The sequence below is a fragment of the Amblyomma maculatum genome, chromosome 2 (genome assembly GCF_055883805.1).
Source record: "Amblyomma maculatum isolate TAMU_Amacu chromosome 2, ASM5588380v1, whole genome shotgun sequence".
NCBI classification, from domain to species: domain Eukaryota; kingdom Metazoa; phylum Arthropoda; class Arachnida; order Ixodida; family Ixodidae; genus Amblyomma; species Amblyomma maculatum.
The window spans coordinates 73490078-73562166 of record NC_139345.1 but is presented as its reverse complement, the minus strand read 5'-3'; the positions used below and the strand labels follow the sequence as shown (position 1 = coordinate 73562166).

The 72089-nt window shown below is 46.1% G+C and overlaps 1 protein-coding gene across 1 annotated transcript; it reads right to left on the bottom strand.

Moving 5' to 3' along the window:
- Positions 1-24881: 24881 nt before the first annotated feature.
- On the bottom strand, positions 24882-62588 carry GlyRS (glycine--tRNA ligase). Its single transcript, XM_084594466.1, has 17 exons — positions 62284-62588; positions 62073-62174; positions 61599-61701; positions 55366-55507; positions 51880-51968; positions 50022-50098; positions 43827-43972; positions 42407-42556; positions 40066-40228; positions 37725-37889; positions 36673-36798; positions 35335-35477; positions 31948-32033; positions 30264-30373; positions 29719-29812; positions 27721-27908; positions 24882-26398 (listed from the first exon to the last, which is right to left on the bottom strand). Exons 1-17 carry the CDS (start codon positions 62509-62511, stop codon positions 26285-26287), a joined length of 2226 nt encoding a protein of 741 aa, XP_084450592.1. The 5' UTR covers positions 62512-62588; the 3' UTR covers positions 24882-26284.
- Between the last annotated feature and the right edge of the window lie 9501 nt (positions 62589-72089).

The following is a 72089-nucleotide window of genomic DNA, read 5'->3' as shown; positions in this document are numbered from 1 at the left end:
ATGAATTTCATTACTTCCCGCCCTGTTTTACTCCCATGACTGATCTTCTGTGGAAACTCAGTGACTGTACATGGAGCTTGGCTGCCGAACAACTATATAGTCCAAGGTTTAACAATCGACCTCGGGTTTTGAAACCCGGCCGCTGTCGCTTGATTTCGATGAAAGTCAAAAGAATGCAAGAGGTTCCGGCCCATAACGTTTCATTATGCATGTTAGCACAACATAGCGGCCTGAGTCGTCAAAGCCCACGCATAAAAGTTTTGGGAAATCAGAAATTTGTGCCTGCCGGACTATCTTTCGTGGGAAAGTTGTTAAGCTTTCTTCGGAAACAAAAATTTTGACCAGGTTCTCCTGCATCATTAATGGTTTCGTAAACCTGATCCACCTGGCAAAGTTGGTGTAATGACGCGTGCGATAATACTGACATATAAACCAAAGCCACATCACGAATCGGCATCCGCACACATCAGGCAGGCGTTAGGCGCCACTGCTCTTGACGTCTGGTCTCTTTGACAGCTTCCCTGAAAGCCACTTAGCGTATATTCTATAGGCCGCTGCAAGTTGGCTTGCATCGGCTTCGCATTATGGAAACAAGCAAATCTTTACAGGCCAAAAGAAAGAGAGGTAAGCATAAATTGTAGAGGGCTTCAATATAGCTTAGAACATCCATAAAGATCATATTAAGAGTTTTTGTTTTCTGTCATCGATATCTTCTCGATTACATTATTTACCTATCAACATTCAATTCAAATTTTTGAAATCATCTATTATCACTTCATTTACGTCTTTTAAGGGATCACGACGTCACCTCCCGATTCTCGGCCAATATTCAACAATGAGTATTAGCCAGTCGTCCTCCGACGCTTATAACAATAGTATCCACTATTCCACCTACACTGGATCATGAATAACAAAGCATATCAGAAACCACGGCGAAGCAACCGGCGAGCGTGTTCAAGGCTACTAAGCCACGCAGTCAGGTATAAGCAGGTACACGAAAGTGACACGAACACGACGCGGCGGATAGCAGACGGCGGCAGTCACCCTTGACGCTCGTTTGGCGCGGAGAAGCAAGGTCGCCAGCATTCTCGCGTGTACTGTGCCGGCTCGCTCTTTTTTTTTTTTTTTTTCTCCAGACGCGTCGCGAAGATTGTGACACGGCCTCGCGTTGTCCTCCACTCTGCAAGGATGACTAGAAGCGTCGAACTGGCGAAGATTCGACGCCCTATGAAAATTTTCTATGGGTAGAGGTAAAAAATAGTCTATTGCATGTTTGCTGTTTGGAATGCCGCATGTCACTATTAAACTCGGTTCAGCACATCAATGTTCGCTGCGCCCTATCCAGTCGTGTAATTTCGGTTCCGGCTTCAGCAGCCCCACGATAATTGGCTGACTCCTCCACGGCCAGCAGCTCCGGGTGCTTTACACGGGACCCCACGACGTCGCGGGGACCACCTGCACTCCGACGCAGTCCGAGCGGAGATCGAAAAACGGTAAGCTTCACGGTCAGCAGTTCCCAGGTAAATAGGGAGGCAGACGAGAGAACTAAAAAACTAGAAAAAGAGAATCGAGAGCTCAAGAGCATGCTCAGCACGCTCACTACAGAGATTCAAAATTTAAGAATGGAAAAGAGTACCCCCCTCCTCCATCGAGGAACCAACTGGCACCTCAAAAACAGGTGCAGAAACAGATGCCCTCTCCCCCGCCTACAAAGGTCGTAGTCGCGCGCTCTGAGCCGAGGAATAATGAAGAGGAGAAAATGATTACTGAAACAATTAGGCCACCCCCGCAAAAACGTAAAGGGGCGAGACGGATCCGCTGGTGGCATTAGAAAGGAGACTGGACGCTAAATACGAAGCAAGATTTGAAAGAATCGAGACCCTCCTCACCCAATTAATGGGTGCGGTAAATCAAATGCAGACGCAATTCACCGCGATGCAGAATGCCTTCACCGAGAGGCTAACTACATTAGAAAAGACCGTGACCCAAATTCAACAAAATGGACAGGCGCAGTAAAAATGAAGACTCTCTGGTGTGGCAGTGGAACTGCCGCGGCTTCCAACGAAAGCGAGCGCTCTTGCAACAGCACTTTGAGCAGAGCGAAGAAAAACCTTTAGCTATAGCCCTTCAGGAAATAGGAAAAGGTCTACCAAAATTATCGGGATATCAGGCGTTCCACGGTGACAGGGGAGAAAAATCCCGCGTCTCCACGCTAGGTAAAAGACACATAGCGGTAGCCGAGCATGAGGTCAACTCGCGAGACATCGAAGCTGTATTAATAGAACTTATCACTGGTCGCAAGGAAGAGGCTAGTCTCTTCATCTTAAACGTGTACAGCACCCCCCAGCACAGAAAGGTACGTTTCCGCGCCCTCTTCCGCAAAGCGATCAAAACAGCAGGAAACAATACTATTATAATTCTAGGAGACTTCAATGCCGCCCACCAAGAATGGGGCTACAATAGACACGACCCCAAGGGAATAGGCAACTGTGGGAGGACATACATGAGCTCGGCCTCACCCTCCTGACGGACCCTAGCTGTCCGTCCAGGATGGGAAACAGCGTCTGTGCAGACACCACCCCGGACCTTAACCTAGGAAAAAACACCGGAGACACAGTCTGGAAAAACACAGCTCAAAATTTAGGCAGCGACCACTTTGTTCTGGCTCTCACCCTCAGCAAGGGCGTCAAAACGCGTCGCCTCAAAAAACCCAAAATCACCGATTGGGACAGGTTTAGGCAAATCAGAGAAAACTGCGAATCGGGAGATGAAATCCAAAACATAGAGCAATGGGCAGAGACGCTTAAGAAACAAGTAGAGAAAGCAACCACGACCCTACGGGAGAACAATGCGCCGGTGACGGTTGACAGCAAACTCCCTCATATGTGGGAAGCAAAATGCGGCATGGAGAGGCGTCTCCGGTAGCAAAGATGTAACAGGAACCTTAGGCGAAGGATAGCAAGATATAACAAAGAGATTGAAGATTACGCAGTAAAACTTTGCGAACAAAACTGGTGTAGTAGGTGTGACGAGATGGAAGGGAACATGAGCCTTGCTAATACGTGGAGCCTACTCAGACACCTATTTGATCCTGACAATTCGAAAACTCAATCGGGCATAAGACTGACGAAAGCCAGACACGCGTTCGAGGGCACGGACGGGGAACTCATGGCGAAACTAATTAACATGTAAGATAGGCGACACACAAACCTTACCCCTGCTGGATTACGAAGGGCCCTTAAACGAGGCCCTAGACGCGCCGATCACGGAGGCGGAGGTTCGCGCCGAAATATTAGGCCTAAAAACAAAATCGGCTCCCGGCCCAAACGGAATCACAAACAAGGTTCTCCGAAATTTGGACGATAATTCCATCCGCACGCTCACCAAATACATGAGAATCCTATGGGAAAGAGGCCGCCTCCCACAACAGTGGAAGACGGCAAACGTAATTTTGATACCGAAGCCAGGCAAACCCCCTAAACAAGAGAACTTACGACCATGCTCTCTAACATCCTGTATAGGGAAATTGATGGAGCGGGTAGTCCACCAAACGCGACTAACGCGTTTCATGGAGCTTAACGACCTGTGGCTTCACGAAATGGTTGGGTTCCGGCCCGGCCTGTGCACACAGGACGTAATGCTCCGCTTGAGATACGACATCATAGAAAGCGAAACCAGGGACGCGAGGGTACTACTAGGTCTAGGCCTGACAAAGGCTTTCGATAACGTAAAACACGCGGCAATTCTTTCTGGCCTCCAAGAATTGGGGGTCGGAAAGAAAACGTACGACTACGTAAAAGACTTCCTGTCGGGTAGAACGATAAAGATTCAGGACATTGAATCCTCCACCGTCAAACTAGGAAGCAGGGGTACGCCACAGGGTTCGGTGCTGTCCCCGTTCCTCTTTAATGTTGTCATGCGAAACCTCCCGGCAGAACTGAGGAAAGTGGAAAACTTGAAATTCAGCATGTACGCGGACGACGTCAACCTGTGGGTCACCCAGGGGAGTGACGCGAGCATCGAGGAGCGCTTGCAAGCGGCGGCGGACACCGTGGTATCCTACGCGGCCGAAAGGGGCCTCTCGTGCTCTCCAGAAAAATCGGAACTGTTTATCTACAACCCCGCGCACGAGTCCGTCCCCGGCAACGAGGCGGCGCACGAGCTAGCCCGAGCTCTCTACTTCCGGGCAGCCGTAGAGCCGCCTTATTGCGATGGGATGGACGAGAGGCTGCAAACTTATAAGGAAATTTTAAAACACTACAGACTTAGCAGAAGGTCAGGCCTGCCACCACCGGGCCGAACGCTAACTAACAAGGAGGCCGTCGCTTGGCGGCGCCTGTAAGCTGGGAATTTCCCAAGTCCCGTCTGGCTTTTCCACACGCAAGTGGAGGAAAAGGCGGACGATAAATGCGAAACCTGCGGAGAAAGGGGTACTCTGGATCACATAATCTGGCAATGCCTTGATTCCTCTGGCGCCAAGGAAAACATAAATAGTAGAGAAGCCTGGGAACTGCTACTGCGGAGCGAGTCCCCCGCCAACCAGCAGCAAGCTATCCGCCTGGCGGCTGAAGCCGCGAAGAAACACTGTCGCTTCGCCTGTCTTTAGTCGCGGAGGCCCCGGCCTCCGTCCCATTGGCCTGCATGCCGGGGCCGGGGAGTAGGGGGCCTCCTACATCGGTGGAAAAATAGAGTTCATAACAACAACAACAACGAGACGGGGGTGCAGCTCGCGCCGTCGGCTGCGGTTGCACGCCGTGCGGACCACGTGGTATGGTGACGTCACACCATGTGATACGCTGACGTCATAACAGAGGATAGACGGGGGACCGGCTCGCGCCGTCGGCTGCGGTTTCACGCCGTGCGGACCACGCGGTATGGTGACGTCACACCACGTGATACGCTGACGCCACGACAGAAGAGAGACGGGGGTAGACGCTCGCTTGTGTCGGTACCAAGGCTAAATTAATACTATGCGATAGCAAAAATGCGGTCAGAAATTTTGGGAAGGAAAGAATACCAGAAGAAGCTAAACGAGTCCTCGAATCGAGGCCGCTTGAGCGCAACGTGGAAATTATATGGATACCAGCGCATGAATCCCTCGCAGGGAATGAGGCTGCTCACGAGTTTGCCCGAGCTATCACCGGGCGGCTGCCGAGCAGCCCTCTTGCATGGATATAAAAGATAGCCTAATCTCGTATAAAGAGGTTACAGAGCACTATAAACTAAGCAGAAGGGTCTATCCGCCGCCAGACCGTTCCCTCGGATACGGGGAGGCAATTGCATGGAGGAGACTACAAGGGGGCAATCATATTAGTCCTTTTTGGGTATATGCAACAATTTCAAAAGTTGAAAAGGATCTACATTGCATAACATGTTGGAGATGGGGCACTCTAGATCATATTATTTGGGAATGTAACAACAGCCCAGGAGCTAAAGAAAATATAGATAGAGACGCCTGGGAGACCCTGCTGCGAAGCGAGGACCCCGCTCAGCAGCAGCAAGCCATCTGCCTGGCGGCTGAGGCCGTGAAGCAACAATGCATATTCACCAGACCTTAGTTCGCGAGGCTCCTGAATAAGGCTCCATCAGGCCTGCGTGCCGGGGAGTCCGAAACGGCGCTTCTTCTCGGTGGAAATAAAGGTTTTCAACAACAACAACGGGAGTCCAGCTCGCGCCGTCGGCTGCGGTTGCACGCCGTGCACGTCGGTGTTCTAAGAGCTTTTGCTTTGCGTACATATTCGCGTAGTGGTAATCGAGTATCGTAGGCCTGGGGGACGACATGTTCGTTGTGCGTGTCGGTAACACAGTTAGATTAGAGATGAACGAGTCATGCTATTACCTAGTTTTATGCGATGGGAAAACATTGTACATTCCAAGTTTAAACCGTGTAAAAGCACGTGTAACCAAGGAAAGAAAAGTTTAGCTCTAGGAGTACATAATACCCTCGAAGAGATGTGGGAAGCACAATGGCTCTCACAACTCAATAGGCTCGCACTTACAACACCCGGCAGAGAACTGCTCGAGAAGATCCATGTTAAGCACCCCTATACAATTGACCAAAGGGAAGAGGTCCCACGCGATGTGAGAAGACGCATCAACGTGTACCCCATTCCGCGGAATATGCATCCCGCATATAACATCGAGAGGAGGATAGCGAGAGGGGAAGCCCTGCAGAAGAAATGGGACAAGCAGACTAACACCCTTTACGTGGACGCAGCAGGACCACAGAATGGAGTCATGGCTATTGTAGTCTCAACGCCTGCGGGGTCGATGGTGAACTGCGCCTCGGTGAAAACATCTAACCCCACTCACGCAGAGGAGGCAGCTATTGCATTAGCTGTAGCATCCAACCCCAACGCCGTTGTGCTCACTGATTCCCAGAACGCCTGTCGCAACTTCAATTACGGATTAATTCATAAGTCAGGGTTGTCATTGCTAACTAAGCACCCACCCAACCAAGCATCAATCATCTGGTTTCCCGGTCACCCGGAACTACCAGGAGGAAACGAAGCCGCTCACAGGCATGCCCGAGCTCTTCTATACCGGGCGTCTCCCCCTGATGACCATGAAGGGTGCCGTGACCTGATAGGTTTAGCAGTGCATGCTGACAATCTCGCGCCATACAGAACAGCCAGAAAGGAGTACCCGACACCACACAAATCCCTCAATAAGTTAGAAGAGAACATCCTTAGGAGACTACAAACCAACACATACCCAACACCAGTTAAATTACACCTGTGGTACCCTACACTATACTCTCCGCAGTGCCCATACTGTGGAGAGGTAGCTAACCTCTACCATATGGTGTGGGCATGCCAATTTAATCCCTTAGTTGACCTCATTCCCAACCCCTCGGAGGAGCAGTGGGAGGCTATTCTGCTCAGCGATGATCCTGACCTTCAGCACTGGCTGGTGGAGAGGGCCAGCGCAGCAGCAGCAGCCAATGGACTACCAGACTAAGCGGCCCACCCTCATGTTCTGAGAATACTGAATAAATAAAGATGTTTTCAATCAATCAATCAATTAGCAATCAATATGCTTCGCATCTGACCAGGCTTAACCAAGCTAAGCCTCAGCCATTTTTTTGTGTGCTTTTAGTTTCGAACCACCCAACATTATGGCGCATCCACAGTACAGGGTTGCCGCCTCCTAAACCTGATAGCGAATAGGATCTATACGAAACGGTTGGTTGGTTGCACAACTTTTATTTCCATCGGAAATGGGCGTCCTCTTCCCCGCCCCCGGCACGCGTGCCGGGCAGGACGGGGAGTCAGTCGTGCGCCCGCAGATTAGAGGCTGGCAGGTAGCCCATGGCTTGTTGCAGCCTCTTCCGCCAGATGGCTTCATCGCAGGGTCCGCGCTTCGCAGCAGGGTATCCCAGGCTACTCTACTTGTAATATTTTGTCCTATCCCTGGAGATTGTGGGTACTCCCAAATTATGTGGTCGAGGGTCCCTCTCGCCCCACAGTGTTTGCACGGATCATTGTCCCTAAGGTCTGGTAGCGCGTGAAACGCCCAGACCGGGTTCATGAACGTATTAGTTTGTAGCCGCCTCCACGCGACAGCGTCTCTATTATTTAGGCTAACATCTGGCGGGGGTACCAGTCTACGTCCCAATTTATAATGGTCGATGATTTCCCCGTAATTTTGCAGACGCTTGTCGTATGCAAAGTGTTCGAGGGCTCAACGGCTACCCGGAAGTAGAGAGCTCGGGCTAGCTCGTGAGCCGCCTCGTTACCAAGGGCGGCAGCGTGAGCGGGTGTCCAAAATTGACTGAATTTTTCTATTCAGCGTTCTTTGAGTGAGGATTTTGGCCGCCTCCGGCGATGTCCTCCCCTTTCTAAAATTTTGAATGGCAGTTTTGCTGTCGCTAATTATGAACTTGGCTTCCGTTCCTACGCAAGCTAGGGCTATCGCAACTTCCTCCGCAGTCTCTATGTTGCGGCCTCTGATGGCTGCCGCGAATACCGGCGCCCCTTGGCCCTGCCGGGGTGGTGCAGTGGTAAGACGCCCGACCACTGTGCCGGAGTACACGGGTTCGAACCCGACCTCGGCGGCTGCGTTTCGATGGAGGCGAAACGAAGAGACGTCCGTGTGCTGTGCGATGTCAGCGCACGCTGAAGATCCCCAGGTGGTCGAAATTACTCCGTAGCCCTCCACTACGGCTCCTCTTTCTCTCTTTCCACTTTCACTCCAACCTTCCTCCCTTTCCTTACGGCGCGGTTGCGGTGTCCACAGAAAACAAGTGAGACAGTTACTGCGCCTTTCCCTTCCTATAAATCAATCAATCACCGGCGCCCCTCGACCATCGACAACCGAAGCTACCGCCGCACATGTTCTGCCACTTGCCGCATCGACATAGACTACTTCCTTCGCTCCCATGTTCTTGAACCGTCGCTCTAGAGCTTCGACTCGTTCCGCCCTTCTTTCGACATGAAATTGTGGATGCATGTTTCTAGGGAAGGGGGGGGGACTACCAAGGCGTTCCTGCTTTCCCTACTAATTGTGACTTTTTTGTAACTCCTCTGTCTGGGTTGAGGGCTGCTTTTGCAAGGATTACCCTGTCCGTATCGGACCTCACCGGGCTGCGTATTAGCAAACCATATCCCTACGGACCACTCCAGTAGACGACACTGCGATTCCTCTGAGCAGCGCCACCTGGCGACAAATAGTGCATATATTGTCTAAACGAATAAGGACTCATTTAAAGGCCACCGTTCCGTCGTTTTGGTGGCGCAATGGATTAACATCACCAATCTCTGCACTGATGCCACTTAAGCATCTGTTCGACTCCTGTGTTTATTTTTTTCTGATATTTTTGCACTTTCCTTCACCGTAATTATAGCCTGCCTTCAGTGAGTGTATGTTACCTTTCGGTTGCATTCACAGACACCTTTAAGTAACAATCAATATGACAACAGTTACACTAAGCAATTACCTTCCCCATAATCATTTCCTGCATCAGTGAGTACGTGTATGTTACCTTTAGGTTGCACCCCGCCGGGGTGGCGCAGTGGTCACAGACTCAGCGCTCGACTATTGTTCCCAAGGGCACGGAATCGAATCCCGGCCCCGGCGGCAGCTTTTCGATGGAGGTGAAAAGCAAGGCGCCCGTGTGCTGTGCGGTGTCAGTGCACGTTAAAGAACCCCAGGTGGTCGAAATTTCCGGTCCTCCACTACGGCGTCTCTCATGCCTGAGTTGCCTGAGTTGCTTGGACGTTAAACCACACAAACCAAAACAAACTTTAGGTTGCGTTCAGACATCTTTCAGCCTCAATCGCCGTTTACAGGCCGCCGGGCTTCCTATCCATGCGTACGGGCGGCGCGTTTCATTTGGCCCTTCCTCGAACGCAGCACCACACAGCAAACAGAAGCAGACCCAGGTGTCTAGGAGGCGTGAGTACCGCAGGCGTCAGCGGCGTTTGAAATTGATTTACAGGATAGAAAAGGCGCAGTATCTGCCACAATTCTCCGATTGGTTTATAGGAAGGGAAAGGCGCGGTAACTGTCTCACTTGTTTTCTGTGGACACCTCAACCGTGTCGTAAGGGAAGGGAGGAAGGTAGGAGTGAAAGTGGAAAGAGAGAAAGAGGAGCCGTAGTGGAGTGCTACGGAGTAATTTCGACCACCTGGGGATCTTTAACGTGCGCTGACATCAAACAGCACACGGACGCCTCTTCGCTTCGCCTCCATCAAAACGCAGCCGCCGAGGTCGGGTTCGAACCCGAGTACTCCGGCACAGTAGTCGGGCGTCTCACCACTGCACCACCCTGGCGAGGCGCACAGGAGTCGAACAGATGCTTAAGTGGCATCAGTGCAGAGATGGGTGATGCTAATCCATTGCGCCACCAAAATGACGGGCTCTCCGCGGACACATGTCACGCCGTAAAGGAAGGGATGAAAGTGGGAGCGAAAGAAGAGAGGGAGATGGAGGTGCCGCAGTGAAGGGCTACGGTCCACCGCGCATTCTACCAAGCAACCACTTCGGGATTTGAAGAGAAGCTTTTCGGGTCTCATACGCCGTGCAGTAGCCGTTTTAATATTCTCCGTGGCTGACTGCTTACTGGCTGCGGCGCGCCGCTAGTCATACAAACCACGCAGATGGAGATGCGTAGTCGCTAATGCGCATCAGAGAGGAGAGAGGGGAGACTCGGCGAGGCGATGGAGAGCGCGCGGCGGCGGCAGTAGCCCCGGCGCGCTTGCTGTGCGCCGTGTGACGTCACCCGCTCCTCGCGCATGCGTAGCTTGGCCTTTCCAGAGCTCTGCGAAATGACTCGGCGACTAGCGTTGTTGCTTTCGCAACAAAAGTTTCAACGTGTTGAAACATTATCGCTCTGGCCGCTCGAGCCATTCGACACAGAACAGGTTTTTGCGTCGGCGCGGCACAAACGTTGTGATATAGATTGGGGCACAGTACGCACAAGTCAGTATGAAGTTTCAAACTGTAGCGTTCCTCTAGGGGGGACCCCACTGTAATAATTATAATAATAATTGGTTCACAGGAAAGGAAAGGCGCAGTATCTGTATATCTAGTAACGGTGGCCGTAGTGAAGGGCTTCGTAGCATACTTTCGACCACGTGGGGATCTTGAACGTGAACTAACATCGCACAGCACACGGACGCATCTTCGTTTTGCCCCCATCGAAACGCCGCCGCCGACGATTGGGATCAACCCTACCGTAAAAGGTGAGCTTCTGAACCGCTTCCTCGACTTCAATGAAACCTGCAGACCTAGTGTACATATCTATGGCACCATGATTTCCGCCAAATTTCAGTATTCTAGAATAAATATGAAGAAACGTTATACAAACCTGTATGACAAGAATGACTATGCTGTTCAAGAAAACTATCATTCGGAAGGCAACATAGCTTTTTTTTTTTTTAATTATTGGACACAACCGTAATTATTAACGAGATAGCGTTGAGGGCTCCGTTTCGCAGAAAAGATGGTGTCGGCCTTGTGTTTGTAACGCTGAATTCAGAAGAAAGTAGAACGAATCAAAGTTTCTGCGTAAACCCGCGGGGTCGAACATGGTTTCTTCGCACTGCAAGGCGAGCCCGCGACCACTTCGCCACAGTGCCGCATTGTTTCTGTCCGAATAAAGGTGAACCTAATGTATGCATTGCCTTATAACTGTCAACTGATGTTTAGGTGCGTCATTAGAAATAAACTAATTACGGAAGTAGTTAAGCGAGTAGCAAAGAACATTTCCGATTTGCTTACCTGCGATGCGGCACTCACTGGAAAGTTTCTTCGATCGTACGGCGCTGCCGCAACAGATAGTAAGCCGTCGCCCTGTTACACAAAATACAGTACTTGACGCGGTTATGTGGCATGAGCCGCCGTCATCCACCAACCCGTCGTATGTAAGCAAGCGAAGCAGACGGCCACGCTTCTGGAACATACTGGAATTTGTGTGCGATAGATGCAGTGCCGGTGGTGCTCTCTGCAAGTGCAGGGCGCTCGTATGAGTCGTCTTCTGCGAGTGCCGATGGTGCATCACCGTCTGCTCTTGCTCGGCGAAGAGCATTAAAAGGCGATGCGAACGATGCCCGATAACGCTACCTCGTTGAACTCTTAAAGGCGAAGCTTAAGCGTCCTCCAACTTTTTTGGGGGCTTATTTTGCTATTTTTTTTACAAAAAGCCACGTTTAAGGATGAGATTTCATTTCTACTATTTTAGCTCACTTTTTTTTAGAATGGAAGAAAAAAAGAGAAACTGATAAATAGCACGTGGTTATGTTCCTCACAGAATGTCGCTTCAGAGAGGCCGCAACAATGCCATTAATACTATCAAGTAATATTGGAACGATAGTTTCTTAAGCTGCCGGTCGCAATAAAGCTACAAGTTCATTATGTGGTGACCACAGAGGAAAATGGTGACATTATTGTTAAAATAGCAAAGCTAAGAAAAATGCTCCCATAATTTTGTGTTATGGTTATTTCTAAGACGATGTAACAAAAACATTTGAATATTATTAGAGCGTATACGCTCTACTACCTCACAGGTACTAACTCGGAAATCGACTGCGTAATCCTGCTTTCACCTTGAAACCCGATAAGAGTAAAATCGCACAGCATCTGTAGCAGTTGGCTAAGCCAAGTGTGTTTTATGTATGTATATATCACGGTATAGTGTTGAGTGCAAGTATTGCTAGTTAGTGACAATGTAATTAAGTAACATAAGCATGTAAAATATAATCAGTGAACCATGTGATATATCTTTGAATTGTTACTGATGACAGCAAGGATAACGTGATAGTTTAGTTAATTATTTAGCAATTTTATTAGTGCAATTAATTCCAGTTCAAATATGGCACATTGTACAGTATATCTTTGGATAACAATTGGCAAGCAAAATACAACTATACTATTGCGTAGTCATTGTCAAATCATAAAAAACAGAGCTTAGGCTCAATAAACAAGGTTTGACCGTGTTAAACTCCTATTTTTTCTAAACGATGGTATTCACAAGCATATAGCCATCTTTGACATATAGGTTCCCTCATAGCGTTCTTCATACTCATTCTAGAATAATGAAATTTGTAGCAGGCGGTCCAAGTCGTAATATCAACTAGCCCCGCAAGTTTCAATGAAATTGAGCAAGTGGTTTAAATGTTCTTTTTGGGTAGTTTTCCCCTGAATATGGTTTGGCTGGGTTCAGACGATTTGAAGTCGCAAAGCGACTCTGGCTATGAGGGACGCTGTCCAGAAAGGCTCCGGAAATGTCGACCACCTGGGATTCGTTAACATGCACTAACATCGTACAGTGCACGGGCACCTTGCATCGAAAAGCGGCCACCACGACAAAGATTTGATCCCGCGTCCTTGGTTTCAGCAATTGAGCGCCGTAGCCAAGGCGGGAGGGAGGGAGGGAGGGAGGGAGGGAGGGAGGGAGGGAGGGAGGGAAGAAAGAAAGAAAGAAGAAAGGAAGGAAGGAAGGAAGGAAGGAAGGAAGGAAGGAAGGAAGGAAGGAAGGAAGGAAGGAAGGAAGGAAGGAAGGAAGGAAGGAAGGAAGGAAGGAAGGAAGGAAGGAAGGAAGGAAGGAAGGAAGGAAGGAAGGAAGGAAGGAAGGAAGAAGGAAGGAAGGAAGGAAGGAAGGAAGGAAGGAAGGAAGGAAGGAAGGAAGGAAGGAAGGAAGGAAGGAAGGAAGGAAGGAAGGAAGGAAGGAAGGAAGGAAGGAAGGAAGGAAGGAAGGAAGGAAGGAAGGAAGGAAGGAAGGAAGGAAGGAAGGAAGGAAGGAAGGAAGGAAGGAAGGAAGGAAGGAAGGAAGGAAGGAAGGAAGGAAGGAAGGAAGGAAGGAAGGAAGGAAGGAAGGAAGGAAGGAAGGAAGGAAGGAAGGAAGGAAGGAAGGAAGGAAGGAAGGAAGGAAGGAAGGAAGGAAGGAAGGAAGGAAGGAAGGAAGGAAGGAAGGAAGGAAGGAAGGAAGGAAGGAAGGAAGGAAGGAAGGAAGGAAGGAAGGAAGGAAGGAAGGAAGGAAGGAAGGAAGGAAGGAAGGAAGGAAGGAAGGAAGGAAGGAAGGAAGGAAGGAAGGAAGGAAGGAAGGAAGGAAGGAAGGAAGGAAGGAAGGAAGGAAGGAAGGAAGGAAGGAAGGAAGGAAGGAAGGAAGGAAGGAAGGAAGGAAGGAAGGAAGGAAGGAAGGAAGGAAGGAAGGAAGGAAGGAAGGAAGGAAGGAAGGAAGGAAGGAAGGAAGGAAGGAAGGAAGGAAGGAAGGAAGGAAGGAAGGAAGGAAGGAAGGAAGGAAGGAAGGAAGGAAGGAAGGAAGGAAGGAAGGAAGGAAGGAAGGAAGGAAGGAAGGAAGGAAGGAAGGAAGGAAGGAAGGAAGGAAGGAAGGAAACCTTTAGGTCTTCATTATTTTTCGGCGGTCCGTCTTCAGAGGTATCTCCTTGTTGCATCCCCAGGAGTCTTCTCCGTCGGCCTCGTCCACCTCCAACCAATGGTCGGTTACCCTCAGTCCAGGGCTCCGCTGTAGACTGCCGCCCGTTGAGCTCACTGTACAAGACCTTGCTGGTCTTCGCTGCGGTCGCTGGACAGCAGTCTGCCATTGCTCCGCACTCTGGTTTCGTATTTTAGGAACCACGTCTATGTTTTGACAGGCCCATGTGATGTGATATAGAGTGGGTTTTTCGTCACACCATAGACATTTGTCCGCGTATATCGTAGGGTGCATTTTGTTTGAATGTGCAGGTTTGGGTACGAACCCGTCTGTTGTTGTCTCCAAATGACAGCATTCATCTCTGTTGAGAGATCTGTGCGGCGGGGATATCGCATTCTACTGCCTCTACATATAGTTTTCTAGTATGACCGAGCATTCCTTGAGTGCTAGCGAAAGTTCTGTTGTCTCATCGGATGCTCCGAAAGTAGTGTATGCTCGAGCTATCTAGTCGGTCTCTTGGTTCCCTGCCGCCTCCATGTGCCCCGCTACCCATAATTTTGTGGGTGGTCTTGTTTTCTTCTTCGAGGTTTTTAATTTTGTCGCTCGCTTCGAGTATACGGAGCGCGTGACGACCTATCCTACCATTCATGTAATTTCGGCAGGCTGTTTCGCTGGTAGCTTCGCGTAGAGATGAATCGACCACCATGGCACTGCAATTTTGGTGTCTCCTCTCGGGAATGCGTCTGCATACACGGTCGTGTCTTGAGGAGCGTGTTTTCTCAATGAATTCGGCCCTTGCTTCTCCTCTGTCTCAGTAGAGGTTGGGGCCCATGCTCCTTGGGATTGGAGCTACCTTGAGGGATTTGCGAAGCTCGTCGGGGATCGTTTCCTACCTCGCCATTTCTCGCATCTGCTCGCGGTATCCGAGTCTGTAAGAGCGCTCTTCCAGTCCTTGTCTGCAGCAGCCCGAGTTTTTGCGACTCAATCATTATTTTCAGCCCCATTTTCCTCTTTTCCCTTGCGGCGCGGTTCATGTTTCCACCGAGAAGTGGCAGGCGCCGTGCATTTCCTATAAGCCAATTTACACGTCGCTCCGACTAAGTTTTTGAGGTGCGCACCAAAACGTGCTAGTTTTGCGCCTTCCTTAGTTCTGCGAAAGTTAAAAATGATAAGAATAATTGGTTCACAGGAAGGGAAAGGCGTATCCGGCATACTTGTTTATGTTTATGTGGACACTTCAACCACTCCGTAAGGGAAGGGAGGGAGGTGGGAGTGAAAGTATGAAGAGAAGCCGTAGTGGAGGGCTGCGGATTAATTTCGACCAACTGGGGATCTTTAACGTGTGCTGACATCATACAGCACACGGACGCCTCTCTCTCTGGGGGCAGTTTCTAGCCCTACGGGGCTGGGGGATGGTAGGTCAACGCCGCTTGCGGCGGGGACTAGCCAGCCACCGTATTTTATCTGTTGTAGGCCGTCATTGCACCCGCCAATGCTTCGGTGATGGACGACGGCTGTTGTTGCGGCGCGCGTCTTTCTCTCCCTCTTCTTTTTCTTTATTTTCTCTTCTGTCCGCCCGAGGCAGCGGAGGTGACTCAGCTACAGACCCAGTAGCAGGCCCGTGCATTTTCTTTTCCTTCTTCCTACAGCCACAACAACACGGACGCCTCTTCGTTGACACAAGGCCCAAGGTTTTGAAGCGAAAGCTTCACTACGCTGGCATAGCCGCGCTTCGCGTCTGATAAACCTTCAAGACCTTGACAGATACTGCTGCTTTCCTTTTTTATAAACCAATTTACAATTGAAGCCAAAGCTTCACTACGCTAGGCAAAGCCGGTCTTCGCGTGATGATGTCCACCAAAAAGTATACTGCGCCTTCCTTTCCCCAAAACCTAACTTAAAGGCGGTGCAGCATTGCCCCGCCGGGGTGGTGCAGTGGTAAGACGCCCGACTACTGTGCCGGAGTACCCGGGTTCGAATCCGACCGCGGCGGCTGCGTTTCGATGGAGGGGAAACAAAGAGGCGTCCGTGTGCTGTGCGATGTCAGCGCACGTTAAATATCCCCAGGTGGTCGAAATTACTCCGTAGCCCTCCACTACGGCTCCCCTTTCCACCTTCCCTCCCACTTTCCTCCTTTCCCTTACGGCGCGGTTCAGGTGTCCACAGCCACAACCCTAGCGAAAAAAACGCTACGAGTCACAATAACCTCATACGAATTTCTCATACTAAACTCATAAATCTCATAAAAATATCATTCAACGTATGATAAATATATGAGATTGTAGGAGATTTGTATGAGAAATTCTTATGAGGTTATTGTGACTCATACGGTTTTTTCGCTAGGGAAGTGTGACAGATACTGCGCCTTTCCCGTCCTGTGAACTAATAATATTATTAACGGTGGTGCAGTGTTTAAGATATCCGACTAATGTGGCGGAGTAGCCGGGTTCGATCCCGACCGTCAGCGGCTGCGTTTCGGTGGAGGTGAGACGAAGTCTGTGTGCTGTGCGAAGATCCTCAGGTGGTCGAAATTAGCCCGCAGCCCACCACGGCTCCTCCTTTCACTTTCACTCCCACCTTTCTCCTTTCCCTTACGGCGCGGTTGAGGTGTCCACAGAAAACAAGTGAGACAGTTACCGTGCCTTTCCCTTCCTATAAATCAATCAATCGATCTGTCCGCACGAGGCCGCGGAGGTGGCTCGGCTGCAGAGCCAGTAGCAGGCTCGTGCTTTTAGAGCGCAGCTCTCCGGTGCCCGTTCCTGGGTTTCGCGTCGGCGTCGGCCTCGTAGACAGCTCCACCCACCTTTGAGCCCCCTCTTCCTGCGTGGCGCCGACCGCGCGTGTCATCTGATTGTTGCGCGCGCTCCCCTGTTTACCGCTGCTTTTACCCCCTCTCCTTCTTCCTGCATGGCGCCGAGGGTGCTATCCGGTTGTCGAAAAGCCACCTCGTTATCACTGGATCACGGTGAGTGCATCCAAAGCCGAAAAGCAGTCACGTTCTCCTCTTCACTCGCTTGCGGTGAGGGGTTTTAGCTTGCGGCACCAGTCAGTCGCTGCTATCTGTTCGTCGCGTAACATTGATACAGGCACACGCGCTGCCTCCCGATAACTTAATTGCTCTCCTCATTTCTCCGACCACAAAACTTCTTTCATGACAGTCAAGAACTGCTAGAGGAGAGTTTCTTGAAGGAATATGTGTGAAAAATAATAGTTCGCTGTAATAATTGTGCATACTTATCTTGCTCGAAATGTTTGCCTCACTCTATCGAAAAAGATGGAACTACTGACGAGCTGCGCTCAAATTTCGCATTAGGAAGTAATGTAATCGCCAACAATTTTTTTCATTTCTTCCTACAGCCGCAACACAGAAAAAGTGACAGGCCTTTCCCTTCCTGTAAACCAATTATTATTAAGAACAAAATATGTGCCATGCCGCGATGGTGCAATGGCTTCTAAGGACGTTGTGCAGTGGTTAAGATATACCCGACTACTGTGCCGGAGTACACGGGTTCGATCCCGACCGCCGGCAGCTGCGTCTCGATGGTGGCGGAACGAAGAGGCGCCCGCCATGCTGTGCGATGTTGTTGTGGCAGTAGGAAGAAAAAAAAATGCACGGGTCTGCTACTGGCTCTGTAGCTGAGCCACCTGCGCTGCCTCGTGCGAAAAGAAGAAAAAATAAAGAAAAAATTGGCAGTGGCTTAGCTTGGTTAAGTCTGGTAACTGCGAAAGCAATAGCTATGGCTACGCCTAGGTTCAACTGGTGGTGTAGCTGGTTGTGGTGCTTGTGGTTCAACTATTGTTTATTGCGGGGTGCTACCTGGTTATTCTATGTATAACTAGTAGCGAGGCAAGGAGTGCCGTGGCTGCAACGATATACTTGGTTGTGGGTGAGGTTAAGGCAGAATGTACAACTGCTGCTCCGGCACCGGCTGCAACGGCATTCTTTATGCCAGCAGAAATGAAAGCATCCCTGGAGACTGCGTTGGTTCCACCTACCGCTAGGCCACCTCCTATAGTATCCAACGTTGCACCCCCGGCGGTAGCTGCGGCTGCAGCCCCATAAATTCTTCTTAGCTTTAGGAGCATGTGGCATAACTGCAGCTCCGCGGTTGGTAGCTACCGCCTCGCGAGCCGACGGCGCGAGTTGGGGCCCGTTTTTGTTGTTGTTGTTGTTGAAAACTTTTATTGTCCAACAGAGAAGGACCACACCGCCTGGGCCGCTCTGTCTCACCCCCCTGTAAGGGGGGGGGGGGGGGGGGACTTAGCGGCCCAGCCGCACGGGATGGTCGCATTAGATGCTGGCCGGTTTGGTTTCGCCGGCGGCCTCTGCTGCCAGTTGGACGGCGGTGAGTTGGAGCTCAGGGTCCGAGCTTCGCAATAAGGTTTCCCAGGCTTCCCTACTGCTAATGTTTTGCGCCCTGCCTGGGGAGTAAGCGCACTCCCAAATTATATGGTCGAGGGTTCCTCTCGCCCCACACTTTTTACATTTATCGTCCTCGCAGTCCGATCGGATATGTTTATTTAGTACTGAGTTTGGGTATACTCCAGTCTGCAGGCGTCTCCACGCCATTGCCTGACCTCCATTTAACGCCGTGTTTGGTGGGGGGAAACGCCTCCGGCATTGCCTGTAGTGTTCTGTAATGTCTTGATACGAAATTAATCGCCCTTCTCTATTATGTTCTGCCTGAGCCGAGCCATCCTGTACAGCTCGGAGGTAGAGATCTCGAGCTGCACTGTGGGCCGCCTCGTTACCGCTGACAGATTCGTGCGCCGGAGTCCAGATGATGTTGATCGTCCTATCAATCACTCCTTGTGTTAAAATTTTGGTGGTGAGGGGGTTTACCCTCCCCCTACTGAAATTTTGGATTGCAGTTTTACTGTCGCTAATAATATATCTAGCTTTGGTGCCAACGCAAGCGATCGCTATCGCAGCTTCCTCCGCTATCTCGGTTTCTTTCCCTAGTACGGTAGCCACCGTGATGAGGGTGCCTCCAACATCTACCGCCGCTATGGTCATGTATCGACTGTGTCTGTTTCCTGCCGCATCTACGTAGGCAACTTCATTTGGGGGTTTGCTCCGATATATTGTTTCTATCGCTTCCGCCCTTTTCTGTCGTCTTTCCCTATTAAACTCAGGGTGCATGTTTTTGGGTAGGGGAGGGATTCTTAGGTGCGCCCTGATTTTCCTGTCAATGTCAACCCTTTCCTTTTGCCCCCTGTCTGTGGCTATTCCAAGGTTACTTAGCGTAGCTCTTCCCACTCGCGTCGTGCTGAGTCTTTCAAGTTGCGAGGTTTTAACCGCTTCCGTGATTTCTGAAATCGTATTGTGCAGTCCTAGGGCCAGTAGCTGCTCCGTCGATGTACATGTTGGGAGGCCTAGGGCCTTTTTAACGCATTTTCTGATGAGCGCGTCTATCTTTCTCCTCTCACCCGTTTTTGCCGCAGATGGGATGACGTCACTCCGGCTGTAGCGCCCCTCGTGGAAGGAGCGGGAGTTAGGCCGCGGTCAGTAGCTACCGCCTCGCACGCCGACGGCACGAGTTCGGGCCCCCGTTTTTGCGGCAGATGGGATGACGTCACTCCGGCTGTAGCGCTCCCTCACGGAGGGAGCGGGAGTTAGGCCGCGGCTGGTAGCTACCGTCAACATGATACGTCTCCGGATCTGACCTAGCACTCCAACAACATTATCCAAGATTGGCAATGTGGCCCTGAAACAATGGGCAGTGATCATTACCCTATATGGATACAGCTCCAGTCCAATCTACGCCGCCGCAAACGAAATACTCGTACCATCAGTTGGAAAAACTTCCGACAGGCTTTAGACGATCATCTCGCCGAACTGCCAGTCGAAACACTCCTTCAACGCGCCCGTGATTCAGCCACTGCAATCACACAAGTAACAGAAGACGTTCCTGTGCCCGACCCTCACCTGCTTAATCTATGGGAAAGCAGAAAACAAGCCGAACTCGATTATCTCCAATCTGGAAGAGAATACAAAAAGCTTCTAAAACTTCGTCGCCTCACTGCTGAGGCACGCCGCTATAGCAAACGCCTTAGCAGAAGTCGATGGCTTGACTTTTGTAGCACTTTATCCTATAGGACCAACACCAGCAAGCTATGGAGAGTATTCCGGGCCATGAACGGCAAGAGCAAATCCGCAAATACCGGAAAAACCCTTCTCCTCCGCACTAGTCAGACTGCTACCGAGCTTGAACAAGAGGCAGCCCGCACTTTCTTTCCGCAACCCGCCTCACCACCCCCACCTGACACCTATGCACCTGTTCCATCCAGACTCTACTGGCATTAACGCCCCCTTTAACACATTTGAATTCGAATATGCTCTTTCACAAGTTAAAAAGAACAGCGCTCCCGGCAAAGATGGCATCACTTGGAGCATGCTCCGGAACTCCAGCACACCTACTAAGGAAAAATTGCTTGACCTCATCAACCAGCACTGGGATACGGGCTGCGTACCACCACATTGGAAACACTCGGTAGTCGTCCCCATTCCCAAGCCTAGAAAACACCCCACGCAACTTGCCAACTTGCGACCGATCTCTCTAACATCAACCGTCTGTAAGCTAATGGAACGCATGGTCACCAATCGACTTACACATTACCTTGAGACCTCAAATTACTTTCACCCGTTCCAGACTGGCTTCCGCCCTCAGCTAGGAACACAGGACAGCCTTTATCTTCTACACACCAACCTGAACAGAGCACGCCGATGGTGCAAAGGCCGTCCTGACATACTCGTAGCTGTCGATTTACACAAGGCGTTCGATACCATCAGCCATCAAGCCATTGTCGACGCGCTAATCCACACTGGAGTTGGAGCCCGCGTCATCAACTTTGTGAAATCCTTCCTGAGTAATAGAACCTATGAAATTCAAATCGATACCAATCACACGGCACAACATTTTACAAACCGCACGAGTGTGCCTCAGGGCTCAGTCATTTCCCCCACCTTATTTAACATCGTCATGGCGAAAATCGCATGGCAACTAGACAAAATCGATGGCCTATGGTTCACAATATATGCGGACGACATCACGCTCTGGACCACGTACCGTAATACGGCTCGAGAACAAATGGAGACGCTGCAACTAGCACTAGATACAATCGAGATTGAACTTCATTCTACAGGCATGCGTCCATCCCCAGAAAAAACTAAATTTCTGGTCATACATCCACCGCCTGGCGGCGTGGACGTCAACCTTCACTTCGGCGGTCAAAACATCGCACAACCCCCCGAAGGTTATCTCCGGATACTTGGCGTTCCCATTAATCAGCATGGTACTGCTAAGGATTGGATCCTTCAGCTAAAATCTCAATGGAGGCCAACGCTCCACTTAAACGGCTCAGCAGCAAGAGTGGGGGCGCAGGGACGGAGGTAGCGCGTCGCCTCACCGTCGCTATTCTGCTCGCTAAGCTCCGCTACGGTGCCCCTTACTTTGACTTGACCGCAGCCAATTACAAGACACTTGGCTTACTTTATAACTCTGCCTTGAGGGTTATAACTGGTCTACCCGTACACACGCGCATCACGGAGCTCCACAGATTCGCTCAGCTCCCACCAGTGGATGCACTTATTGCTACGCACCGAGCCAATCATGAAACTCGCCTGCGTCACACACCCAACGGGCATCGCCTCCTCACTCGAATCTTTGACGAAGCTAACCTACACTTGCCCATATTGGACCACCTTACAGCACCATGGACAGAAACATTGGTAACAGATCCAAAACCCATTCCAACCAACACCAAAGGAACAGGAAGAGATCACCGACAACGCCACATAATTGATACACAAGACCAGCACATCGGTCTCCGCATTTATACCGACGCCGCCCTATATCATGACGATGACACCGGCATCACGTTTGCAACCACTGCTTACTACCAAGAGGGTTCACAGCTGCACGCCACTAGCCACAGTGGTCGCAGGTACTGGTCCGCAACTGAACTCGAATTAACAGCCATCGACGAGGCCCTTCAACACTGCACCAAAGGAACAGATCGTTTCATCCACATCTACACCGACAGTCAAGAGGCTATAAAAACCCTGAAAGCCCGTTCTTACAAGACCTCGGTACAACACAGCATCAAAGAGCGCTGCCGATACCTGCGAGAGACCTCACAAGTCTCGGTACGAATACATTGGACACCTGGACATCACGCACAAGGAACTGGGAACAGAATGGCCCACGAGGCCGCTGGCGCGCAGCTAGAGGAAGACCGCCGGCATAGCCTCGATATGGGCCCGTCCTACTCGGACCACCCTTACTGTTCTCCCGTCTCCTTCATCATACCGGACTCTGTCATCACGCGGCTTAAACATGAGCGGAGGGGTTTGTTGCGGGACCTTGTCCCCGGCATTAATCCTCCGATCCCTTCCGGCCTCTCTCGTCCAGCCCAAGTTCTAACTCACAAGGCGCGAGCCGGTGCAGCGTACACACCGGACATCCTGAGTCAATGGCGCCGAACCAAGATCAGCTGCACCAACTGCCCTGCTGACTCCGTTGACCTGCAGCACTTGGTCTGGACCTGTCCTGGCACGGCTGGCCTCCGCGCACGCTACACATCTGCTCACCACATTCAGAGCTACGAAGACTGGACAGCCCCCAATACCAACGCCAAGCGCAAGCTTAGTGCCCTGCTAGACTTCATGTCGGAGTCTGGCGCCCTCAACCTCACCTAACCCACCCCCTTCCCCTCTAGGCCTCAGGTCATCCTCATGAATAAAGGTTTATGAATGAATGAATGACTACCGCCTCGCGAGTTGAAGGCACGAGTTGGGGCCTTTGCGCAGCTGTGCTTGGCGGCGCGCCAAAGGTCACGCTAAAGGTCAATGGTAGCTACCGCCTCGCTACGCGAAGGGCTGAAAAGTGAAAGTAGTATTGCTTGCGCAATAAAAGAGTGAGAGAAAGACGCGCGCCGCAGCAGCCGTCGTCCACCACCGAAGCGGTAGCGGGTGCATGACGACCTACAACAGATAAAGATTCGGTGGTAGGCTAGCCCCCGCCGCAAGCGGCAGGGACCTACCTGTCCCACCCCATCAGGGCCAGGAGCAGGCACCCTCCCCGCTGTGCGATTTCAGTGCACGTTCAAGATCCCCATGGGGTCGGAATTACTCTGCAGCCCTCCGCTACAGCACCTCATTATCTCCGCCTTCACTCCTACCTTCCACCCTTCCCTTACGGCGCGGGTCAGGTGTCCACAGAAAAAGTGACAAATACGGCTTTTCCTTTTCTGTAAACCAAGAAGAGGATAAACTGCATTTCCGTTTGACAGGTAATGAAATAGTGTGGGGGTATAGCCCCAGCAAGTGGCCATGAGCTCGTAGCACTCAGCGACTGTCTTGTCACGACCCAGATCTGTGTCCGAGCTGTAGCCGAGCAACGCGGCTTCCTACTGGTCTTGATTCGAAAGATGCAAACCTGTGGGAGGGCAGTATGTGTGAGATAGCGCCGTTTTAGCCACATAGTATTCAGGGAGAGAAGCAAACACCAAGATATGTGCGATCATATATTGCAGGGTTTGGGAAAGTTTGAAGTTGCCTCCACGCACTCTTGGGGTTTTCTAATGTATTTGCAGGGTGATAGAGAAGTTACCCAGGCTGTAGTGCACGGGGTTATGAAACGTAACCGTACGATCTCTCGCTGTCCGCAGTGCAGGTGACGCCACAGTCCAGTCGATGAGTTCTCGGGCGTAATTGTGGGCCACCTCGTTGCCTGAATGGGATGAGTGTGCAGGGAGCCAGATCAATTGGATCTGGCATAGTTGAGGATTGGAGGAGGGATAAAACGGTGGGGGAGACCCGGCATTTGGCAGTTACGAATTGCAGATTGAATGTCGCTGAAGATGGTTTCTGGAGAGGTGGGGGCCATCGCCAAAGCTATGGCCCCCACTATGGGTTGATAAATGAATGGCACACACGGGCAAAAAAATACAGAAAAACGTTCTTACGCGCTCACAGTATCACGGACTTTTACCAAAATGGCCGCCTCCGGTTGTCGCGTCCGTCCATCGCCAGCGGTGTCACCTCATAGAAGCTCCATAGCGGGAAAGATGCAAAATGCAGAACGAAGCAGTTTTGTGAAAACTCGGCAGTGAAATTCACCATCAGAATTTGTCATTTTACCTGTTGTACTCTGATGAGAAAACGACTATTCATTGAATTAAGTAAAGGTATGTATTTTTGCTGGAACTCACGAAGCATTTAGGAACTATTTGCCACGACGGACTCACTAGGAGAAACCACGTTCTAAGCACTACTCGTAGGCGCAAGGTGGTCAGCTGCGACGTCGTGGTATAGCTCGGCAGCTATTGGGTCCCGATAGCTGGATGCTGTTTTTTTTCTTCACCTGTATCAGGCTATAGCACTACCCACCCGGCCATAGTTTCTATTTATTACCCATATGTTGTTTTATGAATAATATCACTACTCTACTTTCCAAAATATGTTAAGTTTGCTCAGCTCAATCTGCACATTTTCTATATTCCAAAGTGGACACTACAACACTTACTTGAGATGGAAAAATACGTGTTACATTTGTAAAAGTGCGAACAACAGTACAATTGTGAAACATTACATACACTGCCTGTATATGTCTTACTTTCATGTAATATTGTATCAGTCATGCTGCAAAGCGCCCCTTTCGTGGTTGTTTAAGAATGTATCAGGCTCCAGAATGATGAGTTGCTTGCGCCAAGTGCTATTGAAACTGTCACTGCTGATTGACACACACACCATTGTCTCATATCACTGGGTGTAAAGAGCAAAGAGCCACTAATGCAACCCAACACATTTTCTACAATAAATACATAGACAACATGCAGTTCCTCTTAAGTTAAAGTGGATGCCATGAACAGATTTCCATAATAGAGAAGCAGGCCAGTTCTGTAGCAGTCTCAAAGTTAAATGCATTTCTAGGAAGTGGTCAAGCATATAGCAGACGACAGCAACGCCTAATAAAATAGAGGAGACGCTGACAGCAATAAATACAACTGAAAGAGTTCTTACAATTTATTCATAAATTATAAATGTGCAAAGCTCCACGTCCCAGCACCATCGCTTACTAATCTGTTTATTGTTTTAATGACGGGGTTTGTGCGAATCAAAGCGCCAACTACCAAGCAAATGTGTATCAGTGCATCACATTCTCAAGTAGAAAACCAGACATACTGCTCCAAGTATCCCCTCCCCCAAATTCTAATTCCCTGAAGGCCGGTGGGAAAATTGGCTAGAATGCAATCATCAAGATTTTCATTGTATTTGTCCATGCGGATGCTCATTGACCATCTGTACAGCTTCTGGCCATTCAACATAGAAATACCATTGGACAGCTTCAATGGGGTTCTCTAACACTGCAATTCTATGTTCCGTGCTGTTGCCTTTTTGTCTCTCCTGAGGTCAACATCTTAAATCCAACTATGACCGTAGCCAACCCTGTACTATCACGCCTGCCCCGTTTGTCTATCGTAGATCACTTGGCTCATTGATTGGCATGGGAAATGGGGCCAACCACAGCAGTCACGTTCCAAATCAAAGTGTGGCTTGACCACCTGGAAGAGACCCTTCATTTCACATCTGTGGAGCACCTCAATGGCCTTTGTCAAAGAAGGTTTGTCCTTAAGTTGAACAATCCTAAAGCAGGCAAATGGAAAGTTGGCCCAGAAGAGAGATACAGGAGCTGAACATCCAAACTAGATGCCACAATGCTGTTATAGTAGGATGCTATATTCCAGACAAACTCCTTTGCATAAAGATTGAGAAAAGATTGATGTCTCATTCAGTCATACATGCTTTACTGAATATAAAATATAGCGCTCATCCCATCCATAACATTGTGAGCACTGTTAGCAAATATAATAGCCAGCACAAGCAAGAATTAATTCACGGGGCCCATAAAAGAAGCATACAATTTAGTACAACCACAAATGCAGCAATGCTGTACGTTCTTTGCTCTATAAATTTATTTTTCCTACACAAATGCGGTAAAATTCAAATTTTAACTTAAAAAAATATTTGTTTCTCCAGCACGTCGATGAAAAAGCTCTTTTTTTCATACACTTAAACATGTGCACCTTAAACCAAGACAAAACCCGAGAGAAACGAGCTCTCACAGAAAAAAGAACATCTTATTCAATGGTCTTTTAAACATGCCAATATGCCTTGTACTGGCTGACATGCAGGGTGTGTGGCTGAACATGGCGAAGCATGACAAAGCCCAAAAATGAACTGAGTTATGTCACTTTTCTGAAACCGAGTGTGCAACAGGAAGACACCAGTGAAGACCTCATGAGATGAGTCCTAAATGCACCCTGTGCGAGGTGCAATGCATGAAAACAGATTTAATAAGAGCCTCAAAAGCAGGCCAGTCCGTGGTCAATCTATACGCATTATCATTGTGCTTTGGTGACTTCCTGCTGCTCAAATTTTGGGTAGACTGAACAAACATGGTCCCAGGTAGCCTTTCCACGCACAAGATCTTGCACCAAGGGAGCCAGGTCCTCCAACTGCATAAGGAACCAAGAACAAATGAGAATAAACTCATTGTGCCACTAAATTTACACCATATTTGTTCATATGAAATACTCACATATTTGTAATTATTAGCTCTAATTGATATTCAAGCCAATTTGAGTTGCTGTTTTGTTCGCTGTTCAAATCTGAAGAATGTACTTGCATAACAATGTCTGTTGAAGTTATATCCATGTTGATGTCAGCGAAGAAAAAGCAATATTGATGCCTAATCTGACATTGCACATGCTACTCACAGCACCCAGCAAGCAGCTTTCACTAAATGGCAATGCTTGAGAACAAATATGGCAAGTACTATCACAGCTCACATAAAACATGGCACAAAGTTTCATGGCTTAAGATGAGAGAAACAATTAAAGTAAAAGCCTTACACAGCTCCAGAATGCAGCAAATTTTAAGATGAATTCTCAGAAAAGATAAGCAATGTGAGATCAGTGGTTGATTTCCCATCAAAAGATGAACTGATTCACGCAAGTCCTTATGTTACATAATGATCAGGAACCGCAACGACCCAACGTAAGGGGACTCACGGGCATCCAGCTTTGTCAAGGAAAAAAAAATATACAAAATATGCTTCTGTGCAAGAAAGTGCATCCCTGCCCTCACAAGATGGTTTCCATGCACCAACATGAAGAGCTGCATGAAAGCTGTCTTGAGGGAGCACACTTCCTTCCCATGCAGGGAAGGAAGGGCCGTACTATCAGGTATGCACTGGCATAGATCTGACATGGCCAGACCTTGGCACTGTGGTGCGTCACATGCCACATGGTGTGCCCCACCGACTACAAGGTGCGTATGTGCAAAGAGTGCATGCTCGTTGGCTTGAGAAACTCTGTGAACGAATAATGAGACAGTAAAAAAAAAAAAAAAAAAAATCTACACCAATGCCATTTTAAAGCAGGGTAATGTAAGTTGGTTTCATGCCTTCTGTCTTCAGCTTACTTCATGCGTAGTGCAAGAGCCACTGGAAGGCAATTTGACTGATTCTTTCCTTTTCATGTGGGATATACACCTGGGCACAACTAGCATGCTCACACAGTTCTTTTAGGGGTACTTCTGTTACGAAATTCTCGATATCCTGATAAAACAAACAAATTTTCTGGTCATTTCAAATTTGTGTTAAGAGAAGTCAACTGCAGTAACAAAATACCCAGCTGTTCAACATGTACTGATACGAAATATTCAGATCATGCCCCAGGGTACAAAATAATGTGCTATGTATTTAAAAATACAAAGCATAAGAAGATAGGCCTCAACAAACCGAAAACAACATGTAGCAACGCTTTACATAACTTACCGGACACCGCACTTGTAGCATGGAGTCACGTTCACGCAGGGTGGCTGTGTGTGGCTCTCGCAAGGTGTCGAAGTCGACAGTGATGCCATAGGGCACTGCAATCTCATCAGTGCGCGCATAGCGTCGACCTATGGATCCACTGCTATCATCAATCTTGTGTGCCACGTCATGCTGAGTCAGTGCAGATGCTGAGGAGAAACAAGATTCACCGAACAAGATGTAATGCACTGCAAGCCAACTAGCTGATTTAATTTATGTCCCACATCAACTTTAACGCTTGCTAGCAGGCTAAAACACACAGCATGTACAGTTGAGCAAACGCCTAACACTTGCTCAATAGTAGCATGGTTCATAAGATCCAACATCCCAGGAGCGACCGAGGCTGAGAGGGACGCCATTGCAGAGGGCTTTGGAAATTTCAACCATGCATTCTTTAATGTGCTGTGACATCACACAGTACATGGGTGCTTTGCTTTTCGCCTCCATGGAAAAGCGGTCGCCATGGCTGGGATTGAACCTGCGTCCTTGGGACCAGCAGCCCAGTGTTCTAACCACTGAGCTACCTCAAGTGCACAAACATAGTATCCAATCTCCGTTTCTTCAGCTTACAAGCCAGATGGCTCTATTCTCTGTTTTCTTCAAATTTGTCACTGTACGTTAAGTGCAGCAACTGCAGAATTTCATTAGGTAGGAGAAGATAATGCACTGCCCAAACAGCTGGAACCACAGCATCAAAAAAAGCGAGGGTTGTCCTGTTGCTCACTTCCAGCTCGACAGCTTCATTACAAATATTTATGTGAAACAATTCTTAACTGCACACCGCAGCACCCTCAAATGACTATCTTTTCAGGCTCACATGTATGCACTTAATAACTGTATTAGTGCTTATGGTCACCATGTCCTCAACTTTTATTACACTTACGTTCTACATATCCTAAGAGCAAACCAGACAGGTACATTATAATGGAGAAACCTGCACTCAAACTCTGAAAATACAATTCCAGTTTTCTTCCTTGTTTTACTGATCCAAAATAGACAAAAGCAATGAAAACAGGGATGACACAGGCTCTATGTCATCCTTACTTTTTCTGTCTGTATTTTTGAGCTAAAATACTAATTTATTCTAACCCATGCCTTTCTCGATTCTCCTCCTGCAACTTATTCCTATTCTCTCCGTAAAAGGCAGAAGAATTGGATAAGATGTCATATATGAATAGTACTCAAATGATGCCATGTTATTACTAAATCTAAGCAATGTGCCAGTGCCGGCAACTCGTCAGAAGCTTTGTTGTAGGACTGAATGTTTGTGGGCTAGGGTCTGCACTATTTTAGCACGTGCAGGAGTAAAAACAAGCAGTTTCTTGATATCAGTCATGCTGTTCACATACCGGCAAGCAGTTGGCTATCAGCAAGTGGGTGACATTGGCAAACTGTTGAAGGAAAGTTAGTGATAACCATACCCCAAGAGAGCACTTTTAGAACTTTGCATCATGCTACTTTCTTGTGCACAACTTGAAAGTAGCATAAAATGACAGACGCTTCTCTTTGCAAAAAACTTACGTCCTTCATTATGCTACCGAAAACAAATCTGGTAAATGATTTATAAGCCTCTTTAAAAAAAAGAAGGCAAGCAGGTCCAAATGACATGCTTTCTTAAAAACAAACCTATAAGCAGAAGATCAATTTACCTTCATTCTTCAGTTGTTGATATCCTTGCGAATGACATCTCTGCTATTCAACAAGCAAAATGAACTAATCTTGATTCTAAAGCTGGAAATGGAAACTGTGCTGCCACAGAGCCCACGATAAAGGTTAAGTAGGTGGTGAGCAAATGCTGCCACGAGGAAGAACCATATTCGTGACAAAAACAAAACCTGCTCGCCAGAAAGGACATGGGGTTCTCCGGATGCAGGGGTTGCTTACAGAGGATTAAGTCAGGTATCATTGGTAACGGGCCTTCTCTGCAGCATCGCACTACAATTTCAAAAGGTAACTCACATATTTGCTGCACAAACTTGTTGAAGTCTGGGTTGTTGCTCAGCGGCAGCACAGAACACTTGAGTGGTGCCACAGCAGCGGGCAGGGAAAAGTACTGCAAGCCAATCAAACAATGCACGCTGTCACAGGAAATCATTTGGAATGGAGAAAATGACTGTGCACAAAGCCTTAATTACAATACTACGCATTGAGGTGACAAACAAGGTTAAACTGATGGGTCGTCTTTAGGTCCTACTTCTCTGCTGACTTTATGCACTGTCCAGCACTGCATCACTGCATCATGTGAAGTGCCTTGATTATTAGCTATGAGCAGCAACGTTTCTACTGAATTACTGAAGAACTAAAAGAATCAAACATTTACATCTTCCTATTCCAATGACATGTGGCTAGACTTTATTTTTGAGTGCATTCTAATTTAAAAAAAAAACAAACAAATAACCATAACTAGCTCTGCACCTGCAAGGGCTTCCTAGATGCATCAGAATCTGGAGCAAGTTCCTCAGGTAACCTGTCTTCACAGAATGGTATTGACACTTGATACTCACAGTTCTTTGCTCATCTCCTTCCCGAACACGGAAACTGTGCTCAAAGACGGCATACATGATGCGACCAATTCCAAATGATGGCTCAATAACACCAGGCACCAGCTCATCCACTGCGCAGGAGAAGAGGTCATGTGTTCTGGGAGATCTACAACAGTGCTTCCACCTTCGGGCACTTCTGCACGATACCGGTGGCTTGTACTACCGCAACCATGGCAGTGCAGGCTAAAGATACACTAGAGTGAATTACAGCTATGGCTGCATGCTGTAGAATAAGTTGCATGTGATGCCGTTTCAGCATTTTGAGCTCCCAGAGCTCTGATTTCTTTATGAAATGCAGAACAAGAAAAATCTCCATAAGACATAAGTGGTGGTCTTGTGAACTCGTAAAAACTACATACCATTTTGGCAATTGCGGCTATGGTATGTTGATCTAGCTAGTGGCCTTTACTAATGCTTAGCTAATGCAGCAAGGTTATGCCAGGCAGGTGGTTTCACACCCAATAAGTGTCGCTCAGGGCTCACCCACCATAGTTTTTATTATGACATCACCAGCATGTGCAAAACACTAGAAATAAGCAGCTTAATTGAAAGCAATTTTTTGATGAAACAAATTTATATGCACAGAAGCAAAGTAAAGTGAATATGGAGAGCTTTGAAACTATCTGTAAAGCAGAGTGAATGACGCATGAAATCAGCTTCAGTGTACTTTGAAGGCTGGTTTAAGATAGCTTCACTGTCAACAGCTGACTGGTACTGCTATGATTACTGTTCAAGGACACAATTTAAAAAGCTTGAGCAGAATCTTGATATGAATTTCGCGATGATACGAATCACTCAAATTGCCCGGCCAGAGTGCATTGCATACAATGAGCAGAATTTCGGAAGTTCCAAATACTTTCCCCTGCCACTATGGATGATACGAAAACATGAACTACTACTGTAGCCTTAAGCATTATGCACTGTCTGCACATCATTAACTCCGTAATCTCCAGTAGCACTCTACGCACAAGGAGCTGTTTTCAGTGGTGCACAGCTTGCAAATCTCTGATGTCACGATCACCTGCCGTGCTGTACTAACTGCAGAGGCATGTAATCTGCAAATCGCCATTGTCGCACTTGCCAGTGACACTACGCACTGTGAGCAGTTGGTGGTAGTGCATGCGGCAGGCTCTCAAGGCCCGCACATTGCTGACTTCGTGATCGCTAGCCGCGCTGTATGCTCAGGGAGCAGATTGGGGTGGCACAAGGCCCGCACATGCGCCACAAGAAGTTTTGGCAGCGTGCAGCCTGCAAATAGCAATGTCCCGACCACCTGTCGTGCTCTATTCGCCGCAAGCGACAAACACTGGCCGTGCATCTATAAATAAATCTCCTTGGCCATACAGATGTGCGTGAATGCCTTTGCCATGCTTCTACATACTTTTTTTTTTTTCATTTGATGGTAGAAACTTTCGGATGGTACGAATTTTTTCACGACCCCATGCGATTCGTATCACCGAGATTCTACTGTTTCTGATGGTGATTCTTCAATAGCACTTAACCCCAACAAGTCAAGTTTTATCATGTATTTGCAGGCCAGGTATACACATGTGAGCCAACAGTGCTGCAATGAGGGTGCAAAAAAGGAAAGTAAAGAAACCATTAAAAGATACAAATGCAATCGAATCAGCCAGAGCAAACGCACCGTGCACAGTTTTTTGATATCGCTTGACTTGCACCATGTCCTTTGTGACGGCCACCTTTGAGTCGCCCACTGAGAGCTCAGAATCCCTGCATGAGGAGAAGAGGAAATGGCATTAAAACAGGAAGAAAACAAACGATCGTAACAATACGGAAAGCAATTTGACACAAAAGCTGACAATTAGGATTTCAACCATAGCTCCCAAAGCATACACCTAGAACTGCGCAGCAAAATATGCACCACAGCAGATTTACTTGTGGCACTTTTGGTCACAAATATGTAAATCAAGTTGTGGAGGGAACTTATGTGTTGTTTTTCCAAAGGATTAAACGCATTTCAAACCGTAAAGTCCTACCGTAAATTTTCCCCTCCCTTGACTCCCCCATAACACTGGCGGAGGTCTACTCAGCCGCCCGTACATTTACAAGAAACACTGCCCCTGGAGGAGACAAAGTCACCTACGCTATGATTAGGAACTTAAGCACCGAACATCTGCAAGACCTAACGAAGTACATCAACGAAGAACTGTGGGAGAAGGGACTGGTCCCATCAGCTTGGAGACACGCGGATATCATCACCATACCAAAGGCTGGAAAGCCACCGGCTGTGGAGAGTCTCCGTCCTATCTCCCTCACTTCTTGCCTGGGAAAACTCTATGAAAAAGTAGTCCACCTAGGCTCCAAAATTACATCGACGAAAACAACATCTTTCCTTCCTGCATGCTGGGCTTCCGCAAGGGACTCTGCACTCAAGATGCTTTCCTCCGGATTAGGGAAGAAGTCATCAATGCCATACCCCGAAAAGGCGAAAATTTCATTCTGGCACTAGATCTCAAAGGAGCATTCGACAACATTGGCCACCAAACCATATTGCAAGAATTAAACAATATCAACTGTGGGGAGAAAATTTTCAAATACGTGAAGGCTTTCCTCTCAGATCGCACAGCCACCATAGGAATTGGAGAGATCCGATCACCAAAAGTACCCATGCCGAACAAAGGTACACCGCAGGGTTCTATAATCTCTCCAATGCTATTTAACATAGCAATGATAAATTTAGCAAAAAAACTGTTGACCCGCACTGATATTGGCTTCACTTTATACGCGGACGACATCACCATCTGGGCTACTCAGGGATCCTTGGCGCAAAAAGAAGAAGCTCTGCAAGCCGCTATAGACTTAGTCGAGGAATTTGCCGGGGAGAGTGGTCTTCAATGCTCCCCAGAAAAATCCGAACTTATCAGGCTACACAGAAGAAATTACAAGTCCCCAGGAGAAATTCAGCTCTCTCTAGGAGACCAGATAATTCAAGAGAAGGATAAGATCAGAGTTTTGGGGCTGTGGTTGCAAAGCAATTTGAGAGTGGATTATATACAATCAAAACACTCAAAACCACAGTCAACCAAATTTCCAGAATGATTAGAAGGGTGACCTGGCACCGGAAAGGGATGAGGGAGGAGGACACCCTACGCCTTGTACAGGCCCTAGTCGTTAGCAGGATTACCTACGGGCTCCCATATCATGAAATTAGATTCACTGATAAAAGGACCATTGACACTATCATAAGAGGAGCCTATAAAACGGCCCTAAACCTCCCGCCAACAACATCAACGGAACGTCTTTGGGCACTCGGAGTGCACAACAACTTCGAGGAGCTCAAGGAGGCGGTTCTAGAGAGTCAGAAACAACGCCTAACAACAACGCAGGCGGGTAGGGAAATCCTGTCAAAACTAGGGCTATGGCAGGCACTAAGAACTTCTGAGATCAAATCACAAATTCCGACATCCACAAGAAACAACATCTATGTGAACCCTATACCCAAGCACATGCACCATGAGTTACAAAAGGGTCGAAGGAAAGCCAGAGTCAAATCATTGGAAAAACAATTGTCTAAAGACGCGGAAGTTGTCTACGTGGACATAGGGGCTTACGGCGAACCTGGCAAGTTCACAATAGCTGCAGTTGACCACAAGAAGAGGCCAATTATTCAGGCTTCGATCTATGCCAAGGATCCTGTGGAAGCGGAATCACTGGCAATAGCCATAACCATAAAAACACAAGACAACACAAATAAGTCATCACACGTAGTGACGGACTCCCAACCAGCCTGCAGGGACTACCTGGCCGGAAAACCTCACAAAAGAGCGTGTGCAATATTACGTTGCATCTCCCAGACGCACACAATTACATGGACACCTGGACACGAAGGCCTAGAAGGAAATGAGGTAGCGAATGATCTAGCCCGAGCTCTCACAAACCGGGCGGATCCCCATCCCTACCTCACCCCTCTCCTAGGACCCTACGGCGACAGGCTGGAACACCTACGGTTAGAAAGAAGAATTTTCTCACCACCACACAAACACCTTCCTTCCTCGGACGCTATAGACTGGAGAAAAATACAAACAAACACATTCCCTAATCTTCAAATTTTAAATGATAAGCCCAACAAAATACACGAGTTACTGTCCTTGGTGCGGTGCAAGCCCCACACTCTTTCACATCTCTTGGGAATGCCAAGACAAACCTGACCCAACGTTAATAGTGCCATGCCCGACACACGAGCAGTGGGAGGCGGCCCTGACCAGCGACAGCCTGGACCAGCAAGCCTGGATTATCCAGCTAGTCCGCAAGTCAGCTGCTGCCAGCGGAGCCCTGGACTAGGGGCACCGACCACCCAGCTCCTGCGAATATTTACTGATTATATGCTCATTAAAAGTTTTCTCTCTCTCTCTCCTTTGCAGCTGTATGTCTGCATTCAGACCTATGCTAAAGGCATGAGTTGTTGAGAAACTACTGGCATAAATTTGCAAGACAGATAATTTTAGATTACAGAATGTGCAGGAGGGCTACATACATTAAAACAACTGTGGTTATGACATACGAAAGAAAAAAAAAATAATAATAATTGCTTCAAGTTTAGTTATTTCCCGCGAACTTGTAAGGACTGGAACTCTCTTCCAGATTCTGCTGTTCGATCATCATCATTATCTGAATTTGTAAGCCATTTAGAAAATATCATCTATAGCACTACCACAGGGTGATGAGGTTCTATTGCTGTTGTGTAGGATGGCTGTTGTTCCGATTTCTGTGTAATTCATTTTTTATTTTTGTGTGTGCATTCAGAGACAATTTTTGATTGACTATTGTTTTTCATCGTGTTCTATATTGCTCATTTTTCGTTTTGTATTTTCCACTCCTGTTACAGCCCCTTATGGTGGCTGACAGTATTAATAAATGAAATGAAATGAAATGAAAAAGCATCAACACAAGTGCAGTCATGCTGCTTCAATGGCAAGCTAATACACAGCAGTTTAGCTAGCAGTGCTCTCACAAGCACACTAGATGCAACTATACAACAATGTTCAGCAGTGCTTAAATGCAAAAGGCTTACCCTCGCTCATTTATCTCTTTCTCCAGCAGATCGACCTGTTCATGACCTAGAGCTGCCAGGGCATCTGAAACTGCCTTGGCTTCCTTCTTGAACTGCTTTCCCAGGGCTGCCTTATTGGGGACAGCTTCCACCACATCGACAGTCTTGTACTGGCATCAGTTTATGAATCAAGGCAAACAAACAAACAAGCAAACAAGGCCAAAGCTCAAACAAACAAGGGCATTTGGAATGGTCATTTATCAACACAAGACTGCGTGATGGGCGATCAGCTTCCGCACAAAACTTTACTATAGTTTCTCGTAAGAAAAAAAAAGAAACAATGTGTTCAAAAAGAGGGGCACAGATTCTTATTCTTTGGGGGACTTCTGGCAATGTGCAGACTCCCGTACAGAGTCTGCCATCCCCATCGTCATCAACCGACGGAGGACCAACAAATGGCATAGCTAAATCAACATCCATAGCACAGTACATGGTTACAGTGAACTAGAGTATTCTAGTGACAGAGGCCTCCGTATGTCCTCTAAAATGTTGCCCATTTCAGGCCAATTTCAAGAGAATGCAATCGCAGTACCTCCGAAAACCTACGGATTACAATGGCTCTTGAGCAGTTTTTTTGCTTCGCTCTCAAAACACTATTCTTACTGCGCAGCCAAAAGTAAATACATATTTTGTTATTTTATGCACCAGGGATGCAGTGCAACACAAGTTACCAGTCCTATTTGTAGACTAATTCAGAAACGCCATAGCAACGCATGTGAATGCGTTCAAGAGTGGCCGACCACCACTTCGTTCCCCATTTTCGGGGACGGGCACCCCATGGAAAATTCCTCTCGTCCATTACACTGTATATTCTAGCTCAATATAACAAGGCAGCAAGTATCCTATTAAGGACAAGGGCGGGTCTCCCAGTTCGCCAGATGGCGCAGTCTGTCGAATCGGCTGCTCTGCTCGCTTCGATGAAAAGTTCTGTCACAGCCGACTGCAGTATTTCACCAATTCCAAAAAAATCAAGCAAGTTCCAATGTTGAATTACTCATCAAAAGACACACACCATTACAAACTACCTTGCTGTCGGTGTTTTAGCTCAAACAGTGGAGTAGTTTGTACAGGTTCGATAAACATGGAACACCCCATAGGACGATGTACCCCACAATGAAATATATATTTATATATTTCACAAATTCGAAAAAAATACTGGAAAAAAAGATATTGATTTATAAAACGACTGCCTAAAAATAATGCCAATATTTCCCAGCCAATAGTCATACAAACATGGGCCGGGATGGCTTCGTTCAAGTTGCTCTTCTGGATGGCACTGTGCTAACGAGCCCGTCAAACACCAGTATAAAAGGATATTGGCTGTGGCAGGGTCTTCTCGGCTACAAGGCGCACCCCTGTGGCCTTGGTGTGCTGGTTCAGGTCAAAGCAAGAACGGTCTGCACAGCCAACACACTCGACCCAGCCCTGAAAAAACAGGTGTGCACACAGTAACTAATGTACAGTACAGTGTCACAGGTGACTGCAAGGAGCTCTCGTTAAAGCTGTGAAGGCTGATCAAGGAGCACACATCAACATCCACAGGCTACGTGCGACACAGGATCACATGCAGTTATGAGCAGCTAGAGTATTCTATTCTACTGGCTTTGACCACCATGCTATGTATGCACCCTTTGTAACCTCGCCACGGTTAGCAACTGGCTTTGTTTGCCAGTTGTGTACTCCAGTGTGTTTAAGCAACGAAGGTAGGCGCAATGTTTTATTACCATACTGCTAGCTTGGTGCACAGTTGTCCTTTGATAATAGCGATTGCCTTCACCTCGCCATTGATTACAAAGCAATCACATCATAAATGACTAACATTACAGAGAATGAGAAGCTCTGATCCTGATAGACTAAAGCAATCTTCAGCTTTATGGCTGTGTTTACATGGTTTCATGCACCTTGGATAATTACTTTGGCAAAATAACCTCAGCTGTTGCTGCCACATAGGATGCACAAAAATAAGGCCGGCATGTCCCTGCTATTCGAGCATTTATAGTCGCTAACCATGCATTCCTCTAAGATGCTGCGGCTATGTAAAGCGACACAGTCTGCTGTTTGCTTTCTCACAAAGCTCAGGTCCGCACTTCAATCACACTTCAGGCTTTTGTTTTGGCGTCGCGCAGACTGTGCAACAGTGCTGCCTCACAAAGCAAATTGGGCAACTTCTTCAAAAAAGAAGTAACTGCAACTGCAAAGAAATCCCAAATAGAAGTATTCTGTACCCAAGCAGAAAAGCTTCCTGGGAGACCCTTGGAGACCCCCTGAGCTTGAGGTTTGTTAGGTCACTCCCTGTACAACCCTTGACATCAAAGAGTGCGAAAGGGAGGAAGAGAGTGAGGGGCACTAACGTAGGAAGTCTTGCACTCGGCGTCCCAGCAGTCACAGGCATAGTGGGCCATCTCGTTGCCCATGTGCTGCCGGAACCGGAGTCGTGCAGGGTCGACACCCACACGCACCAGGAACAGTTGGATGCGAGCCAGGAAGTAACCCAGGGTCTCGTTGGCCACCAGACCCTGCACCATGGGAGAGAGTGTGATTCAATAAGCAGACTGCCAGCAGAGTTCTCCAGTAACAGCAGTTTGTGTACAGTGTCCACCCGCAATGAATACTGAAGAGCATGGTAAACGTGGCTTTTCTAGTTTTTGCTTGACACAGCTTGAAAGCAATGCCAGAAGGGCAGTAGCGACGAGAACCGACTTCCTTAACGAGGCACTAGTATTAAGAAAGCACAAGTAAGCTGTGCATCAAGATGAAAAAATGGAGTTATCTTTCCACCAACTTGAAATACCAAGTCTAAAGTCTACCACTGTGTTCATCTTTATTAGTTCAATGTCCTGAGCAACTTCCCATGCAGTAACCCAAAGCAGGCCTCTAAGGTACAATAAAAAAGAAATTAATATATGCATAAAATGATGATGGGTTAGGCCTGCCCGGCCTAGATTGCAGCGCACAAAGTTACCTAGGGCAAGTTACTAGACAAACATCCTCATTTTTCATCATGTACTGTAAGGGGTCGGTGGGGAAAGTATAGTCCCTTCCAACTCTACTCAAAAGCCCATACACATAGCAGAATTTAAGGACAAAGGCTGTCAAATTTTTCACCAGCTGTATGTGCCAGCATCACTAAGAATTTGAGGATGTGAAAAGCAATGCATAGAAGTATCTTTACAGCTAAGAAGGAAAATGTGGTGGTGGAAAAAAATGTGATTTATTATAAAGTGCTGCCTGTAAAGTGAAAACATTAGGAATGTGCAATATGCAAAAATAAATTTTCTGTTAAAAATGAATATGAAGGGAATATTTGTTCAAATAGTTTCAAAGCAAAATGAAAATTTTGAAACTGGAAATGTAGCGAGGAAAGAGGCAATTTCAATAACATATGTACTCAGAAAGAGGTTATTTAGAGAATTTACCAAGGCAACTGAAAACAAAAAATCCTACAAAATAAAAATACCTAAATGCTTTCAACTTGCGCTATGCAATGTTAAAATAGCTGCGAGCCAACGTGCACTAACCATCATCATAGTCTCAAGCCCTTACCAAGCCAGTCTTTACATGCTAACATCAAATATAAAATTTGCTGATAGATCTTTAGAACATTGAAATTTCAAGCACCATTAATACTCAAGTGAGTCACACATTTCCAGAGTAGAGTGCAACACCGTGGCTGAAATTTTGAATGGCACTGATGCCCCAATTTTTTACGACCTCATTCGCATGACACACAGTCATGTGACCACACCAAGCACGTGTGCTCGAGCATTTGTATACCTGCTGGAGGAGGCTGTTGCTTGAGCCGTCCATTACATGAAAATTAAAAGACATAGACATTCACCGAAGTGCTGCCCATTGAGCACGTGCATCGTTGGCACAGTCTAGCACAAAACGCAAGGAGGTGCAAGCATGACCAGATGTGTTTCATCTAAGTACGTGGAAAGGTAGCAAAGAAGTGCAGGAGTGCTGCTCTTCAAAGTGAAGACGGGGTGCTCGCGTCAAAATGCTTCAAGGTTCAGTCTTTCTCATCACGTCAAAGTAACTGTTTTTTCACCTTTCATCTAGTGTTAATGTTAAAAAAGTGTAAAAAGAAAAAAGGTGCTAGTGGTTTCGAAGCTGGTTTCCAGAGACGCTGCAACGAAGAAAATCAACACTGATGGAACGCTTCTGTTGGGCATAGATATCCCTGCATTGTTATCTTTTTCACCTTCATCTTTAGAACCTCCTGCGCAGTGGGCAAGCACATTCCAGTTCCCACCATAGCACATTCGGTTTTGTATCAGGGCTTTGTGCCGTCACATGCGCTTTCCAGCCTGTACCAAGCTGTGTAGCCAGCAAAGGCAGAGTTTGTAGACGCAGCCACCATCCCGAGCCATCAACTGTTTCTCCCAGCAGCTTTTCTACCCTCAACTCTGAAGCTTCAAAAATGTTTGAGGTTTCCAAATATTGCTATTCATTTCTATGCCCAAACCAAATACCATGGTATACTAACTTGAGGATCAAAGCATTTGAATAATTTGAATATTCAAATACATACTTTAAGGTCTCACTTTTATGAAAGCTTGAAAGCACTGACAACATTTTATAACATTAAGAAAAGAGCCCTGCTGAACACGATTTTCAAAAACCTAAGCTATAGTCTCTAAAAAGCTGTCATGAATATGATCCCGCTATGCAGTGACACCATTTGCCTACCTTGTCAACGGCCTGTCCAATGGTGATCTTTTGAGCAGGCTGTCCATCCATCTGGTTGCAAGCTGAGTAGAGAACCATTTCCAAATTTCTCACAGAAGCAAACTTGGGGTGCACCTTGTTTGATGGGTCCACAAAATGCTCAATCTCAGCCATGGTAAACTCACTAAGGAAGGAAAACGAACATGGCTTCAACAACACAGCTTGATTATATTTAAACTGACATGCGAATGTTCAAGCAACAAAAACACTGGGAAATCGAGGAACATGGTCAGTATGTGTGCTAGCCAGATCAAACACCATAGCTACCCGTGATAAATCAACACTGAATGGCTACAGCTTACTTCACGAAAGTGGCGATTCTACATATTGAATCAAGGACTCTCTGGTTCTCATGCATTACATTTTACCTTGCTCCTGTAGTGTTTTGTAACAGTCTAGAATGACAGGCTACATGAAAATAATGCAATATTTCAAAGCTGCTCGCTGCTTTTGCATAAGCATATTCCAAACGAATTCCAATCCATTATGGTGACAAGTGAGAGAGACATCCATTTAGAACACGCACATTCAGTGCAAAGCAACTATTAAATGGTCCAAAAAAATGACCATGTGCCACGGGGTTAACGTGTAGGTGTGAAGATGCTGCCTAGTAGTGTACGAACCAGGCATAGTTAAAATGTAGGTGTGAAAAAAGTGTACCTAATTGCTGACAGTCGGGTGGGACCAGTCGCCGACCGATAAATCGGACGCTGATAATTCGGACATGCTCGTTTATTCGGACAGCTCTGCGGCACCGCCACTGGCCCCATAAACATGATGTGTAAGGACGACCGATATTTCGGACAGCCTCCGGCTCTATATTCGATAATCCGGACTCTAAACAGGGTGCCTCGATGCGCGCGCTTCCCCCGCCGCCGTTCCTAGTTAAAAAAAAAAAAAATAAAGAAAGGAGACGAGCGCCTTCCTTTGGCGCCTACTCGCAATAAGCGACTGTGGCCTCCGTGATCGGCGAACGGTGCGCCGTCGGCATTGCTGGAGCTGATCACGGAGGCGGCGGTGCGACAGGACAGTTGCGACGGGAGAACAGCAGGCGGCGCTCCACTCCGCATGACTGGCCCTCGGGCATGTTTGGCCTCCCCGCGTCTTCGCCATCGGCCACCAGTTTGTGCTCGTTTGTTCAGTGCCTCGTGCGTGAGTAGCGTTAGGCTAGGTTCTTTCAAGTGACCATACGACAACGTTTCTCTTGAGTGTGACAACGACAGGCCACGGCAAATGGCGCCAACGGTGCCTTCGCGGTCCGTGCCGACGGCAGCGAAACGTGGGAAATACACGACGCTGACAATGGCGAAGAAAGCAGCCATAATACAGCAAGTGCTGAGCGGCCGTTCTCAAATCGAAGTTGCCCGTGAGTTCAACATCTCCAAGCAAACGATATCGGACTATATGAAGAATAGGTCCAAGATTCTTGAGGCCACGGAGAAGACAACAACAGCTGAACAGAAAAGGCTGCGACGAGGCCTTTACCTGAAGTTGGAAGAAGCGTTGAACATCTGGCTTAACGCTACTGTCGCCCAGCGTGTTCCTGTTTCTGGCCACCTTTTGAAGCATAAGGCTGAGACACTCGCACTGCGGCTTGGCATCGAAGGATTTCAGTTCAGCGACGGTTGGCTCAGGAATTTTAAAAAGCGGTTCGACCTCGCCTTCAAAAAAATGTGCGGTGAAAGTGGCGCAGTGAGTTGCACGTAAGCGGAAGTGCGTGCAGCAACGCATCGACAAATTCTTCCCGAAACAGGCACCCTAAAATGTAAATAAACAGGTATTTTTTGCTTCATTCGTTTTTTCGGACATTCGATATTTCGGACTGGTTTACATTCCCCGTAGAGTCCGAATTATCGGTCGTTGACTGTATACTAGTTTTAGGTCCATAGCTTTTCATAACTTCTGCCAGCATGCAATCATGCTCACTGATCAAGGTTTTCAACATTGGCATACACAATAAAGGGTGCATGCAATGACTGTGATAAGTTCGCGATAAAAATCTTTTGGAGCTTTTATGACAAAACAGTTGTGAAATCAAGTGCCTTGAAGATTAAAATTTCTGTTGCGCAAAAAAACCCGGGTTCTTAACAAAGCCAATGCCAGCGGACGGCCGCCGATGCTGGATTTTTGGCCTTTAACGCTATCATGTTACAATTAAGTTGTTGGTACCTTCAAATATCCACACTTTGGTACCTCTGCCCTGAAAAGCACAGCATAGCTATTATACCTTTTAATCCTGTACTCTAGTAGATGTCAGTGCACAAGCACCTTTCTAACCAAGGGGTCATTTTGCAGGACTTACCGAACACGAATGAGCCCTGACCGTGGTGAGATCTCATTACGGAATGCATTTCCAATCTGGGCAGCAGCAAAAGGCAGGCGGCCCTGATTGAACTCCAGCAGGCGCTTGAAGTTAACGAAAATACCTTGAGCCGTCTCAGGCCGCAGATACCTGTAAGACGAAAGCAACATCAGTATACAGTTGTGCCTTGTTTAGCACAGTCACTTGGTCCCTAGGCAAAACTGTCCATAAAGCAAGTCATCCATAATAATAAATCATGAAGCAAAACAGCAACAAAAATAAATACTCAAAATACTACACACTAAGTATATATAAGGTCTGCGGTTATGCAGAGAGGGGCATCATCATTAGCCGGACAACAACTAATGAAGGGCAAAGGACTCTTTTATATTCCTCCAATTAATCCTGTCCTGTACTAGCTGCATGCTTTACTGCCAGCAACTTCTTAATCCCAACCGCTCATATTTCTGCCGCCTCCTGCTATGCTTGCCTTCCCTTGGAATCCGATTTGTTATTCTTAGCAACCATCAGTTCTCTTCCATTTATGTTACATGTCCTGCTCCTTCCGACTCCTTCTTGATTTCAGCTAGAATTTAGACTTGATTTCGACAGAGGAGGAAAGCGCAATTAAATAAAACAAAGTTTCAGGAACTGCAGAATGCTATCCAGTTCCGCATTACTTTTGACGTGTAGTGTATTTAAAAACAACTTCCGGACCATGGCGGCATTTTATGGCACAGATGTCGTCACCTACTATGGATGTTTTATGGATGTTTGCATCGTATGAATCGGTCATACAGAATCAGCTGACCGCTGCTGAATGCCTTTTTAGACTACAGAAGCTGACAAAAGAGCTTCATTCACAGCCAACCATGCGAAATGAGAAATGATATGCTACACTGACTTGGCACCTTAGAAAAGAGACAATATATAAAGCACTGTCACACTGCTGTCCTCTTTGGTGCTCTGCACTCAAAACAAAGAAAAAAAAAAAAAGCAGACCAAGCTTTTGTTCTAATAGTTGCCCATAATAATTTAAATCCCCAGAAAAAAAGCCCATACATTAAAGGTGTCATTTTCAAGAGGCATGACTATATACAAGGCCGCAAGGTTGGAACATATAGGTGTCCTCAAAATTCTAGACTCGAACAAAAAAACGATTACCACGGACAAGTGACATATATAATTAAACAACAGAAGAGAGCACAGCAATTATCAGAGCAAATGAGACGGCTCCATGTCAGGCATTTCTAGAAACTTGCTTTATGCTATGAAACAGAACCAAGAAAAGAGTGGTGCTGCTTCAGAGATCAGAAGTGTGACTTTGCACACAAAATAAACACTTTACAGTCTCTACTAGTGAGCTTCTCACAAGCAGTTACCACAGTGCCAAATGGTCAGCAAACAGGGCATCACCCACCCTTTCACAAGGCCTGATGGCCCAATGCATGTAGAGAACATGAGATTGAACTCAATGGCTTCGCTCAGTTCGTTTCCGGTAATGGGAGACTTGATGGCGAAGCGCCGCAGAATGCCATTCATCTCATCCTTGGTCATGCCATCCAGCTGCACAGAGAACAGCAAACAGCCCCCCAGTTAACATGTCAAAGAATACTACAATTTCTTTACACATTCACGGCAATAAAGACCAAGATGGCAACTTTGCCCACCTTACGAGATCAGTCACAGTATATCGGGAGATTTTTTTTTTTTCACTGTTTACAGATTTTTATTTTCAAAACTATGACAGATACGTCGGCGTGGCCTGCACATGTGGGTTGTACAAGGTGACAAGGTGGACATTATGTACAGGGGTGATCAAAAGTTCCCAGGCCACACGGTCTTCTTCCGAGCACTACGGTTAGGCACATACGACAGCTCCAAGTCTCAAAATATCTGTGCAGGGTACAAGAAGCATTATTCTAACCTCTGAGATAATTGATTGCTTTGATAGGATTTCAAGTGCCATACTATGCCGACCAGAAGCAGTACCTGCAGCCTGGGAACTTTTTAATACCCCTGTACATTATAGAGATTAATGATCAGACAATTAACTTTAATGAAGTTATCAATTTATTTTCAATTCTTACATTGAGGGGCAAAAATACAAAGCCATCGCTGCCACCATTGCTGTCACCATAACCTAAATTGAGAAAAGCATGTCAGAGAAAGTATGCACATGATTTCAAATCGAAATTGTGATACAGTAAAATCTCAGTGATGAAAATCTGGCCGATACGAATTTTGGGATGATACGAATTTGTGAAATTCCCCAGCCAGAGTGCATTGTGTATAATGTGCAAAATTTCAGATGGTCCGAACACTCTCCTGCACCACAACAGATAATATAAACGCGCAAACTGCGACCGCAACCTTGAGCACTACGCACCGCCCGCTCATCGTTGACTCCGCGATCGCCAGCCGCGCTATATGTACGCATCACGAGCAGTTCACAGTGACGCGTGGTCCGCACCTCGGCGACGTTGCAATTTTCTGTCGGGCTCACGCCGTGAAAAGCTTTCAGCGGCGCATGGCGGACAAACCGCAGATGTCGCAACTGCCGTAGCTGGCTGCGGCATACGCGGCGAGTGTGCACGGACCAGACATCATTGGCTCCACGATCGCAATCCTCAAGCAGTTTGCGGCGCGGTGCACTCGCATGTCGCCATCTCCAATAATGCTGTACGCGCCGCGAGAAGTACGCGGAGGCGGGTGAATCGCACATCGCCGGCATCGCAGCGGCGTGCGGCCGTGAGTAGTAGTCAGCGGCGCACGCAGCGGCGGGCTTGCACGGGCCGCACAGACTTCGCGGCCGCTAGTGCGCTGTATGCATCCCAAGCAGTCTGCAGCGCCGCGCGACTGGCACGTTGCCATCTCTTGTCGTGCTGTACACACCACGAGAAGTCGGCGAAGGCACGCGTCCCATGCGTCGCCGACGTCGCGATTGCCTGTCGCGCTGAGTGTGCTGCGAGTGGCGAGCTTTGACCGTACGACCTAATAAACCTTCTCGGACGTCAACAGATCTGCGTGACTGCCCTTCTCATGCTTTTGCATATATATTTTCGTTCATTTTTATGATACGAATTTTCGGATCATACGAATTTTGTCGAGACCCCGTGAGATTCGTATCACCGAGGTTCTACTGTACAACCACAATTTGTACAGAGTTCTGGGTAGTGTCATACCATTTTGCTCCACAATTAGCACCACTCTTCCAGCCAAATTTGAGGTTTAGTTTGCAATAAAGATTCGAAGTGACAATTTATCCACCTCAGACATGTGCAGGTATCCACTGAGAAGTGAGATATTATGCCTTCCTTTCCCCACAAATAACTTAGAAAGGCATAAATTTATTTGCCTACTGAAAGTGCCGCGTTAAAAGTGCCTCATGTCTATTCTTCAGGCGAAGCTTGAGTGTCCCCCAAATTTTTTTAAAATCAAAAACACACCTGAAAGCTTACTGAGCTGGCTTTCGCATACTGCACACTTTTAAAATGGCGTCACTTGCTGTGTTTGTTCATTTTATGATGTAGAAGCATTTAAAATGATTTTTGGCAACAGTACCACGTTTTGAGCCATATTACTGGTTAAGAATATTTAATAAGGAAACATTAACTAGATTCATTTTCGCAATGTAACAATGTCTCTTAAAATAAAGAACAAGCACTTGGTGAATTCTGTTATGATAATAGCAGCATATACTGATACGAAGTTTCCCCCAAATTTACCTCAAATTTCCACTTCGTGACATATGCAGATCAGAACAAGTTACAGCCTAAATTCATAGTGTCGGTCTTGTTATTGCTCATTGCTATCTGCATGAGGCTTCTAGAGCAAAGGAAAGTGCTATCTAGCAGTGGTGTCAGTTGAGTGTTTCGATGGTTTGGTCTCGATACCACTTCATTACGCTAAGCTCTCACCATGCAACCGGAAGCACATGAACACATTTCGCACGATGTGGGGACTGCAAAAGCAACGATCTCAATTTTGCACGAGTCTCTCACAGACCTCTCCAGCCGTGCTGGCCGCACCCTACAGTCGGATCGTGGACACTTGACCAGCATTCCTGTCAGACACTAGAAGTCACAATATCAAAAGAAGAAGAAAGCTGCAGTAATATTGCAAATTATAGTGAAAACGACAAGGACACTGAAGAAAGAAGATGACAACGATAAAGATGATGTGCATTAGTTACCTGGCAACAGGCACAATTGTGGAAGAACATGACGAGAAAAGTATAAAAACGTGGCGTGACATGGAATTGGGGGGACAAAAGAGCTGAGTGGCTGGAAGGGAGTATTGCTGGCCACTGCTCTGGGTTTTCCGTCCCTTCTGTGCTATGGCACCGTACCGTAGGTCCCAGCTGCATCTGTGCCTGTTTCAAGACCAGTGTCTTCTGCATCCCTCTACAACAGACAGATGTCCGCCTAACGCTGATGCCACCAATCGCCTGCTACGCACGAAGGTTCTTCGGATGCCAACGACGATGCCAACACTGACAATTTCCCTACCGAGGAGGTCAATGCCAACGCCAACACCAAAGCAGACTTACTTAGACTTGCTTTCTTGCTTGTTTTCATTGTAGTTTTGGTGTGGTAGCATGCATTATTGTCTAGAATCAAATGTGTGTTTGTGCCCTCATAGCCTCTCGCCTGTCCTTTTTATCTGCTTGAGCGGAGACTCGTGGAGAAGTTCGTCAGTCGTGCTTTCATGAAATGCATACTAAACGCGTCTAGAGATACCGAGCAACAGTTTTCACCGAAGAATGCCTCTAGAAAATGACTCCCGGCAGACGATAAACCAGACAATGACAATCACTGAAGCCCTGATATGTCAAGAACATTTCCTGGGCGCACACGCTGCACTTACTCTCGGTGCGAAATGAGAACAGATGCGAGCACTGTGCATGCTAGCCACCAGGTCATGCGTTGCCGTCCCATGCACATACTGGAAGTGGTGTTACAGTTTTCATCAACCGAAGAAACATGTGACTTCCACCACTGTCAGATAAAATGTGAGCTGCTATTCTCCTCACGGCATGAAATTCTCTGATTAAGCACATCAGCGAGAGAAGGATAGCGAATAAACACCAGGAATTTACAGGTGCATGCCCCTTTTTGACACCTCATGCGCAGTGGCGTTAGACACGAAAGCACAGAACGTGTAAGCCTCGCAGGCTGACCGTGAAATGAAGTGCAAGTAACTGCATTTTTCCTAGTTTTGCTCACTGCATTATACACAAATGAGAACATTTTTCTGGTTTTGCCATCCCAAAATTACACCTCGCATTTATATGCGAGTCCATACTTTACATGTAGGTTTTTACAGCCAATAACTGTCTAATTGTTAACCTTTACAGCATGCATAATGTGTGCTCTGCTATGCAACTCATTTGCAGAGACTACACCATGGTATCGCTAACAGTTTCCACTACATAAAAATCTGTAAACAGTAATAAAATAACCCAGTATGTGACTATTTGCTTCAAAATGTGAAATAATTATGCCCTGCAACTTTTACTACTCATTTTTAGAGGACATGGACGGATTGCCCAATTCATTTTGCACTTACCTAATTGGTAGAGCTATAAAGGAAGTCAGAAGGGGGCACAGGAATCAATTTTTATCACTACCAACTTAGAATCCGAGCAAGACTAGAGATCACTCACACCAGGTCCAGGTTCCTAAACAGTCGTCTATTTGATGAGTGCTCTCAATGGGTTGCCTGCTTTTATGTAGCCATGTTAGTGCAACCCATTCAAACAATAAGAAGCACAAGGTGGGCTGGTTTTGAAAAAGACAAGAAATGGGCAAAAATGAATTATACCAAAGATGAAAAAAGAAATTAATAAAATGGAATAATTTAGAACTGGCACTAACTTTCACTGTGAACGAATAGAACTTAGCATCAATTTTCGCTTACTGTGATAGTGTCAAAACAAACAAGGACATAATAAGACTTAATTTCACTCTCACTAACTTCAAGCAATGTAGTACAATGTAAAAAAAGAGGACGTCACTTCTGCAATACAGTTGCAAAACTGAGGCTAAGATTTAGTTATGCAGTGGACTTTTGATTGTTCCAACTTGAAGTTGATTGAAAGTTTGTTCACATTAAACGAGTTGTGTGTTAAGCCTAACACACTGGCTGCTGACAGGAACATATCAGTGGTTCAAAAAAGCGGTTCCACTGTGCACAAAATAAAAAATTGACTAACAAATCTATTCTTTAAACAGTGATAAGCAGAAAGTTTCACCGGTGATCACTGAAAAATGCATCTGGCAGAAGGCAAATTCAGTGGGCTCATTTTACTCGGTAAGAGCTCACTTCAAATGCTGTGACTAATTATCTGTACATCAGGAAGTGAAAGTGAAGAAAACCAAACAGAAGAATGTTAGTGTTTAAAAAAAAATTGCCAACGATTACGTTACTTCCTAATGAGAAATTTGAGCGCAGCACATTAGGTGTTTCAGCTTTTCGATACATTGAGGCAAAGAATTCGAACAAGACGTGTGTCCAATTACAGACAATTTTTTATTTTTCACACATATTCCTTCAAGAAGCACTGCACTAATAGTTCTTGACTGTCATGAAAGAAGCTTTGTGGATCGGGAGATCGCGGGAGGCGGCACGTGGGCCCACAGGAATGTTGTGTGGTGAAGAGATGGCAGCGACTGACTGATGCCGCTGATGCCGCTAGCGAGTCAAGTCAACGTGGCTCTGCGTTTCAGCTTGGGATACATGCACCCTGATCCGCTGACGCCGAGCAGGCACTTCGACAACCGGAGAGCACCGTCGCCGCCACACAGGAAGAGGGGGGGAGGGGGTACACGCCGCGACGACCGGTAGTGGGAGGAGCGAGCGCAGCGACCGGAGAACACGAGGGAGGGGGTACACGCAGCGGCCAGCGGTGGAGGGAACGCGCACTGCCCCGGCTGCGGAGCTGGTTACAAGGGACAACGCCTGTGACGCCGACGCGAAACGCAGTAACGGGTGCCAAAGGGCTGCGCTCTAAAATATATATAGCATGATATTAGTACTACTGAGGTGCACTTCTTTCATGCATGACAGTGGAACTTTGCACCCCATATGCCTGCGTACTGGATGACTTTTTGCTTTATTGAATTTTAATGCTCTCATGTTAATAAGGCTGCAGCTAATGTCATTACCTATTGATAAAGACTTGCTGAAAGATCCTTAATATGTAAAGCAATAATGCCCTTAGCTGAATATTGCAGTTCTTGAGAAAAATCTAACGTGGTCACATTTCCTTTTTGTTCGGTCTGGTTTATGGGGTTTAACCAGGATCAAACAGGCGTGATTGGCACCAGCAGCTGAGCGCCCTAACCACTGAATCAGCTCAGTGGGATACATTTTACCAAATGTCGCCATCTTTAATAGTACGAGTTATTCTCATTTAGCTTTTTTATACCAAGCACCTGAAGAGAAATTTGATGAGATGAAGCATAATATAAAAGCACTCCTGTGTAATGCAGATGTTATTATAAAAAATGCACAAATGCACACTCCTTGTAAAACAGTTCCTGCGGACAAAAAGTTCCTTGCTCCACAATGTAGTCAATGTGAGAGCAATGAGAGAGAGAATACAGCCCACCTTGACTACGATGTCCTCATACTCTGCCTTCTGCTCAGCCGTTGTCTTCTTGTCAGCACACAGCTTCTCCAAGTGCGCTGGAATTAAAGTTCAGTTGTAAGGAATTTGAAAGGCAACAATATCCGAGTGCATTGTAGAGGGACTACAACAGAACTGAACGTGTCATAAGATTATGCCTGAAATTAAAGTTCTTGCCTCATTATTTAAGAATCAAGCACTCCAATAAGAAAGAAACGAGGATTTCTAATTTGGCACTGAAAATCGCACCACACTTACTGAAGCACTATTTTGTGGTAAAACCTAGCTGTTAGGTAACTGTGTATCCCACCACGTACACACATGCCGGTAAAACATAAAATTTTGTAAATGCACGCTACTTTCTTATTTCATCTCTCTTTGTCAAGTTTTATTATACTCTGCACTTAGTCCAGTGCACCTACATTTGAATGCGATGTTCCTTTTGCACTGCCAATGAAGCGCTTTGAGCTTGTGTCACTAGATGACGCCACAATGCCCTGCAATTCTCAGCTTAAACGATAACTAGAGTAGACAAAAGCTTTTTTTCACGAGGCATACGTCACAATACCGCAGTAGCTTTCGGAGTGGAAACCCAAATGAATGCCAATCTATACTAAAGCTGTTTAATTATGTCTGACAGCTGGAAAGATATTAGTTGTCAGTCCATTATTTCTGATTGTGGACAGTTGCCACTGCACTAGCTGGCCTTGGTTTCCAGCGAAGAAATGCATAAAAATGAATGCATAAACTGGTCAAATAATATCGATAAAAATCTTCGGTAGCATATCTAAAAAAGCTACTGCAGAATCAGGCTTTTCAGAGATCAGGTTTTTGTTGTGGATAAAAAAATTGGGTGCTTAAAATTCCCTTGCTGATTCCTTTAAAAAAATTTCATTGCAAAACATTGTGGATAACAAAAACCGAAAATTCATGCCCCTATCCATTGGATACGAAAGAACAAATTATTAATAGGACGTTCAAAACAAAAACATTACTAAGACTAGGTACTCTAAAGTATATAATAATTTTGGTACGTTTTTTGGCAATTAATCGGCAAATAATCTGGTGGTTAAAAAGGTGAATTCGTGTGTGGAAAAGTTTTATCAGTAGCAAGCTGATGGGCACTAAACAACAGTCTCAAGCTGCGAGAAAAAGCTGTGTCATTAGCTTCAAGTGCCAACAAACAGACCTTTGTATAACTTTTTGCATGGTAATACTGCCCAACTATGAACTATTCATCATATTTTTATCAATCGCTCATAGGCTTCTTCTGTGTTTTTTGTTTTGTTACACGTGCCAGTGTACAAGTTTGACCAGGCTCACTCTAGAGGAAGGCGTTGAAGTTTTGAGCCCCTTACACCAGAAAACTGCACAATAATACTTCTGGAAGCAATTTTCAATTATAATGGAAGTTTTCTTATATAAATGGAAAAGGCTTGGGTATGGATATGTATCCATGCTGTTTCGACGCCGGGTCTCTACCCTTTTGCAATATTGGACACGTATACTGTCTGAAGTCTTTTTCTAAAGTAATTGGCACAAATGTGTACCACTTTCTCTATGAAACCAAACACTGAAATGGCTTGCAAGTTATGTCACTCAACTTGTAGAGCGATTCTAAGTGCAGCTTTACTATATTTATGCACATGAGATAAGCACAAAGGTTGCATCCTATAAAATGCTAATAGAAAATATGGAGTTAAGAATTTTCTGACAAAGTTTCAAACATGATTCATTTTGTGGACTATGAGCAACATCACATCATGCATTCCGTACAGTCAATGTACAACCATGGTCAAATGCAGTGCAAGGATGCCGAACAAGGAATGCTGGAGCTTGCCTTTGATTAGATGGTCAAGCCTGAAGCACTCGCCATTCTTGAGGTCCTTCACCATCAGGTCTGCAAAGCGCTCAACATGACCCGAAGCCCTGCATCATCAGTAAAAAAATCACATCCCACCCATCTACTTTTAGCATAAGGGATCAGGAATTAGCGTTCAGACTTCTTCGAAGCATGTAACTTGAGACACAAATGTTTATGGCTGAGAGGATCACATAGCCATATCACATGGCACTCTTCAAATGCCTTTACAGCCACGGAGCCTCCTTTCCCCAAAGAAGCAAAACCTAAAAGGAGCTGTGGCGGAGCTATAGAGCCAGACATAAAAGTAAAATAGTCAAACACCTTTCCTTGTGCATAAGGTGTCAGAAGTGAGCTTACAAATTGAAGTCTGGTGTTTTTTACTAATCAATAAAACTTGCAAAGTCATATTAGAGCATACAATGGCAATCAAATATTGAGAAATATAGGCCTTTCTGGAAAGCCATACATATTCTCACTTGGCCATGGTGTGCAACTGAGGCTGGCATGGTGGAAGCAGCAGTAGAACCAGTTCGTAGGTCTAGACAGCAAGCATTTCAACACTTACTTTGTCCAAATAATAGGTCTACAAACACCTGTCTCATTAAAAATTCCGAGATAACAGCAGAATCTGCACTGGAGAAATGCGTAAGCCTGAGTGTTGCTGTGTTGTCTGCAAGATGTGTCAGCAGGATTCTGCGAGTGACAGATACCGCACCTTTCCTTTCTTGTAAACCAATTATAGAATGCAACAATTATATAGAAGGGAGTCCTTCTGAATCATGACGCCTTAGACAACTCGGACACTGACACAGCTTACCGTCCCGGATGCATGCGCAGAAGTCATTCCCTTTTAACCCTTTCGCTGTCGGGCGTTTCTAGCCGTGACGCACCCCCAGTGTCGGCTTGGTTTCAGAAAACGAGCATAGAGATTTATTTTTGATTATGATTGTTATACAAATATCATTGTCAACAAAATATGCACATTTCAGTGTTCTGCAGGTGCTGTTAATTAACATCATCATCATTATGAGCCTGATTATAAATTAGATAAATGAGAATAATATAAGAAAAAAAACTGCTTGATACTTCTTAAGAGATCGAATCCGAGCTCGATTTGTATTTATAATCAAAAGAGCCATCGCCGCAGTCCGCAGTCAAAGGTCCCGCGCGGTCAGCCATCCGAAAGTAACCATGCGCACAGAGGGCGCACTTTCGGTGGCCCGCACAACGGAGATAAATGGCACGTTGTGAAATCAAGATTACAGAGGGAGATGGAAAGACGCTAAAACAACCTCATTTGCTGCTGCTAGCCGCAAGCAAGGGCGCGACAAGAAAGAGCGAAAGCAGCGATCGAGTCATGTGTCAACCTATTCGAGGCAATGGCGCGAGCCTCTGAACGTGACACGTCGCAGCAGACACGGCAACAGAATAAAAATAAAAACCTGCAAACCGGCGGCAGATGGTAGAACAACCTTTGAACCCATAACCGCACGCATGCGCCGCATCACTTAGCGTGATAGAGTAGCGCGCGCGGAGCGACCGCGCCCCCCAGGTGACGGGGGTGGGTGCGGTCGCTCCATACTCTTCAGTTTATATGTACTAGCACAATGCGGGACGAAAATATGAACTTGTAGAAAGATTTGACAGATGGCACAGCCGGTCCAAGCGCGCCAGCTTCGCACTCAGGCGCGAAGTTCTGAATGCATGATAGAGAATGTACCGGTATGTCGGTAACACTATGAGAGGGAAACGCGAAAACGTACCGGTACGTTCGTGACAGCGAAAGGGTTAAACATCAGTTCCCTTCAGTCACTAGGTGCGCTGAAGTAATTGAAGCTGAAACTTGCAAGAATTTCCTACCCCTCACCCAGCCTGCTTGTATGTAGGTGCACTGCAAAGTAGCCACTATGTTACTCCTTGCCACGTCAAGTTTCTGTGGCAATGGCTCTCTTACATGTTACCGCGTTGGCTTTCTTTGATGCTTCGTCCCTTTACACCTAGTTACTGCAGAAAAGCCGCCACGGAGGGTGAGTGCTGCTGTTCTCCAACGCTTCCTATCTGTCCCATGCATCCAGGTTCGGCCTGCCTGTAAGTTATAGTGTGCGGTTGATCGCTAGACATATTATATGACCATAAATTGTCAAAATTTTGAATCTAGTAGCCGGAAAATCGTGTTATCCAGAAACATATTAAGAGGAAGAAAAATAGCGCAACTCTACGAGAGATTTTTACTGCCCATGATTTTGAGGTTCTGAACTAAGAAGTCGAATGAACTATGAACACATCAACAAGGTTCTACTGTATACGCACCAGAGGCCTCCTTGAAATGAGCGGTACACAGCCGGCTGCAAAGTGAAGCCTAGGTTCACTGCGTTTGTTTGAAGGATTTCGCTGTGCAGCTGTTAATTTTACATTTAGGCACGCCTCTTCATCGGAAACATCTTTCATGTTTCACAGTTGCTCCGCGAGATGTATACACTCCGCACTTTCGTGTCCAATGCCACCCCACGCAAGGCGTCGAACAGTGCCACCCATCTTTCTGTGCTGGCGCTGGTTCGGTCCCTATAGCTTCTTGCACCGCTATGCTTGATCACAGAATTTCATGCACTGTGGGGAGAAGTGCAGCTCACATTCACCCCAGCAGTTGCAGAAGCGAAATAGTCTTCAGACAAAGGATGGCGGTGCACAAGCTGCTGGATAGCATGTGCCACACTCACACCTAGCACTGCACGCCAGCATGCAGCATGTGCGCTTCGAAAGTGTTTTGGACTCTATGCTTTCCCGATCGTCTTCCGGTGTCTGCCGAGAGTCCCTTGCTAAAGACATTTTTCCGTAGAAATGCTTCTTCAGTACCTCAAAATGCGTTTGTTGTATCACATTTCTTAAAAGAGCGACCTAGAAATGCTAGTCGAGTGTCTGCGATATGGCTGGAGAAGTCCGTGAGAGGCACATGCAAAATGCCGAGTGCTGCTTTCGCCATTCCTACATCATTACGAGGTGCGATCAACCTGCTTCTGGTGGCGTGTGCATCATGAGCACTGTGGTCACACCATAGTTTCGAGGGACACGGGGTCAGCGTGGGGAAACCAAAACCATCGAAACAGTCAACCTGCCCACTGCTAGATGGTGCCTCCTCTCGCTGAAAGCCTGATGCTGATAGTGCTGAATAATAACGAGACCGAAACTGCAAACTCGGGCTGAAATTTGTTCGGAACCGCATATATTACGAGGTGGAAATTTGACATACAAAATTGGGAAATACCTTGTATTATATGCAAGTTTTTATGGTATATTGTAGGTAGTGTAGCACCGGTTCCAACAAATACACACATACAAGCATAATACACATTCACTGGAGAATCTTGTTGACTACAGTAACCAAGTCTCACGGGACAAAAATTACGGTCTTGGCAATCAGTTTCAGCTGCAGGAGTACCAAAATAGTGGAAGAGTGGTGCTTACTTGAGCACGGGCTCAGGCGTAAGAATGGTACAGTCAACTTCAAGCATCTGTTCCTCTAGAATGAAGTGACTTCTCCACAGGTTCAACAGCTGGGTTTTCATGGCACAACCCATGGGCCCGAAGTCAAACTGGCCAGCAACACCTGCATGCACAAACAATTATCAACAAGTGTTGCTGCATTCAATATGACACGAAAAGGAGCAATGAATCAATAATGATGCAATAATGATGCAAATGAGAATTATGTGAGCATTAAGCATGTGACATAAGACGATACAGTCACTTTTGCTGGCCGTACCTTTAAATTTGCTCATTCAAGACCTAGTGCAGGGCCTCACTGCCACAAGGGGCATTTACATAACTGTCATGGTGTTCATGCTAGCAAAACGCCAAGTAGGCACTTGGTGCACATGAAGTTCCATGTTCCAAATTTGAAAGGAGCATCAGAGCTGCCTATTAGGTACGTCAAGTGGGGCCCAGAAGCACAGAGTGCTGTTCCCATCAGTAGGTCAATGTAGCAAGCAGCCACCCGATTTGGCAAAATTTAATTTGAGAAAAAAAAAAAAAAAAAAAAGAAAGGAAAGAGAACCTATAACCCTTTTTTTTTCTGTGCATCTAACAACTATGTGATGTCAAATGTCACCGACAGAAAGTACCCTCCAGAAATTTCTTTACACACATCCAGTCTGGGGGCTTCACCAATAATCACCGTATGCAAGCCTGATAACACATCAAGCTGTCCCAGGGTTTAAGGAGTTGTGTGCACAAATTATGAGACACTATAATCCTGAGGGAGATTACTTTTTTTTTTTACTCTGGCAAATTTTCAATGGGGCCAAATGATGCATCAACTACACCCAGCTAGAGACCAACTGGGTGAGCAAAAAGTGGTGTGACCCTTTGTCACCAAGGCCGCACAACCTCTAAGCTGCACTACATACAGGTAAGACTATTCAATTCAGTGTAACTGGTGGTGAAATCAAGCTGTGGCCAGCTTGAGACTAACCTGAAGCCTGCGAATGCATTAATGTTTTGGGGCTTTTCACATCAGGGGGTGGCCTGCGGAACAGTAATGCCCCCTTCTACATGGTCCAGATGACCAGTCAGACCCCTCAAAGCATGCGTCGGTGGAATGAACTGTGATATGTGAAGTGGCCTAAATTCAGTAGTGAATATGTGACTTCACTACCATAGCAGTTTTGCTTCCCTGCCACTCAGGCACCACGAAACTCTGGTGTGCATGGGATCGAATCTATTTGGGAGAAAACCTAAATCTGCTTTTATCTGCCCAGGTAGCCAGTTTTATCATCATCTGCATCCGTCACCCACAAGTAGATATGCTGGAAGACATGCTGCCAGTATTTGCAGGGTGTCTACATAAACTGAGTACATTATGGATTTTGGGATGACTTTTGCTATGGAGCTCATTTTAACTAAGAAGAGGGTTGTGCTGAGGACGCACCCCTGAGGTATGCTGTTCTCTTCAGTAAGTTTTGGAGAAAGTTGCACCTGCACGTGCGGTTATCCAGGAAATCGCTCAAACAGCTCGGCATTCTGCCGTGGATACCTAGTTATGCTAGATCACGGAAGATACCGAACCTCCATCTGATATCGTAAGCTCTCTCCAAGTCGCAGAAGACTCCGATAGAGTGTTGGCTGTGGATGAACGCTTCCCAGACAGTGTTCTCAAGGCGGACAAGGTGATCGGTAGTTGAACAGGCTTTTTTATATCCACATCTAAATGTTGCCGGGATTTAAGTATAAGTCTTATGTTTATAAAACTTTCGAATAATTTTGCTATGCAACTAGTAAGTGCTATAGGCCTGTAAATGTTAGGGACTATTCGATGGTTTGCCAGGTTTGAGGAATGGTACTGCAACTGCTTCTTTCCATGCCTCAGGTATCTTTCCAGTTATCAAAATTTCATTAAAGAATTTCAACAGTGCTTCGAATGCAGCTTCTGAAAGGCGGGCAAGCATACTGTAATGAACATTGTCTGGACCCAGTGCAGTTTTTTTTTCTCAAGAATAACACTCCGTTTAATTCTTGCAACGTAATAAGCTAATTGTACTCTTCATACATGCCTGCTCTGAAAGGAGTAATTACTCCCTTATTACCAATCTACTCCACTTTGGAAGTTTCCCCTAAATATTCGATCAACTGAAAAGAAGTTTTTCTGCAGTAGCTACATGCTTTAGGAATGAGTAAGTGTAATTGGATGAGCTGGACACTTCGGAAAAATGCTTGCCCGAAATGGCCTGCTCTTCTAGCATAGTCTGTGACCAGGTGTTGTGAGCATTGGAAACATAAAAGGAGTATGATCGCCAGTGAATTTACGAACCTGTTCCCACGTTTTCACTGACGTTACTGAACTGTTAATAAAGAATACCTATTTCTACCATGATGCTTTCTCTGCATTCATTGGCACTAACCTTTTTAAAGGTGAGTTGATTCCCTATGGTGGAGTACCTGCAAGAGGTGCCCCGCACTTCGCTTTCCTGCTTTCTGGCTGATTTACATTCTTCTATCCATCAAACTCCGTGTTTTTTGTATGAGTGTTCTGAAGTTTGTGAGATGGCTACTTATGCTGCTGATATTGTTACAAACGAGGAAGAAGCGGGCAGTGGCGTGGGCAGGAGCACGAGCCACGATTCATTAAATCATCTCACAGTCTACAGCCATCTTCTCTCTGTTCTCTTTTGTTCATCGGCTTGCCACCTCTGTGAACTTTTCATTTAATACTTCTAGGGTGAGCTCTTCAGAATATTCTTCTTATAAATTAGAATTTGCACTGCAAACAGAACTATCGGCAAGATGGATTTTCCAGCGCCGCGGTCTCGTAGGGGTGCTGGGTGCACAGGATGATAAGGTTAACCTTTTCGCTGTCAGGAACGTACGAGTACGTTCTCGTGCTTCCCCCAACAGTGTCACCGCCATGTCGGTACGTTCTCTATCGTGCATTCAAACCTTTGCATGTCGGTACGTTCTCTATCGTGCATTCAAACCTTTGCACCTGAGAGCGAAGCTGGAGTGCTTAGACAGGCTGCGCCATCTGCCAAATCTTTCTACAAGTTCATACTTTCGCCCCGTGTTGTGTTGGTACGCATATGCTAAAGAGTATGGAGCGACCGTGCCCACCCCATTCTTTGCTGGGGGCGCGGTGGAGCACGCTACTCTATCGTGCTAAGCGATCATGCGGCGCGCGCGTTTCGCGGCGCGTGCTGCGGTTACGGATTCAAGGGTTGTTCTGCCACCTGCCGCAGGTTTGCAGGTTTTTATTTTTATTCTGTTGGCGTGCCTGCTACGACGGGTCACGTATAGGGACTTGCGCCGTTGCCTCTCCAATAGGTCGACACATGACTTGATCGCTGCTTTCGCTCTCTCTTGCCGCACTTTTGCTTGCGGCTAGCAGCAGCAAAGGAGGTTGTTTCAGCCTCTTTCCATCTCCCTCTGTCATCTTCATTTCACAACGTGCCATTTATCTCCGTTGTGCGGGCCACCGAAAGTACGCCCTCCGTGCGCACAGTTACTTTTGCATGGCTGACCTTCGGCTGTGGACTGGAGCAATGGCTCTTTTGATTATAAATATGAGTCGAGCTCGGATTCAATCTCAAGAAGTATCGAGCAGTTTTTTTCTTATATAATCCTCATTGATCTAATTTATAATCAGGCTAATAATAATGATTATGTTAATTAACAACATCTGCAGAACTCTGAAATGTACATAATCTCTTGACTATGTTATTTCTATAGCAATCATAATCAAAAATAAATTGCAATGCTTGTTCCCTGAAACCAAGCAGACACTGGGGGTGCGTCACGGCCAGAAACACCCGACAGCGAAAGGGTTAAAACAGCAGGAAAATAATCACTCCCCCTGGGGTTTTCTAAAACATCCCAACTAAAATCATTAAACAGAGATGGTGACATAAAAGCAAAGTAAATGCAACTCAATTTTCCCGAGCTAGGACAGCAATATGCAGCTTTTCCAGTGTTCATTAAACTGTTTGACAGTATAAAATCTTCTATAACTTGGCCTCTTGAATCTGTATGTTCACTTCCCCAAAAGGAAGAGTGAGCATTAAGATCTCCATCTATTACATATGGCTCTGGAAATTGTTCAATAAGGTCTTCTAATTCATGAATGGTAACTGTGAGGGGTGGTGGTATGTAAAGGAAGCAGAGACTTATGATATCTGTACAGCTACTGCCTCAGTTTTTAATGGATCTTTCCTTGCAGGGACATTACTCAGTGTTATTATCGCAACGTGCCTCCTGACAGTCTGCTAGCCTGCACTCATCTTTTCGAAAAGTGTTATATTTTTTTTTAGAAATTTTTTTGAAGAAATTTGTGTCTTGTGGCCCAAGGTTTGTTTCTTGAAGGCAACAAGCTGTGGGTGCCGTTGCTTTGAGTATATCTATAATGTCTGCCTAATTTCTGTGTAAACCTCCACAGTTCCACTGCATTAAATAAACCATTGTGATGAGCTGGGGATTGGAGAAAATTACTTGTTCTAAGGTGGGGTGATTTGTGGTTTCCTTCCTTTTCAGGGAGTCTCGCGCTACTGCGGTGGTGACAAACTGGAAGAAAAGTTCATTGCCACTGTGGTGGCACTGGACGTCCGTGGAGGTGCAGGGGGGTGTGGGAGATTTGGATACCGGCAAGCTCTCATTGACATCCATATCCTCCATGGTAGACATGGAGGAAGATTCGCAGTCGCGATGGCCTATGGCCTTCGCGTGCACCTTTTTTGGTGGCATGGCTATGCCAGGCTCCTCTATGGCAGCAGACTCTGTGGGCACAGCAGCTGCCCTCTTTGCGGGTTGGGGGGACAGGTCCAGTTCTGCAGTGCTGCTTTAGGGTCCTGTCACTGGAGAGATCACCACCAAAAGCAGCAACTGTGGGGCTCTGGCACTGATCACATGCTCGTCTTGCAAAATTTTGAGGCCTCTGAACTGTGCCGCTGGCTTCTGTGCAGAAGGTGGGGATCTGGATGTCGACACAGTGTCCAGTGGATTGACTTGTGTGCCCAGTGAAACTAAAGGCGGTGGCGGTCCCAGCATCACCGTTTCAGAGTATGTACCTTTTTGTTGTAAGGAGAGTCGTTTTTGTGCCTTAGGGTATGGCAAGTTCTCTGTGGTGTTCAAACTGATTATTTCCTTTTCAGTTTTTCCAGACTGGGCATGACCTGGAGTATGTGCCATATGGACCACTGCAGTTCACATATTTCAGTGCGTGCTCACATCTGTCTTCAGTGTGTTTGTTTTTTTAGTCTGTGACACAAGTGAGTTTGTCCCGGCAAGCCAACGAGCTGTGTCCAAACACTGGCACTTGAAACATCACCTGGGGTTCAGAATGTAAGGAAGGACTTTACAATTTAGGCAAGCTGCATGGACAGACTCCGGTAGTGTGGTGCAGTTAAATGTAAGGACGATGTGCTTGTGCTTTGTCTTTATCTCTGTGTCATTTATCCTGACGGCGATTCGGCAGGCTGAAGTTATACCTTGTTTGACGAGTTCTTTCTCTAGTTCTCCATCAGATCTTTGTAGTAATTCTACTACAAAGATGAAACCTTTTGTGTAGTTCAGTGCGGTGAGCAGTTGCCTGCACGCCCATTTCTCCAAGAGTTTGCAAGGATAAAAGTTTTGTGCTCTGTTCTTTTGTGGTTATTTCTGTCAGAAGGTCTCCATTTTTCTGTTTCTTTGCTTTGAAGCTTTGGCTGACATAGTTTTTGATGCACTTTGCAATGACAAAATCAGCCAGGTTAGCTACTGGTTGTTCTGTCAAGGAATGCACAATGAAAAGCTTAGCCAATGCTTTTGTTTTTTTGTGGCATGAGTTGCTCAGCATCGGTGCGACCCCTTTTCAAGGGCCGATCATGTTTCTTAGTAGGTTTATCTATACAGCATGTACAGGCTACAGATTCTTATATTATGTCGTCTCCGATTCACTCTTATGTGGACTTTGTGTGGACGATGTCGAGTTTCATTACCGACAAGCTATATAATACTTTCACATTAAAAAACACATTAAACTTAAACTCAAATTTACATTCATTACACTACATACTTCAGTATACTTACCCCATTAAATATATGCAATTTTAGGTAACTACTGATGCAAACTGAACTTTAGCAAACACCAAACATTTTCCTTTTCAGCATATAATGCTGCTTATCTTATGTATGCACATCATATGCTCCTAAATTGGGAAAGATTACTGTTGCCATACCTCCATAGATAGAAAAGGACTGGTCATAAAAGAAACGCCTCTTCAGTAGGTCCTCCATTCGTATTCTGTCAAACCCAACCTCTGGAGGAGCAAGTTGAAGTTCCTGCGTGAACAAAAAGCGTTTACATCCCAGGGTAACACGTGCAAGCAGTTGCCGTTTCCGTTTCGAGGACACAGCAACACCAACGTTGTCGCAGCGTTTTCATCCCAGTCCACTAAATTTGAGGAATAACTTCTCCGAACACTAATCCCCAGTGCCTAACGAAATAGTTATGACAGACATTTCAAACAACCCGCAATACAGATGAAACAGTGGCGCTTACGGGACGGGATGATGAAACTGTGTCAAGCAGCAGCTGTCAAACGCACAATATGGACACACCAACAAGTCATGCGCACGCCGTTCACAAAACATCAATGAAACTAGCTTGTGTATGAATATGAAAAGAGAAAGAAAACGACAAGCAATCGTACCTTGTCCTCCAGGATTTTTTTTCGAGCCTTTAATTCATTAACAGCTTTCTTGACGTCCAGCTCCGGCGCTCCGCTTTCTTTGAGCTTCCGGACCAAGTCGCCCTGCGATGAATGGAAATGGCGAGAAACAGCAGACAAATCCTTCTGTCAGTTCACAGAAAAGACGAAGGGTTACAGTTTAATCGAACTGCTACAAAAGACGCGCGATTACCTGCTCTTTAACGGCATTTCTGAGAGGTTCGAGGACCTGACAAATCTTCGGCGTGGCCATCTTCTGAGCAGCGACCAACTTCCTCAGACGAAGTTTCTTTGAACCCCAGTTAGAAGCGAGTTTGCAGCACACGTGGCACCTGGAGAAGCGGCGAGCAAGCGGCCAGCGCGACCTCCAGACGGTAGTACCTACGGTTCCTAAAATATAGGCGAAAGTCCCAATGATCATTCGCCCCGGACTTGTTTCGCCTAGCACATGTCCACTCGCTCAACCGGCGCTTGATACAAGTAAAAATATAAAAAAGAAAAGTTAGTCAATCACCTAGACGACAGTCACGACAGATGTAGGCTTTGAAGCATTTTTGTCGCACGCCGCCATGTCAGCACGAACAATTAGTAAAGTTGTTTACAAATAAACTTTAAATAATAACAAACTAAGATTTAAAAAAATATTGTTTTATTTGTTTAGGATTACGTGTTAGATTACGGTTAGAGTTTACGTTTCAACTGTTAGTTTATTGTTCTAGAATAGCGCCAGATGTCAGGACAAAACATTTCACTTCTGCAATTTGGTTTTTTCTTTTTACTACTATTGACGTTGCAACTTGGTTTCAGTTTCGTTTCTATTTTGGATGGTTGAGATTGAAGGCAATGTGTTATCTAAGCCATTTAAAGCAACATCTAAACCAACTTGATTGGGTCAATTGGGTACTAAGGGCTAGATGGACTCATTCAATGCAGGATGCTATGCATGATGCAACATAATTATAATACGCATAAATAGCAAAACTTCGTTAAATAAATCAATAATTTCAATGTAATTTTAAGGCAGTAAAATTCACAAATAAAACTAAGTATTCTAGATTCACAAATATTCTTGTTGCATTTAAGCTCTTTCACAGCTTATTGAATACGCCCGACAGAGGACGCGGCGTTTGGGCGCTAGTTTTGATTTGGTGTGGCGTGCGGTCAAGTGCAAAAAAATACCACCGAAGGAGGCCTAGCAACGTTTATCGCTGACGTTTATAGTGTTTATTAAGAGCAAACGTTGTCTTATAAGAAAAAAAAAAACAGTGATGTTACTTGTATATAAGTTCTACTGGGGATCGTTTATTGAGTTAAACTGTCTTGAAAAGCGGATATGCGTGCCACATATTGTGCCATTAGCACCATTAGTCCAAAATGCGTGCGTGTGTGCAGTGTGCGAGATTATATAACTTTTGAGACAAGCTCTTTGTACACGGAAGCGCTTAAGTGCGTTTACGCGCTATGAGTTTCAAAATGAACCTCTTGCACAGAGATACAGCGCTCTCACACCAAGACAATGTGCCCTCGAAGTCTTGTTTTCGAAGTACATCAATAATAAGCCCCTACAGCGACTTCCGCTGGACCTCCGCATTGCCAACGTGAACTAGAAGAGAGTACGTAGCTGACGGGAGTCTCTGCACGTCCCCAACAGCACCGCCAGTTGCGTACGCTTTCAAGAACGTCCGACCTCAGCGCCGCCAGAAAGCTCTGGATTACAAAGGCGTTTGTGCGGCCGCATTTTTTCGCCTGTTAGAGTTAGTCGGAGTAATGGCCGCGGAAACGAAAGGTAACTTTTCGTGTTTTTTTTTTCCTTCTTTTTTTTTTTTTTTTTTTTAGCCTGGGCATTAATAGGCTCATGGTGCAAAAAACGTTCGCAAAAGATGTCCACACGACGTCTCCACGGTAAGCGTACAGAAAGTGTCTGTCTGCACCCCCAAAACTGGCCCTCTGGACCCCCGAGATTTGATTGGCCAGATTTGGTGTCCAACCTAATTCGAGCATGACCAAAACAATGATTACCACCAAATTACGCCAATGATTACGCCAAAATTTCGCCCATTGGACTTCCAAAAGGATCGTCTGACCAAACTTAATGCTTATAACCTTCCTTATTCGAGTGTGGCCAAATCAGCGATATGGCCTCCAAATTTGAGTGGACCTGCCCCAAAATTTGACCTCGTCAGAATTTGACCAAAATATTGATGTCTAATCTAATTCGCGTATGGCCAATTCAGCCCGGAGACCTCCAAATTTGGGTAGGCCCGCCCGAAAATTTAGCCCCCCTGTACCCCAGAAATTTGACTTCTCCCGAACTTGACCAACATTTGTATTTAAACAAATATGAGTATGGGCAACTAAGTGATTACCTCCAAATTTAGGTGAGCCACGCTCAAAATCTGTAAACAGCGTTGTTATGTGCAACGCTTATCAAGAACGTTTTGTACACGCTTTGTCCCCCTGCGAGAGGTGAATAACTCGATACGTTGTACGCTGTTGTGAGTTCCTGCTATTATGCATGCGCGCGATGCTGCACAGCTTGAGGTACTACGCTTGCTGAATATAAAGCAACAAATCAAAGAAGATTATAAATCAATCATAATTTAGAAAATGTAATGTACAACTTAACGCTCAGAGTCATTCGGGCACAGCATATAACTTAAAAATATTCGTTCATTATCAGACTGAAGAAGACATGCGAAACAGCAGATTGTACCCAAGTAGCACCGAGCAATATGATGTTACAAAAGTGTTGTGTAAGTTGCCTGTACATTGCCTAACATTGCTGTCAGCCCCGCCGCGGTGGTGCAGTGGTTAAGGCGCTCGACTGCTGTGCCCAAGGATGCGTAATCGAGTCCCGGCCGCGTCGGTCGCTTTTTAATGGAGGCCACAAGCAAGGCGCCTGTGAGCACGTAATGTCTATTCACACTTGCGACTAGATGAGGTCGCGCGTCTACCAGTCGCGCGACCAGAGAAGAGGAGCTCGCCACTACCAATGTTCACACTTGCGACTGTCGCCTTCTCGTTCGTAGGCACAGTTGGGGCGAACGTCGGTAGCGGCCGCTTGCCAGACACTTCAACTTTTTCAGGCGAGCCCGGGTGGTGGTGGTGGTGGTAAGAACATTTATTTACACAAGGGCCAGGAGGTATGTTTGGATCGGCCCATAAGGGCGCATGCCGCGCTCTCGTATTTCCAGGAGAACGCCGACGACGAATAGACTGTGTCAATCACCGTGGTGTCAATATAAAATGTTGCGCCTGCGAGAAAAACCCATTTCTCAAAAGTTCATGGTACTTACCGGATAGTCCGAATATCTTTCCAATCTCCTCCAAGGCCATATCCTTCTCCCTGTCTTTGAATTCCGGATGCAGTTTGTTGAAAAGGTAGGGGTATTCTTTAATTGCATTGAGAAGGTGCCCGATCGAGTACTCCGGGACCTCGCTGATTGGTGAAATGGTTTGCGACTAGCAGTCGCGCGACTGAAAATTCGAGCAGTGCCCGATCGGCCCGCGGCAGTCGCTTTTCGACCGATGCGACCATTTGCGACTGTCGCTTTTCGACCAAAACGGTCGCGCGACCGCTGCTAGTCGCAAGTGTGAACGGGCCTGTACGATGCCAGTGCGTGTAAAAAGAATCTCAGATGGTCGTCGAAATTTCGGAGCCGTCCACTACGGCATCTCTCAAAGCCTGGGTCGCTTTGGGACGTTAAATCCTGAAATCAAACTAAATGTTCATTTTGAAGGTAGCGCGAAAAACGAGGGCCGAGAGTAGAAGGACACAACACGACACAAGCCTTCCACTCTCGGTCCTCATTTTTCGCGCTACCTTGAAAATGAACTAGATTCAACTCGCCTAACTTTCAACCTTAAAACTAAATGTTGCTGTGATCTAAAAAAGCATTGGTATCAAATTGAAAATAAGCATTATATTTACGTCGACTTTTGAATGTTACATTGTTATATTGTTCCGTGCTGTATTATAAACATTATTTCAATGTTAAAAAGAAAAGTTGTTTGAATATAATCTTCCACAGAATAAAACAATGTCTGAATAATCACTATAAAACAACATGGCATATATATTTCAAGCACTGAGCCCCACCACTTTTGCCCTTTTTATTCCAGTAAGCATGTTGGTTTTTTTTTTTTTTGGTTTTTTTTTTTTAGTAACACTTCCTTACAACTAAATTTTTGAGATGATGTTTGGCATAGAATGCAAGCACAGTCCTATTATTTTGTTAGCAAACTTTGTTCATTTTCCATTCGCCATTATCCCTCGTTGAACATCCTTCAGTGAATGATATAAAAGCTTGACTTTATGCTGTTTGTTATTTATGCGGTGAATGTAGGAGTTGTACTGTACTGCGAAGCTCAGGTGCCACCCTCACGGTCTTAGCAAAGTGTTCATGTGGTACTCCATCACGAGTGGTGGCTTACATGCTCACGCAGGACTGATTTATTCTTTTCAAAAATATTACATTTATGCTGTGTACATGTCAGAGTTATGTTGTTTAAATGCTCACTGAAATATGATTTTAACGCATTATATATATATATATAACATTACTGAAACGTTAGAAAAGAAAAAGACGATAAGAACATAGAAATGATAACGTTTTATTTGAACAAAAGTGTAACAGTATTGTAACGTTTTGTTGCTACCTGGGTACGTGTTACGTCACTTATCCGACGCTCTCTCAGTGAGAAAAGCACCTGGTGAGCTTTGATTTTATTATTCAAATTATGTAATAGCCAAACATTTTGAATACATGTACTGTGGTCTCTACGTAAGAGTAGTGCGCATGTAAGGCAAAAATAATTCATGTTCTCAATGTGCTTTGAACAACATACATTCATCGTAGTGATTTGAAAAAGGCTCAGGCAATTTGTTACGCGAGAAGCTTGGCTTATGTGCACGTGCAACTGGAATTATTTGTTCTAATGTATGCATATCATCAGCTGTTCATGATGAAAGCGCACACGCGGTAACCATAGCTTTGCAAAGTTATGTTTTGCGAAAGTATGTTTTGACAAGTCTGAAACTCATGACCGTCCAACTTTTGACGTCCCGGATGCGCTAACAAAGCAAATCGTGTGCGCATTTACTAACCTAACTGGCGACTGTAATTTGCAACTGGAGTCACCACTTGTCTGGAATGACCACCAGCAAGCTCAAACTTTGGTCCTGCAGCAAACGTAGAGCGAATGTAAAAGACTGTTCATCCAATGACGTCACGGGCACCCAAGACTGCCCGGTGAAATCTCACCGAATGAATCCTCGAAAAGAAAAATTGCAAAATACATTTGCACTCCAACAAGGAATAGAGCCACTGCGAAATTTGGTCCAAATCACCAGCAGACTTTAAGGGATAGCTCACTATGAAAGTTCCAGTAAAATCCGAGGAGGTCGACAAAAAGCTGGAGTTTCCCAGAGTGCGACGCGATAATGGGCTGTCGTCCTCTCTAATTACATATGCGCATTAGCATGCATTCGTAAGGTACCACTGTTTAATTGCGAAAGAACATGAGGCATATTAAACTACACACACAAAGCTTCTTTCTTCATAAGCTAGGGTGGCTAGAAATGGGCCCGGGCACTCTACCCAGACACCCTACCCTACTTCGTATACAAGGGCATGCCTTTCGTGGTCTAGTCGGTAATACGTCTGGGTCTCAAACCAAGGGTAGTTCGAACATTATGTACAGCGCGAAAAACGAAGACAGGGGAAGAAATACATCATGGTTGTATGCGTGTTTCTTCCCCTGTCTTCGTTTTTCGCGCTGTACATAATGTTAAACGTTCACCAACTCGCCCAGTTTTCGGTTCTGCGGTAGTTCGAAGCACAGCTAAAAAGAAAAAATGTTAAACCGGAATCAATTTCTTTTTTCAGTTACACCAGTCAAGATATGAGGTGACCTTTAATTCGCATAAGAGAAATATTTCAACTAATTTCATTCCATATGCGTGGTGCCGTGTTTAACATGAGCGTTTTGGGATATGGCTGAAATTTCATCGCGAAATTATGTGGCTGTGACATGAGTCTTGGCGACCCTGTTGACCAAACAAAATTTTTCGCTCATTGCCAACAACGCCGATACCGACGCCGGCTTCTGTGCTGCACAAGACCCAATTCTTCGTGTAATACAGACCGCCATATGTCATCCAGCGTTCGCTGTTTGCTCCTCCCAAACTCGACCGTCGTGCACGTCGTCGCTAGAAAGACCTGTAACAACCAGAGAACTGTTGTTGTTGTGGCTGTAGGAAGAAGGAAAAGAAAATGCATGGGCCTTCTACTGGCTCTGTAGCTGAGCCACCTCCGCTACATCGTGCGGACAGGAAAGAAAGTAGGGAAGAAAGAAAAAGAGGAGGGAGAGAAAGACGAGCGCCGCAACAACCGTTGTTCACCACCCAAGTGGTGGCGGGTGCAATGACGGCCTACAACAGATAAAAATTCGGTGGCTGGCTAGCCCCCGCCGCAAGCGGCGTTGACCTACCGAGCCCCGTAGGGCCAGGAACTGCCACCCTCCAAGCAGAGAACTGTGTCAGGATTACATGGTCTTGTGATGTGTCTAGCAGATTGAAAGAAATTCACAGCCAAAGTTAGATTCGATTGCAGTGCACTGGCGTCGCACATCACCCGTGGGGGTTTTGCATTTCGCCTTTATCGAAATGCGGCCACCGCGCGGACTGAATTTGATCTTGATTCTTCGGGCTCAGTAGCCGACTGCTTAAAAAGGCACCCATTGGGACGTTTGTGCATGTAGGATCGATGTCAGAGCCCCAATCAACAAACGTGGGGGGGTTGAGCTGATGAAAGCTCTCAGGGTGCTGTGTGTGGACCATGTTCCCTTCTCTCCGTCAGAGCCTCCAGCGCTCCTAATTATGCGTCTGAGATATCCTAGCAAAAAGTTGGTATCAAATACCCTAAGGCAGCCTCTATTTCGATTCAAATAATTTCAGGGGCACTTTGGTCAACACATATCAGTGTATCCAAGTATACACTGCGTAATTTGATGCTCGAGAGTAGTCGCTTGTCTTCTGTATGATCTTGTGGTACTCAGTAATGGTCGCTTATAGGCTATAATAAAGAAAATTGAGATCAGAAATCAAAACAGAATCAGACAAGACCGTAAGGGGTTAGCAGCATTCGGGCTGTTACGAGAATAAACTAGCTTTCTTTAGTTACTCGGACAGAACTGGCGAGTGCGGCTACACCGTGCAGCTATTATTGGCAAGCCAGACTGGCCGGTATCTTTTAATTGGAGTTGAGAAAACGTGTGCTCAAGGTTACCACTTCTGCTTCCCCGGTCTGGATTGAGGCGTTTCCGCGTCCTTTCTGTAAAGACAAGGGTCTCTTATAGGAAAGAGAGTGCCTGCATTCGTTGCGTCAGCCCGATTAGCGTGCTTTCCTGCCTTAAACTGGGAGGTCGGCGGGTGAGGTCACCACGCCGAGATGGATGGTCCAACGTTGGTTTCCGAGAGTAAAAAAGGGGGGAAAAAATTATGAAGTACTTTTTAGCTCGGCCAGGAGTAAGTGAATCGAGATGAGAAAAAAATTGCATGAAATGTTTCAGTTTTTATGCGAGAATAACCTTACCTGAACCAATCCCATCTTGGCAGTCTACACCATAGCGTTGGTTCTTCGAACACCATATATGTACACACATATAGGTATATGGGTGTGTTCAGAGAAGAACGGTAATCGAGATCCTATGACCTATTTTGTCTTTTTTTTCAATGAAATTTTTATATTTTGTGGGCAAATGTCTTGATACAAAGGAATTAACCTTAGTTTTGCAAGATAGGCAGTAGCTTCTTTTTTTTTTTTTTTTTCGAAAACAAAATCGTATATCCCTAGAGGTGGAAACGCTGTTATCGTGGTTTCCAAAAGTTTCAAGTTTGGAGACCTCCTGCTTCCGCACTAAGATTTTGTGATTACTCACTTTACCTATGCAACTTTTTCTTTTACAAAAAATAATAGAAACCTGTTTTGTTGCAGCAGTTCGTTTACTTTGTTTCAGGAATGACGTGTTGCAAAAATGATCCTTTTCAACCTTACATACTGGCATGACGGCTTAAGTTGTTTGCCCTAAAACTTTTTTTTCTTTGTTATGTGGGTTACGTTCTTAATTACACATAAAATTTAGAGCTCTAGATTTCTAGCTGTGTTCGCCACAAGGCATCAAAACTGCCCGAAATTTGAACACAGCGTACCGCGGCGGCTGCATTTCGATGTGCGAAACGAAGTGGCGTCCGTGTGCTGTGCGATGTCAGCGCACGTTAAAGATCCCCAGGTGGTCGAAATTATTCCATAGCCCACCACTACGGCTCCCCTTTCTCTTTTTCCACGTTCACTCCCACCACTCTTCCCTTACGGCGCGGTTGAGGTGTCCACAGAGCGTGTGACAGATACTGCGCCTTTCCCTTCCTGTGAACCAATTGAAAAAAAAAAAAAAAAAGGGGGGGGGGGGGTCAAATTTGGTTCCAGTTTTAAAAAAAACATCTACGATTTTTATTAAAATCCCTCTCAATAATTTTCGGTACAATTCAGAAATAATACGGACTAAAAAAGTTCTGCATTATATTGTTTAAAATTATAAAAATAAATACATACAACACTGAGCGCCTGTGCTGAAAATCGCCAATATTCAGCTTTACATTCCGGCGCGACCCAATAAAACAAATTGCCGCTGAAACTTTGTGCCTGTATTATCCATGTCTTGCTTTTATTTGCTTTTTTTTTCTCTCTTGGGGGGCGGGGGGGGGGGGGGGGGGGTATTAATTTCAAGCTCTAAAGCTGTCCGTTCTTTACCCATATTATTTTGAAACCGGCCGAAATTAAAAAGTATCAGAAAATGTACAACTTTTATTCTAATTTAATAAAACTACCCCGACTTCGATCTTTATTGACATCAACTAAACACAATCCTAAGTACTTTATAAATATCAGGCGCTAAAAGTATTGCAGTATTAAAACTAAATGTATATAAAATAATATACATTACTCAGCGTATGTTTTTAACCTATAAAAATGCTTACGGCTTCCCCTTATGGATTAGGCGTCAAAAATTCGATGTTTTTATTTGCTGGATTTACCTACTTTTTATCTTAAGATATTCGAAGCCTTCTCGATGCTTATAAAGTCTTTTTATGCGTGTTGACAGGATTGGAGATAGCTTAAAATGGAATAAATTAGCTGTTTCTGGCAATTTTATGGGAGAAATCTAGTGACGGTTGAACTTTTTCTCTATCCCCTATTTTTTTATTTTTTTTGTTGCGGGATGCAATGGTACGTATTCAATCTAGTTCTTAAATATATTATTTCATTTCTCGATTATTAAAAAAAAAATAACGATACTCTATTTTTGAGGACCATTTTCTAACGTGCACAAAAGTACAATCATCTTTACTGCACGTCAGTTTTGGTGGAATTTTATATTTCTTTATGGCAGCAGCACGCGTGAGCCGAGATGATAGGTATTCTGGTGACAAGAGCCCTGGTGAAAGTAGACGTAGCTTTTTTGCCGTCAGGACGGCTAATATGTCGTTCAATGCAATAGAGATAACCTCATTTAAAACCGAACCACACTCATTTGAATTGCTTCGTGCATGCTTTAGCTGTTAGCCTCGTGCATGCTCCCTTTCCCAGACTGTTGGACTATCGGACTAGGAAGCCATATTCTTTTTATTTCCTCTTGGAAAATGCTTCCTGCTTGTGCAAATCTCCGGGAACCTTCAGCTGCCAGAAACGCACCATGCAGTCGAAGCTAGTTTGCAGCTGGCGGGCATCTTCGTTACCCTAGTTTTCAACGGCGCCGACAAAGAACCCGCATGCATACAAATGTGGGCGGTGAAGAACAAGAAGCATGCGCAAGTCTGAGGAGAACTGGTCTGCACAAAACGCAAGTTATATATATAGGGGACCGACCATGGCCGCAGTGCAGTCGTTTGCTGTGACGTTTGAAGTCGATGAAACGATCCCTTAGGTATTTCATTGTTTT

Coding starts and splice junctions, on each gene's coding strand:
- GlyRS (XM_084594466.1), bottom strand. CDS start 62,511: ATGATCATTGGGACTTTCGCCTATATTTTAGGAACCGTAGGTACTACC. Junction 55,508..61,598: donor GTCCTTTTCTATCTATGGAG/GTATGGCAACAG, acceptor TTGTGCATGCAG/GTGTTGCTGGCCAGTTTGAC. Junction 42,557..43,826: donor CCATCAGGCCTTGTGAAAGG/GTGGGTGATGCC, acceptor TTCGTCTTACAG/GTATCTGCGGCCTGAGACGG.